General features: G+C 46.0%; 1 long non-coding RNA gene across 1 annotated transcript; it reads left to right on the forward strand.

Annotated features, from left to right (window-relative positions):
• The first annotated feature begins 20258 nt into the window (after positions 1 to 20258).
• Positions 20259 to 48456, forward strand: LOC143984282 (uncharacterized). Its single transcript, XR_013274768.1, has 2 exons — positions 20259 to 20461; positions 48195 to 48456. It is a non-coding gene; the product is annotated as an uncharacterized LOC143984282 (long non-coding RNA).
• The last annotated feature ends 23633 nt before the right edge of the window (positions 48457 to 72089 follow it).

The following is a 72089-nucleotide window of genomic DNA, read 5'->3' on the forward strand; positions in this document are numbered from 1 at the left end:
TTCCCAAAGACCACCCCTGGATATTATGCTGACCATGTGCACTCAACTTCTTTGGTTGACCATGGCGAGGCCTGGTCTGATTCGAACCTGTCCTTATAAACCACTGTATGGTCTTGGTCACCGTGCTGCAGCTCAGTTTCAGGGTCTTGGCAATCTTCTTATAGCCTAGGCCATCTTTATGCAGAACAACAACTCTTTTTTTCAGATCCTCAGAGTGTTCTTTGCCATGAGGTGCCATGTTGAACTACCAGTGACCAGTATGAGAGAGTGAGAGTGATAACACCAAATTTAAAGTGGTTGTAAACCCTTACAAACCACTTTGACCTACAGGTAAGCCTATATTAAGGCTTACCTGTAGGTCCAAGAAATATCTCCTAAACCTATATGGTTTAGGAGATATTTGCCCGAAAACGAGCACCGCTGTCTATGGCGCATGCGCCGTAGACAGCGGCGCACTGAGCGCGGCATTCTCAACGACGGAGCTGCCGCGCATGTCGGCTCCCGTGTGCATGCGCGGGAGTGACGTCATCGCGGCTTCGCCGAATGACAGCGGCGGAGCTGCGAGACCCCACCAAGAAGATGGATGCGGCGGACTACAGGGGAGAGTGGCGACTTCACTGGCTCCTGTGTCAGGTAAGTGACACATAATGGACTACTATGCGATGCATTATGCTTTGCCTTTGCAGGGAATGAAAGAGGAAGTAAACTCATCAGGGTTTACTTCCTCTTTAACACCCATTTACAACTGAGACCTTGTAACACTAACAAGTCACATGACACCAGGGAGGGCAATTTCACTTAGGGGTATACTCACTTTTGTTTGTCAGCGGTTTAGACATTAATGGCTGTTTGTTGAGTTATTTTGAGGGGACAGCAAATTTACAAGCTGTAGACTCACTACTTTTGAGGGGACAGCAAATTTCCACTGTTAAGCCGCGTACACACGTAGCCGTCTGTCTGACGTACTTAGTCTGGCGGACTTCCCGCCAGACTGTCCGTCGGACTTTCCGAACGGGCTACTTGCCCACACACGGCACTTTTGCAGCGGACTAATACGGCGTACTAAGTCCGCCGTATTATCCGCCCTACTTTTGAAATGAACGGACTCGCCCACACACGTGGAGGAAAGTCCGCTCATTTCGAGCGCGTCTCCAGGTAGGCGGGGCCCGCGAAGGATACGTCTCTGGCCCCGCCGTCTGGTATGGACTTAAAGGGGAACCCCAACGCTGTAAAAAATCGGCGTGGGGGGTCCCCCCAGGTCCACATCAGACCCTTGTACGAGCACGCTACCCGGTCGGCCAGGAAAGGGGGGGCGAACGAGCGCCCCCCCCCCCTCCTGAGCCGTACCAGGCCGCGTGCCCTCAACACGGGGGGTGCCTTGGGGAAGGGGGGGCCGCCGCCGCCTTCCATTCTTCTGTCCTTTTCTTCTTCTTCTTCTTCTTCAGATGTTGCCTCGCCGAGTCCTCTGCTCACAATGACGGGGACCGGGCACGCGGCGACTTATATAGGGACAAGGGGCGGGGTCTTCGGTTGATGTCACATGGGTTGCTGTCACATGGTGACCCCCGCCCCCTTACGATGTCACAGTCCCAGAGGATGCTGGGACTGTCGCCATGTGACATCAACCCATGTGAAATCAACCCATGTGACATCAACCGAAGACCCCGCCCCTTGTCCCTATATAAGTCGCCGCGTGCCCGGTCCCCGTCATTGTGAGTGGAGGACTCGGCGAGGCAACATCTGAAGAAGAAGAAGAAGAAGAAGAAGAAGAAGAAGAAGAGAAGGACAGAAGAACGGAAGGCGGCGGCGGCGGCAGAAGACCGGGCCACCGCCTGTAAAAGAGCTAGAAGAAGGCGCGGTGGCCCGGCAGAAGAACCGAAGAGGGGGACAAGACCCCCGAAGTCGGAAGAAGGGCGGCGGCGAGGAAGAAAGCCGGGCTCCTCCGCTAGTAAAAGAGCTACAAGAAGATAGCGGAGGAGTCCGGCGAGAAGACCCCCGAAGACGGAAGACCCCCGGAGCTGTGCAATAAACTATTTTAACCCTTGTGTGTTGTGTTTTTTTTGTACTTTATTTTACAGGTGAATGGGTAGGGGTACATTGTACCCCATACTCATTCACATAGGGTGGAGGGCCGGTATCAGGGGGCCCCCTTATTAAAGGGGGCTCCCGGATTCCGATAAGCCCCCCGCCCGCAGACCCCGACAACCAACGGCCAGGGTTGTCGGGAAGAGGCCCTTGTCCTCATCAACTTGGGGACAAGGTGCTTTGGGGTGGGGGGGCCGCACGGCCCCCCCTTCCCCAAGGCACCCCCCATGTTGAGGGCACGCAGCCTGGTATGGCTCAGGAGGGGGGGGCGCTCGCTCGCCCCCCCTTTCCTGGCCGGCCGGGTAGCGTGCTCGGACAAGGGTCTGATGTGGACCTGGGGGGACCCCCACGCCGATTTTTTCTGGTCACCGTGGGCGGGAAAAGTCCGCTCATTTCAAAAGTACGGCAGACTGGCATACACACGGCCGGATTGTCCGCCGAAATGCGAGTCCGGCGGTAAGATTGGAGCGTAAAACTACTTTCTAAGTCCGCTGTACTTTCGGGTCAAAAAAGTATGCCGGAGGCTACACACGGGGGGATTGTCCGGCGGACTTGAGTTTGCCGGACTTTTCCACCCGCTTGTTTGATCGTGTGTACGCGGCATTAGACAAGCTGTACACTCACTACTTTACATTGTAGCAACGTGTCATTTCTTCAGTGTTGTCACATGAAAAGATACAATAAAATATTTACAAAAATGTGAGGGGTGTACTCCTGGAGCTGGAATTTAGAAAAAAACGTAGCCCTGAACTTAGCCAATAAGTCACCGTCAGAATTGATAATACCATTGATCAAAGCAGACAATTTTGACATAGACCAGTGACAATAACTTTCTTTGGGGGAAAATAAAGTTTTATGGTGTTTTTCCTTGTTTTTACCAGTTCCTGGTAGTTATTCTTTTTTTGTTTTCGATTCATACATGGATGTTTTTCACTTCTCACATAGTGCACTAAGTATCTTTGAACTCTATTCAAACATCTTTTACTTCAGTTCCAGTAATCGTTTTATGTTGTTTGGTGGAAAGTGTTTTTGTTTCAGAATGGAAGGAGTGGTGACTGAATATGCCCTATAAAGCTTTGTAGAGGAGTGATTGTTGTGTGTGTTTTTTATTACAGACCAAAGGTGACACGTAGGAGGGCATTTCTCCCCTTCTTTAGTAAATCTGTAACTGGGTAACACAGTGGCAATTAACCTTTGCCTTTTGCCTGCTGATTTGAAAAGCTAATGCTAATTTCTGTGCATGGAAATGACTGCATTCTTTTATCCCTCCTAATTTTGTTCCATGTCTGAGGTAGCCTCATTCCACCTCCCTTTTCACCCGTAATCTGCTATTAGATCAGCGTTGACAGTTTTTTCAGTCATGGCACTCTTTTAAAGTAGGAACCTGAGGTAAATTTTCATTTAGAATTTTCAGGACACTTGGGCCTTCTTTTAGTGGTGAATGCTATTGGTTTTTTCTTGATTTTTTTTTTTACTAACAAACAAAAACATTTATTATCATGGCCCACCACCATAAAAAATCCAAAAGAAATTCTCCTCCTCCTGACATAGATGAGGCTACCACATAGGAGCTCATTTTGCTTTTTTTTTTTAACCGCTTGCTGACTGTATAACATAGCTATATGGTGGCAAGGCGGCTCTGCTGCGCCAGATCACGTACTAGGTAGTGATGCCAATGTGCAGGTGTCAGCCAAGGAATTACCGCCGGCACCCGCTGATCATGGGGAATTCACACAGGACAGAGCCCAGTCTATGTAAACAAGGCAGAGCCCTGTCCTGCCAGCAGGGAAGTAGTGGCGCTCAAGAGCTGAAATTCCTCGTAGTGAGTCACTGCATTCGTGTTTGTTTGTGTACCTGGTTAAACAAAAGAAATTTTTTTGATTCCTCCATCCAAACATGATGGGGCAATACCGCCCCTGAGCTTTTGTATTTGTATTATGTATTTGAAGCTTTCCCTGCTGTCAGAAAACACTCATCATCACCATCGGCTCTAGGGCTGATTCAAAGTAAATTTTTCAACAGGCTGGTTGTACACAAGTCGAGTGGTAGATTCACTTGAGTACAACCAGCCTGCTCATAGATGGATGAAAATGCGGTCAGTCCCTGCTGAACCAGCCACGTTTCTATCCGTGCGTGGCCGACTTTACTATTCTTAAAAAATGTTCCCTTCCCCCCTCCTGCCTATCCTTCCAAACCTGTATATAAAAAAAAATAGGTGTATACTTACCTATTTTTAAACTGCTCTGGTCTAGACATCGTGATTCTGCAGTTCCATCTCAGGGAGTGCTCAATAATGGCTGGGAATTTCCGAAAACCATGACATCATTCATAAGCTGCCATGGCCCAGCAGTTGTTAGTGCTTCATCTTCTCCCCTGCAGCAGCTGCTCACACAAGGAAGCTGGAGCTGTGACACAAGGAAGCTCGAGCTGTGGGATCACAAGACTGGAGGGGATTAAAAATAAGTAAGCACACACATCTTTTTAATAGAGGTTAGACAGGATAGGTAGGCGGAAGGGAAAGGGAACATTTTTAAGAACAGATAGTAATATGTTTTTCTTCCACTTTAGCCTACCATAGCGCAGAAGTGAAATCATCCCTGAAAAGTACTGTAAAATGTCAGTAAAGATGGTATGTTGACATGATGAAGTTTTTAAACAGTATCACTATAGGTGTGACCAGCTGCGATTACAGAAAGTCCGAGTACACCCAAGTTTATGTTAGCTCATGCAAACACAGCTACTTGGCACATGTATATTCCACACTGGCTGTGTGTGGGTAAACCTGCTTCATGTGCGGCAAACTTTCAGCATATTTCTAGGTGTTGCAATGTTTGTCATTACAGATAAGAGGACAGGCAAGCTATTGTCAGTTTAATTCACATTGGATAAGGGATATTATAATCTCATTCTGTTCTGTTTATAGGCACAATTTCCATATCTCTGGTCACAATGTTCATATCGCTAAAGTTCAGAAAAAATCAATATGATTTATCACATGGGTTATCGTGACCAATAAATAGATATCTTTATTTAGACTGCCCTATACCTCCTATATGCAATAAAAGCATACTACCTAGATGATGAAATGTGAACTCCAAGCAAATTGTTAAATACTAGGAGCAAAGCAGAACTTAACCACTTCGCGCCCAGGCCAATTATTACATTTCTCTCCTACATGTAAAATTCATATATTTTTTTGCTTGAAAATTACATAGAACCCCCAAACATTATATATGTATTTTTAGCAAAGACCCTATAGAATACAATGGCGGTTGTCGCACGGTATTTGCGAAGCAATTTTACGAACACGTTTCGTGCTTTAAAAAAAAAAACAGTAAAGTTAGCCCAATTTTTTTGCAAAAAGATGTGAAAGATGAAAATACGCTGAGTAAATAGATATCCAATATGTCACGCGTTCGTGGAATGGCGCCAAACTTTGGTATTTAAAAATCCCCATAGGCGACGCTTTACATTTTTCTACTGAGGCGGCGCCGTTATTTGAATGCAGAGGCCGGGCGTGACGTCATAACATTGTGCCTGGCCTCCGAACGATCATAGAGACTCCGGCGACCATCTGGTCCGCCGGAAATCTCTATGGTCATTATCCGGGGGCCGGCGGATCCTGTGTCCGACTCACCAATGGAAGCGGTGAGTCGGTAGAAGCCCCGGAGGGCAGCGGGAGGGGGGGGGTCTAATGACAGCGACAATTCTGCAAATGAGCAAATTTCAGTGTTTTTGGATTTGATTACATTATTGAATCATTTTTATTATTATTTATTATATTATAAACGTTATCATACCCGGGATGTCTACTAGACTCTGGTTTGAACAGATTTGAGAGAGTTATTCCTAAGAATTACAGGACTACAATATAAAACGCCAAATTTCCATGCAAAATAATTGTACCGCTTTTAGTACCTAAAACCAGAACTAATCATACCGCCAGGGAGGTTAAAAATAACTAACATGTTATACTTACCTGTCCTGTGCAGTGGTTTTGCAAAGAGCAGTCCATATCCTCCTTTTCTCAGGTGCCTCTTCTGTGCTCCTGGCCCCTCCCTCCTGTTGAGTGCCCCCACACTAAGCAGCTTGCTATGTGGGCACCCATGCCAAGCCGCAGCTCCATGTGTCAGACCCGGAGCCGCGATTCAGCCCTGCCCCCTCTCTCTCCTGATTGGCTAACTGACTTTGACAGTAGCAAGAGCTAATGGCGCCACTGCTGTGTCTCAGCCAATCAGGAGGGAGAGTCCCGGATGGCCGAGGCACTCGTGCACATCGCTGGATAGAGATGAGCTCAGGAAGTAAGTATTCGGGGGGCTGAGGGGAGGCTGCTACACACAGAAGGTTTTTTATCTTAATGGAATGCATTAAGATAAAAAACCTTCTGCCTTTACAAGCACTTAAATACATATACAGTATGAGGACTGTTTCACCTGCCAAAAGATTAATATTTCTTTCCATGCAGTTCTGAGACATACACAGTTCTGCCACAGAGCACATCCCTGTCTAGCAGGGAAGTAGATCTGTTTTTTGTCTACTTCAGGTGTTTTCTCACTCTCTAGAAGTGACTGGACAGTAAAAAATACATTAACCAACCAATGAGCTCTTCTCTCTGTCACTCTGCTCTCTCCTGCTGTCAGTTTGATCCCTATTAGCACACAATGAGAAGATTTGGGTACTGCTATTTACTATCTTTTGAAAACTCAGATTGCTTGGCTGTCATGCAGATTCTCTTATTTTACTACTCTCTGGGGGTTATTTATGAAAGGCAAATCCACTTTGCACTGCAAGTGCACTTGGAAGTGCAGTCGCTCTAAATCTAAGGGGTAGATCTGAAATGAGTGGAAGCTCTGTTGATTTTATCATCCAATCATGTGCAAGCTAAAATGCTGTTTTTTTATTTTATTTTCATGTCCCCCTCGGATCTACAGCGACTGCACTTCCAAGCGCACGTGCAGTGCAAAGTGGATTTTCCTTTAGTAAATAACCCCCTCTGAGCCAAGTATGCAGCATGTAGAATAATGCCTTGTACACACGATCGCAAATTCCGACGGAAAAGGTCCGATCGGATTATATTATTGGAAAATCCGATCGTGTGTGGGCTCCATCGGACTTTTTCCGCTGGAAATTCCGATGGAAAAAATTTAAGATCAGGATCTCAAATTTTCCGACAAAAAAATCCGATCTGACTTTTTCTGATCATTTGTAGAAAATTCAGATCGGACAAAGTGCCACGCATGCTCAGATCAAATTACGAGACCAAAGCTATTGGCTACTAGCCTCAACGTAGTCCCATTGTAACGAACGAATATCATCACGTTCCGAGCGATCAGATATTCCGACAACTTTGTCTGACCGTGTGTATGCAACACCAGTTTAGAACAAAATCCGTCTGAAAAAATCTGACTGATTTTTTGGTCGGAATGTCCGACCGTGTGTACAAGGTGTTAGAGTCAAATACGTAGTTTGGATCTGCATGCTTGTTTTGGGTCATTGCATTAAGTTAAAATATAGAAGTCAAAGGATCAGAATCACAGCCAGGAAACTAGCATTTCAGTTGGGGAAGTTGCATCAAATCAAATCAATTGTATGTAAACACACTTCACATGGGCAATAAGTTTAAAAGGCTAAAAATAAAACCTATGTTGTTCACACCTAAAGTAGAATTTGCTAGAAATAAGAAAAGAGCATTTAAAAAATATAAAAATGAAGGAACACCATTAACATTTAAAGTTAGTAAATATATAACACTCTGGGGTTGATTTAAAGGCTAAAAGGCTAAATAAAGGCAAATAGACTGTGCACTTTGCTCCAGAGCTTAATAAATTATTTAAAGCTTCCCTTTGCAAAGAATACACAATGACATGCAAAGAAAATGATACAAAACTGCATTTTTGCTTGCACATGATTGGATGATGGAGGTCAGCAGAGCTTCTGCTCGTTTACTGCTCTGCTCTGTTTTTCTGCTCTGGAGCAACTTACCTTTAGTAAATCTCGTCTTGCCTTTAGTAAATCTACGCCACTGTGTGTATCTATGGGGGTTATTTACGAAAAGCAAATCCACTTTGCACTGAAAGTGCACTTGGAATTGCAGGCGCTCTAAATCTAAGGGGTAGATCTGAAATCAGGGGAAGCTCTGCTGATTTTATCATCCAATCATGTGCAAGCTAAAATGCTGTTTTTTATTTTCCTTGCATGTCCCCCTCGGATCTACAGCGACTTTACTTCCAAGTGCACTTGCAGTGCAAATTGGATTTTCCTTTAAAGAGGAAGTAAACCCTTTCAAACCACTTTGACCTACAGGTAAGCCTAGATTAAGGCTTACCTGTAGGTCCAAGCAATATCTCCTAAACCTATATGGTTTAGGAGATATTTGCCCGAAAATGGGCACCGCTGTCTACGGCGCATGCGCCGTAGACAGCGGCGCGCAGGCGCACTAAACGCGGCAAATCCAAGAATGGAGCTGCCTAATTTGTCTACTCCCGTGCGCATGCGCGGGAGTGACGTCATCGCGGCTTCGCCGAATGACAGCGGCGGAGCTGCGAGACGCGACTCCCGTGCGCATGCGCGGGAGTGACGTCATCGCGGCTTCACCGCTGTGATTCGGCGGAGCTGCGAGACGCCACCAGCAAGATGGATGCGGCGGACTACAGGGGACAGCGGCGACTTCGCTGGCTCCTGTGTCAGGTAAGTGACACATAATGAGCTACTATGCGATGCATAGTAGTCCATTATGCTTTACCTTTGCAGGGAAAAAAAGAGGAAGTAAACCCATCAGGGTTTACTTCCTCTTTAACAACCCCCTGAGTCAGCAATGGCAGCTTTTATGTTTCTTTAGGCAAAGTTTTCCTTTAACGCATGCATTGGTGTGTCCATTTCTATTGAAAAGATGGCTTAACTAGGTTCATTTTTTTTAATTCCAGCAGTAAAAAGCATATTAAAACGGCATTTGTGAATGAGAAAACCCTTTCAAGTGTATGTAAAGTCATCACTTTTTTTATTTTGGACAAAACAAAGGGTTAAAACCTCAGACAGTTTATTTTTTTCTGTTTGTGTCCGGTTCAGAATCTCTCTTTATTTCCTGTCCCAGAAAGCCAACAGGAAGTGAAACCCAAAAATCTACAGATTGAGGGGCATTACCTTGTTAGGGCACTTTCACACTGAGCCACTCCGGGCGTCGGCGGTAAAGCGCCGCTATTTTTAGGGGGGCTTTACTATCGTTTTAGCAGTGCTTTTTGGCCGCTAGCGGGGAGCTTTTAACCCCCCCCTCCTCCCCAGTGGCCGAAAAAAGGGTTAAAAGCTCCGCTGCAGCTTTTGCTTTTCTCAATGCAGGGACCTGTACATAGCACCCACAATGCACTGGTCACAGTTGCAATGCTAAGCAGGTTTTAATGGAAAAATTTAATAGATGCACTTTTTTTTGTTACAAATAGTTTTATTGAGAGCATCAAAAAGAAGACAGACATACAAGCCTTCCAGTAATACCAGTACATTTTGGCAAAACAGGAGTATAGAAGGTACTTCACGTGATATATCACATGTTAATGATAATTACACCTTAACGTGACATGCAGTATAGTTCAGATAAGATAGTTAGACATTAAACGGCCAGGTACCATGAATGCACTTGTGTTTTGTTTTTTTATTTTTTATTTGGGTATGTTTATTCATTTTTTGCAAGAACATGGACTATGCCTTCAATTTTTTACTTTGCACTTATGGTACTTATGTGGCAATACAGGCTACATTATTCTCGATAAGAACTGAGATGAAAAAAATCAATACACTCCAAATAGAGTGTACGCGTGTCATTTACAGTATGTATTTAAAAAAAGATATGAAGATACATATGAACACAGCATAAAATAAACACATAGTAAAAATTTATACTATTAACCTTTACCCAGCCATTTCACAGACAAGTAATTCTAAAGAACTCTTTTAACTACTTGCCGACCAGCCACCGCAGTTGCACCGTTATTGTATGTTGGGTGCTTTAAGAACCTATAGGGGGGCACGCAACGCCGATGCGTGTGGCTGCCAGCCGCGATGTCCGCCGACCTCTGGCCACCCGCGATCGCTCCTCAGAGATCCAGAAAAGGGATCTGTCAATGGATCTGTCAATGGAAACAGACAGATCCTTGTTCTGACAGGGGAGTAGAGAGAGATCAGCTGTTCCTAGTGATAAGGAACAGCGATCTCTCTTCTCCTCTAGGCAGTACACTCCTCCCACAGTTAGAAACACCTCCCTAGGGAACAATTAACCCCTTGTGTTAACCCCCTCCTTGCCAGTGACATTTATACAGTAATCAGTGGCTATTTTTAGCTCCGATCGCTGTATAAATGTCACTGGTCCCAAAAAAGATCAAAAGTGTCCGATCTGTCTGTCGTAATGTCGCAGTCCCGCTAAAAATCGCAGATCGCCACCATTGCTAGTAAAAAAAAAAATATAATAAAAATGCCATAAATCTATCACCTATTTTGTAGACGCTATAACTTTAGCGCAAATCAATCAATATACAATTATTGCAATTTTTTTTTACCAAAAATATGTAGAATACATATTGGCCTAAACTGATGAAGACTTTTTTTTATTATTGGATATTTATTATAGCAAAAAGGTAAAAAATATTGTTTTATTTTTTCAAAATTGTTGCCCCTTTTTTTCTTTATAGCGCAAAAAAAAAAAACCGCAGAGGTGATCAAATGCAACCAAAAGAAAGCTCTATTTGTGGGAATCAATTTTGCTTGGGTGCGAAGTGGCACAACAGCGCAATTGCCAGTTAAAGCAACGCAGTGCCGTATCGCAAAAAATGGCCTGGTCGTTAAGGGGGCAAATCCTTCCGGTCCTTAAGCGGTTAATTAATAAGCATGAAATAAACCAATCAAATCCTCCCTACTCCCACCTGTATTTAAAAATAATGGTTAATGCACAAATGTTTCCCTTAGGGCTCACAAGCCTGGCTGCTTCTGTTCTTTGGCGCTGGACACCTGAGGCCGTTTCCTGATTATAGCTTCTAAACTCATTTTCCTTTTGTGCGTAGAGCTTTGTCTAGGTTGAGTGCCCGTGTTTGTGTAATTGTAGAGTTCTGTTGCTCAGTGACCACCTCCACCCCTCCCATCGCTTTTGCTAAGGTTCCCTCCGGATTCTGATCCTCGCTCTGTAGCCAGGTGAAACTTTCAAGTCATGTGACCGATACTGCGACAGGTATAGGAGGGAGGGGGAGAAGTGAGGACTGCGGTTAACCTTTTCCTCAACTGCCAGTCTCCAGTGCTTATTGGGCAGCCCATAAAAGACTCAGGCGGTAGTCTGGACTCTCATCTATCGCCATCACAATGTATGCTTTAGAAAATAAACACGTTGACGTTTCACCCGCCCTGCATTATTTCTTTGATTATTTTTGTATTTAGCTCTGCACAGCAGGGTTCCTATTGTATGTCAGGAACGCAAACACATGTGTTCCTTAGGGAATCATTTCTCAGCCACCCTTCCTGCCTTACATCATTTGTTATACAAGGTCTCCTCTACCCATAGTCGCCTGAGATGAAAAACGGAACTTGCTTGGCATGGCGGGGAGAAAAGTGAATTATGTGCAACGTTAGAAATTAATTTTATACATGAATGCACCCCAAGGAAAGTGTTGGGGGGTAGTATAACATTTTTAAATAAGGCTTCTGTCTTTTCTGTTCCTGTCACCACCACGCCTCTGAAAAGCATCATTTTACAGAGGTGTTACACAGGCACTGAGGAGATGACATTTCACCTCCTCAGCCCTGTAAATTACTCTCAGCCACGTCACAACTGCATGGCTGGCACGTGGGCAGTTGTGTGGGCACTTGCGGCTTGGTCCCATTCACATGAATGAGATCTGTTCGGCAGAACAGTGCATGCAGTTGCGCCACACTGCTCAGGGTTGAAGGGGTTAAAACAGGCGGTGAAGAGATGATATACTGCCTCATCACCACCACCTGTCAAATGCCCTCTTACCAGGGATCCAAAAGCAAAACACTCTTCCGAGGGCACTGCATGCGTCAACGAGCCCCGAAAGTGGCAGTTAGATGGTTAAAACAGACCATTTACCACGAACAGGGCAAGGGAAAAAAAACTGTTTCTGTTTCTTAAAAACAGTTTGCTGTTAGACTTTCGTTTGTTAGTCACTTATGTAAAGTCCATCTACATTTACTAGGTCATCTCTCCATCAATGCTGTTGTCTGAGGGTGTCTCTGGCGCTCCTCTATAGATAGAGTCTCCACTCTAAGACAGGAAGTGTGCAATTGGCTGGATCGGCAGGTCAAAATAAATAAAATAAAAACAGAAAACGAATGCGGCCACCACATCTAAAGACTGGTAAACTGCTATAAAATACATTTTTGTTTATGGGTTTAGATTCCCTCTGCTGCCTCTTTGAGCAGAGAGAGCAGTGGGAGCAGATATACTGCGGCACAATGGCTCTCCTGGGCGAAATCCCGTATGGGTACGTCCTACCCATTTTTGGCCACCAGAAAGCGTGCTCGCCCGCTGCGTGACAGGGGATCCGATGCGCGTGGCCGCGTGATCGCATGAACAAGCGACAGCACGGGGATTTGTGTGTGTAAACACACAAATCCCTGTGCTGTCAGAGGAGAGGAGCCATGTTGTTTCTTTCTATGAAGTAGGAAAAACAATATGGCTCCTCTCCTAGTCGTAAAGAAAAAACAGGAGACTAAAGAACTCCAAAGAAGGTCACCAAAAAACACTGTAGTAAATGCAAAAAACTAATTTTATTAATTACAAAAATTACCAACTACTTTAATTAATGAAGAACCGGGGAAAGGGGGTTTACAAAAGGGGGTTGTGTAAAAAACACATATGTGGATGGAAGTATTTGCATTACTCTTAAATTTGTATATTTATTAATAAATTTTTAGGTTGATCTAGGCAATCCTTGTTATTTTGTTCCTCTCCTAGTCGCTCACATCCCCACACAGAACATGCTGAGGGAACACACATTTAACCCCTTGATCGCCCCTAGTGATCCCTTCCCTGCCAGTGACATTTTCACAGTAACCAGTACATTTTTATAACACTAATCGCTGTATAAATGCTAATAGTCCCAAAAAAGTGTCAAAAGGTCTCTGATCTGTCTGTCACAATACCGCTAAAAATCGCAGACCAGAGTCCGTCGGCCCGGTCTTCTGTCGCCGCCGCCTCTTTTTCCGACTTCGGGGGTCTTGTCCCCCTCTTCGGTTCTTCTTGCCGGTCCTCCTCTTTCTTCTTACAGTTCTTTTACTAACGGTGGCCCGGTCTTCTGTCGCTGTCGCCGCTGGCAAGAAGAACCGAAGAGGGGGACAAGACCCCCAAAGTTGGAAGAAGAGGTGGCGGCGACAGAAGCCCGGGCCACCGCTAGTAAAAGAGCTGGAAGAAGATAGCGGAGGCCCGGCAAGAAGAACCAAAGAGGGGGACAAGACCCCCGAAGAGGGGGACAAGACCTCCGAAGTCGGAAGAAGACCCCCAGATGGCGACAAAGAAGAAAGCCAGGCTCCTCCACTTGCAAAAGAGCTAGCTCATTCACATAGGGTGGGGGGCCGGTATCAGTGGGCCCCCTTATTAAAGGGGGCTCCCGGATTCTGATAAGCCCCCCGCCCGCAGACCCCGACAACCAAAGTCCAGGGTTGTCGGGAAGAGGCCCTTGTCCTCATCAACATGGGGACAAGGTGCTTTGGGGTGGGGGGGCCGCAGGGCCCCCTATTCCCCAAAGCACCCCCCATGTTGAGGGCACATGGCCTGGTATGGCTCGGGGGGGGCGGGCGATCGCTCATTCCCACCCCCTTTCCTGACTGGACGGGCTGCGTGCTCGGATAAGGGTCTGATATGGACTTAGGGGGATCCCCACGCCATTTTTTTCGGCATAGGGCTTCCCCTTTAAGTCCATACCAGGTGACGGGGCCAGTGAGGTGTCAATCTCCCCAATGGAGGCAGTGACATTGATCTCCTTCACTAGTCCCGTCTACCTGGAGCCGCTTTCAAAATGAGCGGCCTTTCCTCCGTGTGTGGGCAAGTCCGTTCATTTCAAAAGTCCGGCGGACTCCCGCCATAGTTCGGCGGTTTGTCCGCCGGAAAAGTCTGCTTGTGTGTGGGCAGGTCCGCTCATTCAAAAAGTCCGGCGGACCTCCGCTGCAAAGTCCGGCGGTTTGTCCATCCGACTAAGTCGAATTTGAGTTGCGGATGATACTAAGCTAGGCAGGGCAATAACTTCACAACAGGATATGGTAACTTTACAGGAAGACCTTGATAAAAAAGAGGGGTGGGCAAACACATGGCAAATGAGATTCAATGTAGGGAAATGTAAAGTAATTCACTTTGGGTCTAAAACTATGAATGCATGCTACATACTAGGGAGAGAATCAATTATGGATAAAGATCTGGGCGTCCTAGTTGTTGAAAGACTCAGCAATAGCATGTAACGCCAAGCTGCAGCAAACAAGGCCAGTAGAATATTAGCATGCATTAAAAAGGTCATTTACTCAGGAGATAAAACTGTAATTCTACCACTTTACAAAACTCTGGTTCGGCTGCATCTTGAGTATGCCTTTCAGTTCCAGTCCTCAGGAAGGATGTGCTGGAATTGGAGAGAGTCCAGAGAAGGGCAACAAAACGAATAAGAATGCTAGAGACCTCTCCTATTTCTGTGAAAGCCTGTTTGGGGCAGCTGTTCTGTGACATCAACTCACACGCTGGCCAGTCATGTGGCGGTGCTATGTATACTTTTTATAGTTTGTTTGTTCCTACTGAATATGTAAGTGCAATTTTTTTTTAATAAATTAATGTTTTAAGCTGTACTGGACTATGAGACGTCTCATTTTGGGCATTATCTATGGGTTCCAGTGTGGGCTAAAGAGACAGATATCCTCTGTTGTTATCATACTGGAGCTGATTGCTGGGACCTTCAGTATTATTCAAAGCACTCTGGGATCTTTTCTCTGGTAAGAGGCTGTGAATAGGGGAGAGGCACTTGAAAACTGGAAGCACTTATATTCATTTGAATGTCACTTAAAGTCCCTTGAGTCACATAAACAAGGGAGTATGAAAATAGCAACATTTATATAGTAGGATGGGAGTAGGGCCCCCCCCCCCCCAAGAAGTGAGGGAAACCTCTATTACCCCTTCTTCTACTAATATATGCAATAAGAGGGGTAATTGTAATGAGAAAGTGCAGTAGCTAGCACTAGGACAACCAAAAATAACAAAGTGCTTAGGAAATTAAAGGCCAAACCAAATGATTGGTGGCGTCGGGGGGCATAAAAAGCCTCCACTGAACCCCCCTGCACGCGTACCATACCGGGGCTACCTTAGGGCAGAGCATGTACACCATGGGGATGAAACAGCACCCTCCCCAGATGGGTTGGTCTACCCCTCAGCAACAAACCACCTAATTTGTCCGTCAAGCCAGTACAACCTTTGTCGTACAACCTCTGAGTCTGGCAGTTCACCACCTCTCACACCAATCCCGCAATTTCATGACAGAAAAAAAAATCGTACGGATAAGGAGAGAATCGCCTCTTCCACCTTTTCATTGTTGAGGAGGCTGTGGATGTTGCCTAAGGGATTGTTCCGCAAGTTCCAGCAAAGCCAGATCTAGACTAGAGGACACTTGCCCTGGGTCATAAATGTAGTCTATTCAAGATGACCAAAAGCTGGTAAAGTGGTAGTGGTAGTTGCAGGTGGCAATCCAGTTCTCTGCTTCCTTTATCTCACTCACCTTGCAAATCCATTCCTCCCTGCTAGGGATTTGCTTTCGCTTCCAATAGATTGGAAGCAAGTTCTTAGCTGCATTCAATAAATGAGGTAATGCACTTTTCTTATATTGGCTAACTAGCATGGGAGGAATGTGCAGAAGAAAGTGAATCGGGGGGAGGGAGGGACGCCTAGACCCAGGATGTTCTTAATCTGGGACCTAATGTCTGCCCAAAGGGGTCAAATTACTGGGCACTCCCACCATAGATGCAAAAGTGTACCCCTGTGACCACAGCCTCTCCGGCATTGTTTAGAGGTAGAGGAATACATTTGTGCTAAGTCAGCGGGCACACAGTACCAGCGTGACAGAATCTTATAACTAGTTTCCTGTGTTTTGGAATCCATAGAGCTGGAGTGAGTAAGCTGGTAAAGGTGGGTTAACTGAGTTGAGGTAAATTCAAGCTCCATGTCCCTTGCCCAGGCCCGTACATATGTGGGCTTAGATTTGGAAGTGGCAGAGCCTATCAGGTGGTATAGTTTGGAGACCATATGCGGTATCGTAAGTACGACCTTTTGCCCCCCCCCCCCCCCCCCCGACAGTCCCCTCACTAATACCCTCTGTTCGATTTTCTTTAAAATAGTGGGTCAAAACATCCCTGATTCCTGAGACCACCGCAGTGTCATCCAACAGATTCTCTTTCAGCTGCCACGACCAAGGCCTATGGTTGCCCAGTGGCAGGGCAAACGTGGCCGTCACTGGGGCATGATCAGAGATAGTTATGCTTCCGATTGGACGAAGACTGCAATAGCTCCAGGGTCGGGTGATCTACACAGAGGAGATCTATACGACTAAACACATTGTGAACCCTAGAATAGTAGCTGAAATCCCTATCCAAGGAGTGAAGCACTCACCAGCTATCCACCAAAAAGTGAGTCTGGAGGGACCTGCGGAAGTGCTTGAGAAAATCATAGGAGTGAGAAAGATGCAGATGAGACGTGTCAAACGCAGGGCGCAGGGTCTGGACTAACATTAAAGTTGCCTCCCAGAATCAAGGAGCCCTCTCTAAACTGGTGGACTTTTGATATAATTTTTTTACTTTTTGCCACATATGTATTTACGGTTTGCTCTTATTATTTATGTTTATGATTTTTTGGGTTTTGTTTTACTTTGTGAATGCCTTTAAAGGGGAAACGCACACCTATTTTTGTTTTCTTTCATTTTTCATGTCCTGTATTCAGTGCTGCAGTCCCATACACTGACCGTTTTCTTTTTCTAATCTTTGTACACAGTCAGGAAGGTAATAACCTTAATTATTTTGGTTCAGCTTTGCAACTTTGACTGACTGTCATTTCTCTGCATTCAGAATAATAAGTTAGAATCTTCATGCTATTGAATCGGTTTTCAGTTACCTGGCAGGTAACAGGGAGAGCTGTAAAATTCAACCAAGAAACCAATCATCTTCCCAAGTGTGCAGTGTGTCACCACAAGACTATCTTAACAGGATGGAGGCCCTTTCACACGAGCGATCCAACACTTCACCAGCAACAGGCTCATTAACCAACCACTTACCGGTCACCAGCAGCAGAATAAGCCACGACATCAGCCTTACAAAATGTTTGGCAGGTAAATCGGTTCTTGTGTTCTCCAGCAATGTGTTTGGCTGTTTGCCTTGAATTCTGTTTTAATTGTTGTTGCCACTTTCATTAGAATGATTAGTATTTCAAATATGGGTTAAACATGATGATGATGCTTCACTAAAGGAATTGACAATCTTCAATAATGTGAAAAGCAAACTGTTCACTTTTTGCCACATATGTGTAGCGCCAGCTCCTGAAGAGCACACGCTACGTTTTTGAAATTTAAGGTTACACCTGAACTGCAGTTTGGTTTGGGTACAATTGTTCTAAATTTGGACCTCAGCATCAGTCTGACTGGACTATAGGATGTTCAGCCTGGCCACAGGGGGCACTGTCTCTTCTGACAGGCATGGAACCACGGTCTGGTTTGGTGCTTTAAGGTTACCTTCTCTCAGAGCCCGCTCAGAGGTTGTGTCACTCTTGCTGTGCTTTCTGGGAGAGGGTAACTTAAGATGCGGATGTCACGTGGTTTGGGGTTCTGGTCCAGAAGTATGTTCTGACTCATGGTCCTGGTCCTCCTGACCAGCCCCCAGGAAGGCTATGGCCTGGGGTGTGGATCCACCCGACTTATTGTCTCAGGGCTGGCTAGCCCGAAGCAAAGAAACTAAAGAAGGATTCCGAGGTGGTCCGGTGCCATCTCCAATAGTTGGAGAGACCCAGTAACTTCGTAGCTACCAGCGGAGTACTTTTCAGAAGAAGGCCACGTACGGGTTGGCTTCTTAGCAAGAGCCTGGTGGGGCTGAAGTACCTAAGTGAATCCAGTCTCATGGGTATCGCCAAGCTGGCTGAAAGATCCAGGTATCACACAAGTGTTCGACAAGTTTTAGTTTCCTGAATGTTCTACAACAAAGTCTGTGGCAGAGACTTGTTCCTGTATGCTCTACAACAACATCTGTGGCAGAGACTTGTTCCTGAGTAAAGCACCTTGTTGGTTGCTGGGCCTTACAAGAGAGGGACTATCCAACTTGAGAGAACATCCAGTTGTGAATGGCTATTCTCTGCATTTAGTCAAAGTAAGCGAGTCCTTTATTATTGACTTTGACACTAATGCCGCGTACACACGACCAGACTATCCGTCGGACTTCACCGGGTGATGTCCCCACCCCTTATGACGTCACAGTCCCGGAGGATGCTGGGACTGTGACATCATAAGGGGCAGGGTCACCATGTGACATCACCTGGTGACCCTGCCCCTTGTCCCTATATAAGTCGCCGCACAACGTGTCCCTGTCATTGCGGCTGGAGAGAGCATCGAGTCAACATCTCAAGGAAGAAGAAGAGAAGAAGAGAAGGCGATGGCGACAGCAACAGAAGATCGGGCCACCGATAGTAAAAGAGCTGGAAGAAGAAAGCGGAAGCCCGGCAAGAAGAACTGAAGAGGGGGACAGGACCTCCAAAGTCGGAAGAAGAGGCAGTGGCAACAGAAGACCGGGCCACTGCTAGTAAAAGAGCTATAGGAAGATAGCGGAGGCGCGGCAAGAAGAACCGGAGAGGGGGACAAGACCCCCGAAGTCGGAAGAAGACCCCCGGATGGCAACGAAGAAGAAAGCCGGGCTCCTCCGCTAGTAAAAGAGCTAGCAAAAGAGCAGAAGATAGCAGAGGAGTCTGGCGAGAAGACCCCCCAAGACGGAAGACCACCTGAGCTGTGCAATAAATTATTTTAAAAGTATGTGTTGTGTTTTTTTCTTTATGCTTTTTTTTCACCAGGTGAATGGGTAGGGGTACATGGTACCCCAATACTCATTCATACAGGGTGGGGGGCCGGTATCTGGGGGCCCCCTTATTAAAGGGGGCTCCTGGATTCCGATAAGCCCCCCGCCCACAGACCTCGACAACCAATGGCCAGGGTTCTCGGGAAGAGGCTCTTGTCCTCATCAACATGGGGACAAGGTGCTTCGGGGTGGGGGGCCGCAGGACCCCCTATTCCCCAAAGCACCCCCCATGTTGATGGCACGCGGCCTGGTATGGCTCAGGAGGGGGGGGCGCTCGCTCATCCCCCCTCTTTCCTGACGGGCCAGGCTGCGTGCTCAGATAAGGGTCTGATATGAACTTTGGGGGGACCCCCACGTTGTTTTTTCGGCGTAGGGCTTCCCCTAAGTCCATACCAGGTGACGGGGCCAGCGAGGTGTCAATCTCGACGATGGAGGCGGTGACATTGACTACCTTTCGCTAGTCCAGTCTAACTGGAGACACGTTCAAAATGAATGGACTTTCCTCCGTGTGTGGGCAAGTCTGTTCATTTCAAAAGTCCGGTCGTGTGTGGGCGGGTCCGCTCGTTCGGAAAGTCTAGCAGACTGCAAAGTCTGCCAGTTTGTCCGCCGGATAGTCCGAGTGTGTGTATGCGGCATAAGAGTACCTTAACTTCCTTCCTAACCCTCTGATCCTATTTTAACGTTGTCTACGTTTTTGCAAATAAAAATCCCTTTATGTGGATCTGTCGTCAGTCGCTAAAGTTACTGGGCCATCTGCCACGGGAAACCCCTAGACACAAATTCGAGGAGAAGAAGGTAACGGTAAGCCCAATCAAACCAGCAGCTCCTTCGGAGGTTAGTGCTACATATGTATTTAGGGTTTGCTCTTATTATTTATGTTTAAAATTTTGGGGTTTTGTTTTACTTTGTGAATGCCTTTAAAAGGGGAAACGCACACCTATTTTTGTTTTCTTAAATTTTTCATGTCCTGGATTCAGTGCTGCAGTCCCATACACTGACCGTTAGTTTTAATATTTTCTTTTTATAATCTTTGTACACAGTCAGGAAGGTACTAACCTTAATTATTATGGTTCAGCTTTGACTGACTGTCATTTCTCTGCATTCAGGATAATGAGCTAGAATCTTCATGCTATTGAATGGGTTTTCAGTTACCTGGCAGGTAACAGGGCACCACAAGACTATCTTAACAGGATGGAGGCCCTTTCACACGAGCGATCCAACACTTCACCAGCAACAGGCTCATTAACCAACCACTTACCGGTCACCAGCAGCAGAATAAGCCCTGACATCAGCCTTACAAAATGTTTGGCAGGTAAATAATTTCTTGTGTTCTCCAGCAATGTGTTTGGCTGTTTGCCTTGAATTCTGTTTTAATTGTTGTTGCTACTTTCATTAGAATGATTAGTATTTCAAATATGGGTTAAACATGATGATGATGCTTCACTAAAGGAATTGACAATCTTTAATAATGTGAAAAGAAAACTTTTCACTTTGATTAACCAATCACATGCAGATGCTTTGTACAGAATTTGATAATTGAAGTAAATATTAAAATAATTTATTGAGCAAAGAGTTTCTTTTATTAAATCAGCCAAAACGAGTGGTAAAACTAATAAAAGACTAGTTGTAATACTGGTAGTGGGCGCGAAACCCCAGGCTAGCAGCTACAGCTGAAATACAATTAGGGAACTGTCAAAGCAAAATGTGGGTAGTTGGATTCGTTGAATGTAAAACTTTATTTGAGAAACTACTCCCTCTAGTGATCACAAAGCACAACAGTAGTCCTCATAATCAGCAAAAATCATAATCCCATTCCCTATGCATTTGAAAGCCATGTTAATTAAACTCTGATTAAAAATACAAAAAACTTTATTTAGACAGGAGATTGATATAATAATCCTTCTGGAAACGTACTTTAAAATGGGTTTAAACGTTTTTTGCTGTGCACAATACAAAACTGGCCCTCTGGTTTGTGCACCCGCGGTGCTATTGCCCAGGAGGCTTTATGTTCCATTCATGCAGCTAGAAGAGGTTGCCCCAGCAGCGGATCATCAGGAGGCTGAGCTACCTAAATCAGGAAGAGGTAGCTGGCACCTGATAGTACATAAATTAGCACCCATACACCACCACAAAATGGAACTGTGGTTGTATAGATAATGGTAAAAAAACACCAACACAAGTCCAAAGCAATATAGACCTGATAGAAGTAACCAATTACAGCATTTCCCTATTATATCTAGAGTAATGCTATGGATTTTTCTTGCATGCTCATCCCCACCTCCACTGTCATTACCTTAGAAATTAGCCTGCAGCCAAATACTAATCCACACCACCTAGTTATTTATAACATCTTTACAGAAATAATGAACAGATAATGTAGGGGTAACACCCTAGATATATGCCAGCAGATAAGTGAAAATCACTGATTTAAGGAGATAGCTGTACATTGAGAAACCCTGGAGGGAGATGTCCATTGTGCTGAAACCTAGAAAACTCTATGCCTGACATGCACTTATCCCGAGGGACCATTCCACATGAGAGCTAGAGTGCTGTTTTTAACAGCTTCATTAAAAAGGCTACTACCTGTGACTACACACAATCAGATTTTGCTGTCTTTTGAACTATGTAGAATGTGCAAAATAAGCATCTCAGCTTCTTTTAGAGAGCCATAGGTAAAGCAAAGCGGAGGAGGAGGGGGAGAAGAGTTTTCCATAGCAAAGGGGCAGCAACTTCCTCCAACACCACTGTTGCTATGGAAACCCCACCTACAAGCTATGGGACATGCTTGCAACGCCCTGCGCATGTGTGAGATCGGCAGGTGCATGCTGGCTGGGTAGCCAGAAGAGGGACACTGTAGCTTCAGATGCCCACACTGGAGATGACTGGAACTGCACAAAGTAAGTAAACAATGCAGCACAAACACAAACTGGGGATAGTTTACACAATACCTTTATTTAAATGCAGTAGACCTGACTATTCTGGGGGTGTTTTTTTAGCTTAATTTTTTATTTTTTTTGGCCGGAACTATGCTTTAACATTTTTTTTAGATAAAGTCTAGTGTCTCTTTCGCAGAATTTGGATAGAAGTAACAGGAGCAGAATAATTGGGCTTTGGATTTTGGTGGTGCCTTCACACCGTAATTCTCTAGACGTAGTCTTGATGAAAGCAAGAATTGGCCTTGCTCTAAACCAGTGTTTCTCAACTCCAGTCCTCAAGGCGCCCCAACAGGTCATGTTTTCAGGATTTCCCACAGATGCAACTACTAAGGAAGTGAAACAGATCAAATCACCTGTGTAAAATAATGGAAATCCTGAAAACATGATCTGTTGGGGCGCCTTGAGGACTGGAGTTGAGAAACACTGCTCTAAACAATTGAAATGTGATGCCCCTGTTAAACAGTTGCAGAAAAATTGGTCTTTGGTTGTTGTTGGTGCCCCGTAACTTTCTAGAGGTATTCTTGATGAAAGCAAGAATTGCCCTTGCTGTAAAAAAATTTAATTAGACGTCCCTTTCAAACAGTTGTGAAAAAATTGGTCTTTGGGTGTTGTTGGTGCATTCACCCCATAATCTTCTAGTCTTGATAAAAGCAAGATTTGGACTTACCGTAAAAAATGTAAGTTTGATGCACCTATCAAATAGGTGCAGAAAAATTGGTCCTTGTGCGTTAATTGTGCCCATGAAACCTATACCAAAAAGTTAAAAAAATCAGCACCCATAAAGCTAGGCAGCCTAGACAGTCTTGCAAAGATTTAAGATCCCAATAGCACTTAATCAGCAACATTGGCATCAGAGGCTTGATAGCTGCTGTTAATCCTGGACTGATTCATTTTTACAAATGTCAGCCAGTCACAAAACCTCCGGCAGCACTGAACGCCTCGGAAAGCATGCTGGATGCAGGGCAGCCCAGCAGCTCAATTGCATACTGGGCAAGTTCTGGCCAGTGGTCTATTCTGATGACCCAGATACCCAGTGGATCATGTACTGGAAAGCTCTCCATGTCTGTTTTGGGCCTTCCACCATTTGATGCAGACGCTGCCAATAGGATGTTGAAGCTGACAGCCCTGGGCACGAGGACTAAAAAAATTATGAAACGCATCACTGAGGCGACCCCCTTCTCCACCCCTCCTCCTTTAACCAACAGAAGCCTCTAAAGTAGCTTTTCCATGAGACTGTAACCTACCAGAGTCTGGAAAGGCATTACATAAGCTCCTCTTTAAGGTGTCCTCAAGATATTTCATCCCCTGCTCCCTCTGTGAGGACAGGATGAGTTCCGAAACGTTCCCCTTGTAATGGTGGTCAAGGAGGACTGCCAACCAACAATGATCCTTAACCTTGAGGCTTCGAATTCTCAGGTCCTTTTGCAGGCTTTTAAAGAATAAGGGAGGCCATGCACCGCAAGTTTGCGGAGTCCTCTGTGTCACTGAGGATTACAGTATCTAAAACTGCCTCTTCCCAGCCACGTACTACTCCTAAGGTTTCTTGGGACTGAAAACCATCTCTTAAAAGAGAAGGTTTGAAATCTTCTTCCTCTTCCTCAATGCCTCCAGCAGGAACACAAGAAAGATTGGGTCACTGATGCATGCATTGTCACTGCTCACCATCCTTGTCACCTCCTCAAATGGTGACAGGGATGAGCCCACGGTTCGAGTTGAACCTAAGTTCAACTCAAACATAGGGTGTTCACCCGTTCGCCGAACAGCGAATTTTATGGAGAGATTGCGACAAATTCAAACGCCCCATAATGCGCCCCAAAATGCACTGTGAGATTGCAGTGCATTGCTGTATGATGATTGGCCAAAGCATGCATCTGATCTGCATACTTTGGCCAATCCCATCTCCCTCTGCAGGGTGCCTTTGGCACTACCACCACCATAGGCCCAATTTTCTGCCCCCGTTTAACAGGGGCATGTAATTACAATTTTTGATATAGTATTTCACAGCAGGGCCCGTTCCTGCGCTTACCAAGAGTAGCTGTGAGGGCTTACAGTGTTCCGGTACCACCAAGACCTAAGACCCAATTTTCTGCAGAGTATATAGGGCAGGCTGTATACTATATATATTTCTGTTCAGAGTATATAGTGCCTGAGGGGCCCCCATGCCATTTATTTTTTTAATTTGGGTGCGGGTTTCCCCTTAATATACATACCAGACACAAAGAGCCTGGTATTGGGCTGGGCTGGGGGGGGGGGGGACCCATGTAGTTTTTCTCAATGATTTTTGCCGGGACCCGACAATACATTACAGATGCAAGCAGTTTTAAATGACTTTTTTTCCTTTAGAAATGTCATTTTGCTGTGGTACTTTTCTAAACACAGAAAAACTTTTTTTTGCATTGGTACATGTCCCCTGGTGTAGGACCCAGGTCCCCAAATACTTTTTATGGCAATAACTTGCATATAAGCCTTTAAAATTAGCACTTTTGATTGCGGCTTGCAGTCCCACCAGAAGTTACAGTTCTGCCAGCCGGAGAACCTGTCATGGTCGGAGGTAAAGGGGAAGCTGTCGCCACTAAGGGGCCAACCAGCTTGTTACCAGGGACCACAGTGAGTAGCTGAAGCAAGTACTGGAGCAGTATTCTCACCAACTGGGGCTGGTGAAGAATCGGGAAACTTCACCAGGTGCCAAGCCAGGGACCCAGCAGGGAAGCAAGGGTGATGCTTGAGGAAGATACCAAAGTAAAAAGATTAAAAGAGCTCACGGGATTCAGTGGGATGCAGTGAATCAGCAGGTCTAGTGAGAGAGACTGGTAGCGCAGTGGGCTGAGAGTCTACAAAAAGTGACTGTATAAAAGTAAAGGAGTTCTTTACAATTTGTGTTAGGAACTGTTCTAAGACTGTTGCCATATGAGACAGCGCTCCTACACATGCAGATGTGGCATCTTGCTGGATGCCTTTCCCTGCATGGCTGTCTACCTGTAAAAAAAATCTCAGAGTCTGCTAAATGACATTGCAAATTCCTAAGGGTGTCCTGCCCCTAAACCCACTCTCCCACTGTAATGTTCAAGAGAAAATAAATCTCTTTGCATTCAAGAAGTGTCTGGTGCCCATGAATCTACAGTACATTACACTCACTATGCCTTGCAACCCACGCTATACAGAAGGATGTCAGCTGTTCCTGGCTCTGGAGGTTCTCATTAGACTAAAGGAGGCTCGGGACTTTGCTGCATACAGATCACTAGGTGTAGTAGGACTAAAATTCCCAGCAAGTCGTCAAGCTAAATGAAAGAGTATAATAGGCAAGCTGATATCTGCAGTTTTTCAGAGTGCTGCCATTTGCCTACATAAGTGTTATTATTTCCCTCTAACAACATACAGTACTACAACTATCACATACTGATTGCTAGAGAGTCAAACGCTCGTTCTGCGAATTTCAAACCTTATGGGCCATTTGCGCCATATTCGAGTGGCGCTCACAGTCCATAATGCACTGCGGGATCGCAGTGCATTGCTAGCTGATGATGATTGGGACTATGACCCGCATGCTTGGCCAATCACAGCGCCGGCAGCAAGGAGAGCCATAATTGGCCACAGGCAAGGTGCCTGTGGCCAATTATGGCTCAAGGGGTTTAGTACATGCCCCACACTATATAAGGCCGTCTGCACGGCGGCCTTGTGTAGTGTGTTGCGGCTCAGAGACAGATAGGCAGAGACCATGTCTAAATTTCTTTTGAAGCTAGTGCAATTACAGTCGGTGTATTGTGCCCCCTGCACAGTGTACACCTGAAGCTACCCCAATTGCTGGTGTTGTTCTGCTCCTACACTACAGGCAGCTGCAGCAGTTACAGTTGGTGTTTTCTGCCCCCTGCACATTGTACACCTGAAGCTACCCCAATTGCTGGTGTTGTTCTGGTCCTATACCACAGGCAGCTGCAGAAGTTACAGTTGGTGTATTGTGCCACCTGCACAGTGTACACCTGAAGGTACCCCAATTGCTCATGTTATTCTAGTCCTATACCACAGGCAGCTGTAGCAGTTACAGTCAGTGTATTGTGCCACCTGCACCGTGTACACCTGAAGCTACCCCAATTGTTTGAGTTGTTCTAGTCCTATACCACAGGCAGCTGCAGCAGTTACAGTCGGTGTACCGTGTCATCTGCTCAGCATGCACCTAAAGCTACCCCAATTGCTGGTGTTCTCGTCTCCCTGCAGGCCATTAGTATGTCTGGAAGGCCAACAAGGAAAGGCAGACAGTCACAAGCCAATAAAAGAGGGCAAGCAGGCTCTGTGTCTAGAGGCAACAGTACTGGTCGTGGAAGCGGTGCATCCTCATCAGCACGTGGCCATGGGACACGCTTGTCCTTATTTTCGGCAGCTGGATGTGTTGAGCCGCAACATGCCAAAGACTTGGTAGAGTGGATGACCAAGCCCTCCTCATCCTCCTCATCCTCTCTCACCCAGGCTCAGGGTACTGGCAAAGCAGCTGCCAACGCGGCCTCTTCCCTCATCTCAATGGCATCAGTCACTCCTCCCCTAGACCCACCATGTACTCCTGAGGAGTCCCCCAAACTATTTGAGCACAGTGTTGTGTACATGCTCCAGGAGGACGCCCAGTGTTTTGAAGGCTCTGATGATGATACCCAGCTAGAGGAAGGCAGTAGCCTGAGCCCAGAGAGAGGTGATGCCCAAGAAGGACAGCAATTTGGCAGTCATGTTCCACCAGCTGCAGCATACTGCCAGGTTTGCTCCAGTGATGAGGAGGGAGGGGATGGTGAGGTCACTGACTCCACGTGGGTGCCTGATAGGAGAGAGGAGGAGAAGGAGGAGGAGGCACATCTTCAACGAGGCCGGATGCACTCCAGGGGCTAGCTTAAGGGCAGCACACCGACTGAATCACACCGCAGAGCTCTGCCTGTGCAGGGCGCTGCCTCTGCGTGTTATTCCAAAAGTTCTTTGGTGTGAGCCTTTTTTGAGACGAGTGCATCAGATTGCACGGCTGCTTGGGCACCACATGCTTGACCAGACATATGTTGACCTGCCATGCAGTTCGTTGGCAAGCGTACCGTAAAGACCCACACCAAAGAACAAAGCGGACCTCTCCTTGCTCCTCATCAGCTGGGATCTCCAAACCCACTATACCTTTAGTCCTCTGAAACCTGCACTGAGAGGAATGAAGGTGTAGAATTACATGTGCCACAGCCAAGTACTTGCAGGCACTCTGCTAGCAGTACACATGTCTGATTGTAGCAGGCAAATTTCCCTGCACCAGCTGCTGGACCATTCAAAGAAGTTCACTCCCAGCCATCCACATGCCCAGCGGTTGAATGCTATCTTGGCTAAATTGCTAGCACTTCAACTGCTGCCTTTTTCAGTTGGTAGACTCTGCCCCCTTCCGTGAGTTTGTGCAATGTGTGGTTCCTCAGTGGCAGGTTCCCAAACACCATTTTTTCTCACGGAAGGCGATTCCGGCTCTCTACCGGCATGTGGAAGGCAGGGCAGTCAGCGGTAAGGTGCATATTACCTCTGACTCATGATCCAGCAGGCATGGACAGGGACGTTACCTATCTTTCACGGTGCATTGGGTGACTCTTCTGGCAGCTGGGAACGATGCAGGATAAGATGCAGTAGTGTTGGAGGTTGTTCCGCCACCACGCCTCCAAAATGCTACTACTGGTTGTGACACACCTCTCTCCTCCACCCCCTCCTCTTCTTCTTCCTCCATTGCCTCTTCCTGAGCTTTGTCCTCGGATCCAGCGGTGCTCCGTAGGCATTCAAGGGGCTACGCAAGTACGCAGGCAAAAATATGCCATGCCGGGCTTGCGCTGGTGTGCTTGGGGGACAGGAGCCACACTGGGGCAGATGTTCTGTCAGCTCTGCAGGGGCAGCCAGGAATGGTGGTTTGCGACAATGGTACCAACCTCCTCCCTGCCTTCTCACGGGGACAACTGACCCATGTGCCCTGTGTGGCTCACGTGCTTAACTTGGTGGTGCAGCGGTTCTTGGGCAGGTACCCAGGCTTACAGGATGTCCTGAGGCAGCCCAGAAAAGTCTGTGTTCATTTCCGCTGGTCATATAATGCTGGTGCTCAGCTGGCTAAGCTACAAAAGGAATTGAACCTGCCCAAGAACCGCCTTATCTGTGACATGCCCACCAGGTGGAACTCAACGTTGGCCATGCTGCAGCAGCTGCACACGCAGCAGAGGACCATCAATGAGTACCTGTATGACTATGGCACCAGGATAGGGTCAGGGGAGCTCAGTTTTTTGCCCCAGAAGGTGGCCTTCTGACCAATGCATTCAGACAATTTTTTAGTCCGCAGCCCCAAGGTATGATCAGTTCCAGCAACCATCGCCAGCGTCTGATTTACATGGTGCAGGAATATCTAGGGGCAAGGTCAGACTTGGACACCTTTTCCACCTAAAATCCTCTGGGTTACTGGGTCTTGAGGATGGATCACTGGCCAGAACTTTCACAGTATGCAATTGAGCTACTGGCCTGTCCTGCATCCAGCGTTCTTTCGGAACGCACATTCAGTGCTGCTGGAGGCTTTTTATCTGATTACAGGGTGCGCCTGTCCACCGACTCGGTTGATTGACTGACCTTCATAAAGATGGATCAGTCTTGGATCACCAACAGCTACCAAGCCCCTGAAGCTTATGTAACCGAATAATTTTGTTTGAAATGTCACATCCCTTCGAGACTGCCTATGCTGATGCTGAGTGACTATCCTGTTATGCTGACTGACTATCCTCTCCCTCCTCAGTGATCCTGCTGATAGCTTGGAAGAACATTTTTGGTTCTGGGCGCCGCCACCAGTGGCTAAGGCCCAATTTTTCAGCCCCTGTTTAACAGGGGCGTGTAATTACAATTTTTGATGCAATACTTTGCAGCAGGGCTCATTCCTGCACTCCAACTAGAGTATCTGTGAGAGGTTGCAGTGTCGTGGCACCAGCACCAGTGCCTAAGGCCCAATTTTTCAGCTTCTGTTTAACAGGTGCATGCAATTACAATTCTTGATATATTTCACAGCAGGTTCCAGCGCCCACCGAGAGTAACTGTGAGGACTTACAGTGTTGTGGTACCAGCACCACCACCACAACCACCAAAGGCCCAATTTTTCTACCACTGTTCAACAATGGCATGTAATTACAATTCTTGATATAATAGTTCACAGCAGGGTGTTCCAGCGCCCACCAAGAGTCACTTTGAGGGCTTACAGTGTTGTGGCAACACCAACACCTTAGGCCCAAAGTTCTGCAGAGCATATAGGGCAGGCCCCTACTTTCAAACATCCAACTTACAAACGTCTCCTGCTTGCAAATGGAAGGAGACAACAGGAAGTGAGATGAAAAAAGACGAACGGCAAAAAAAATTATACAGGGGTGATAACCCTTCCCTATATTTTCCAAAAAGCTTAAAAATTTTGGGATTGTTCGGACTGGAGCTACACTTTAAAAATGTACCAGTTCAAAATTACAAACAGATTCTACTTAACACAACAAACCTATACAGTCCCTGTCTTGTTTGCACCGCCTGTATACTGCTGTTCTGAGTATATATGGCCTGGGGGCCCCACGCCTTTCCTTTTTTTAATTTGGGTACGGGGTTCCCCTTAATATCCGTACAAGACCCAAAGGGGCTGGTAATGGGCAGGGGGGGCTACCTATGCCATTTTTCTCAATGGTTGTCATCCGTATTGCCAGAACCAGACATTACATTAAAACCGCAAGCAGTTTTAAATTACTTTTTTTCCGTTAGAAATTTAATTTTGTGCAGGGATTGTTCTAAACACGGGAAACACGTGCCACTTCACAGGCATACTATAGACACCCCCCAGGCACGATATTTAAAGGAATATCTCACTTTGTTTTTCACTTTAAGCGTCATTAAAATCAGTGCTCCCGAATAAACTGACGTTTTTAAAACTTTTTTTTGCATTGATACATGTCCCCTGGGGCAGGAGCCGGGTCCCCAAACCCTTTTTAGGACAATAACTTGCATATTAGCCTTTAAAATTTTAAGCACTTTTGATTTTGAACGTTCGAGTCCCATAGACTTTAACCACTTGACCACTGGGCACTTAAACACCCTTAATAACCAGACCAATTTTCAGCTTTCGGTGCTCTCACATTTTGAATGACAATTACTCAGTCATGCAACACTGGACCTATATGAAATTTTTGTCCTTTTTTTCACATAAATGGAGCTTTCTTTTGGTGGTATTTAATCACCGCTCAGTTTTTTATTTTTTGTGCTATAAAAGAAAAAATACAGAAAATTCTGTAAAAAAATGAATTTTTCTTTGTTTCTGTTATAAAATTTAGCAGATTAGTAATATTTTCTTCATAAATTTTGGCCAAAATTTATACTAATACATATCTTTGGTAAAAATAAGTACAAATTGGTGGATATTATTTGGTCTTTGTAAGTTATAGCTACACAAGCTATGGTGCCAATATCTGAAAATTTATCATACCTGAAGTACCGATGGCCTATTTCAATTCTTGAGACCCTAACATGCCAGAAAAGTACAAATAACCCCCAAATGACCCCTTTTTGGAAAGAAGACATACCAAGGTATTTAGTAAGAGGCATGATGAGTTTTTTGAAGTTGTAATTTTTTCCCACAATTCTTTGCAAAATCAAGATTTTTTTTTACTTTTTTTTTTATTTCACAAAATTGTCATATTATCAGTTTATTTCTCACACACAGCATATGCATACCACAAATTACACCCCAAAACACATTCTGCTATTACTCCCGAGTACGGCGATACCACATGTGTGAGACTTTTACACAGTGTGGCCACATACAGAGGCCCAACATGCAGGGAGCGCCATCAGGCGTTCTGGAGCATCCAGGACAATTCTGACATTTCTCTCCTACATGTAAAAATCATCATTTATTTGCTAGAAAATTACACAGAACCCCAAAACATTATATATGTTTTTTTAGCAAACACCCTGGAGAATACAATGGTGGTCGTTGCAACTTTTTATCTCGCACGGTATTTGCGCAGCAATTTTTCGAATGCTTTTTTTTGGAAAAAAAACAGTTTTGTGCTAAAAAAAAAAAAACACAGTAAAGTTAGCCCAATTTTTGCATAATGTGAAAGATGAAGTTACGCTGAGTAAATAGATACCTAACATGTCACTCTTCAAAATTGAACACGCTCGTGGAATGGCGCCAAACGTCACTACTTAAAAATCCCCATAGGCGACGATTTAATTTTTTTTTACTGGTTATATGTTTTGAGTTACAGAGGAGGTCTAGAGCTAGAATTATTGCTCTCGCTCTAACGTTCGCAGCGATACCTCACATGTGTGGTTTGAACACCGTTTTCATATGTGGGCGGGACTTATGTATGCGTTCGCTTCTGCATGCGAGCACATGGGGACAGGGGCGCTTTAAAAAAAAAAAATGTTATTGTTCATTTTACTTTATTTATTGTAGTTTGGCATTTTTTTCCCCAAAAATAATTTTTTTTATCACTTTTATTCCTATTACAAGAAATGTAAACATCCTTTGTAATAGGAATATGGCATGACAGGTCCTCTTTACAGTGAGATATGGGGTCAATAAGACCCCGCATCTCACCTCTAAGCTGGGAAGCCTGAAAAAAAAAAAAAAAAGATTCTGGCTTTGATCGTATTGGGGAGTCGGTAGAAGCACCGGAGGGTGGCAGGAGGGGGGGGATGTCTATGGCTGGGTATTGCAGGGTATCTCCGACTATGGCTGGGTATGGCTGGGTATCTCAGAGTATGGCTGGGTATCTCAGAGTATGGCTTTGCAGAGTATTGCGTTGCAGAGCATTGCAGGGTATTGGCAGGTGTTGCAGAGCATTGCAGAGTGTTGCAGGGTATTGGCGGGTGTTGCAGAGCGTTGCAGAGTGTTGCATGGTATTGGCGGGTGTTGCAGGGTATTGATGGGTGTTGCAGAGCATTGCAGAGTGTTTCAGGGTATTGGTGGGTGTTGCAGGGTATTGGCGGGTGTTGCAGTGTATTGCAGAGTATTGCAGTGTGTTGCAGGGTATTGCAGAGTGTTGCAGGGTATTGCAGAACGTTGCAGGGTATTGGCAGGTGTTGCAGGGTATTGCAGAGTGTTGCAGGGTATTGGCGGGTGTTGCAGGGTATTGGCGGGTGTTGCAGGGTATTGGCGGGTGTTGCAGGGTATTGCAGAGTATTGCAGAGTGTTGCAGGGTATTGGCGGGTGTTGCAGGGCATTGCAGAGTGTTGCAGGGTATTGGCGGGTGTTGCAGGGTATTGGCAGGTGTTGCAGAGTATTGCAGAGTGTTGCAGGGTATTGCAGAGTGTTGCAGGGTATTGCAGAGTGTTGCAGAGCATTGGAGAGTGTTGCAGGGCATTGCAGAACGTTGCAGGGTATTGGCGGGTGTTGCAGGGTATTGCAGAGTGTTGCAGGGTATTGGCGGGTGTTGCAGGGCATTGCAGAGTGTTGCAGGGCATTGGCGGGTGTTGCAGAGCATTGCAGAGTGTTGCAGGGTATTGCAGAGTGTTTCAGGGTATTGCAGAGTGTTTCAGGGTATTGCAGGGTATTTCAGGGTATTGAAGAGTGTTGCAGAGTATTGCAGAGTATTGCAGAGTGTTGCAGGGTGTTGCAGAGTGTTGCAGGGTATTGCAGAGTGTTGCAGGGTATTGCAGGGTATTGCAGAGTATTGCAGAGTAATGGCAGGGAATTTAGGGGTTAATTTTCGGTGAGCAGCGATGTGGGCACTGCAGATGCAGCCCACATCGGCAGGTATGTATTGGCGGGTGTTGCAGGGTATTGGCGAGTGTTGCAGGGTATTGGCGGGTGTTGCAGGGTATTGGCGGGTGTTGCAGAGTATTGCAGAGTATTGCAGGATATTGCAGAGTGTTGCAGGGTATTGGAGGGTGTTGCAGGGTATTGCAGAGTGTTGCAGGGTATTGCGGGTGTTGCAGAGCATTGCAGAGTGTTGCAGGGCATTGCAGAACGTTGCAGGGTATTGGCGGGTGTTGCAGGGTATTGCAGAGTGTTGCAGGGTATTGGCGGGTGTTGCAGAGCATTGCAGAGTGTTGCAGGGCATTGCAGAGTGTTGCAGGGTATTGGCGGGTGTTGCAGAGCATTGCAGAGTGTTGCAGGGTATTGCAGAGTGTTGCAGGGTATTGCAGGGTGTTGCAGAGTGTTGCAGAGTGTTGCAGAGTGTTGCAGAGTGTTGCAGGGTATTGCAGAGTGTTGCAGGGTATTGCAGAGTGTTGCAGGGTATTGCAGAGTATTGCAGAGTATTGGCAGGGAATTTAGGGGTTAATTTTCGGTGAGCAGCGATGTGGGAACTGCAGATGCAGCCCACATCGCTGCTGACACCGATCTCTTCCCCCTCCGCTGTTCCGATCGGTACAGAGAGGGGGAGGGAGGAACCGGCGTCATAACATGTTTACAAGTGATCACTCCGTCATTTGATGCGGTCACGGATGCTCTCGAATGCGCGCCCCAGGGGGCGCACGAGAGCGGAATTCTGGGAGGACGTCATATGGCGGCCTCCCAGAGTTAAACAACCGCCCTGTAGCCATCATTCGGCTATGGGCCGGTTGTTAAGTGGTTAATGGGGTTCTAAAGTTCGTACTAATTTTCGGTCCGTTTGCAGGTTCTGGTGCAAACCGAACCGGGGGATGTTCAGTTCATCCCTACTAGAGAAAACAATTAGGTCTTGAAATGTTGAAACCGAGGGGGAGAAGGCGGAGCCTAGCCGAGAGGTAATGCTGGCTTAGAGCTCCATTCTCAGCAGGACAACGGAGCCATATAACGGCGGAGGTAACTTGACCCTCCGCACATATATCATACCAAACGGTAGATAAATATCCCTACCTTACATTGGTGACATTCGGGGGGGTCAGAGGAGACTCATGAGGCAGAAAATTAACAAGAAAGCGCCGCCTCACACACACAGCAGTATGGCACTGAAACCCTCCCCCTCTGAGGGGAGACACAGTGAGGAGAACAAACAGACAGCCCCTTCTGCTGCTTTACATAAAGATGTTCTCTCATTAAAGGCACATAGTCTCTCTAACCAAATACCTGAGAAAAATATGTCAGTTCTGGAGAATTTAGAACTTTCCACACAAAAAGACTTATCCCCTCCTGTAACGCTAAAACAAATAGAAAATCTGCTTCAAAAATCACTAAAAACCACTACAGATATCATCACCACAAGCCTTACCAAAGAAATTAGAATACTTGGTCAGCGTACATCAGCGTACATCAGCACTGGAAATTAGAGCAGACGATCTGGAAAATTATACATCTAACATTGCCTCAGAAATTGATTTTCTTAAAGAGGAAAATGACATATTACAATCCAAATTGGAGGATTTCGAAAATCGTGCAAGACGCTCCAATATACGTATTAGAGGAATACCCGAATCTGTGACTGATTTAAACGGTGCTATTACTGCACTTTTTCAAGAATTACAACCAGCTATCCCACTAGAGCGTCTTGAAATGGACCGGGTTCATAGAGCCCTAGCACCAAAGAAAATAGATGGTCCTCCCCGTGACATTATCGCAAAATTGCATTTCTACCGCACTAAGGAACTACTGCTAAATACAGCTAGAAATAAAGATCCCCTAATTTTCCAGGGTCATAAATATCAATTATTCACAGACCTCTCACAGATTACAGTCAACAAAAGAAGAACCCTGAAACCACTACTGCAAATATTACAGCGAAATGACATAATCTACCAATGGGGCTTTCCTTTCTCAGTGTGTTTTACTTTCCAAAGTCGCAAATATATGTGCCGAACAGCTAAGGACCTGCAAACTATTTTACAGAAACTAGGGATGATAAACACATCAAGAGATGCTGCAGACACTCACCAAAAATCATCCTCATATGTTGATAATCCCTCGTCTGCTTCCAGAAGAGAAGAAGACTACAATCCACAGAAAAGAAGTCGCATACAATCTCCACCTCCAGATCTGGCTGACACTATGGACTGATAAACACTTGTACTGAGGCTACTATCTTGCCTTTTCAACAGAATGGCTACTGCCGAGTTTTCTCTCTGACTTCCAATCAATATTTTTATCATAATCTTATTTAAGAAATGTTCCTAATAATTTAGGCACCTTATTATAACTTTTTTTTCTCTCTCTTCTCTTCTTTGTCTCTGAGGTTGCCTTAATCTTACATTTTTATTTTTTGCTTGAAAAATGAAATTATATGATTGGCTCTTGGTGTCCTGCAGGGAAGTTCCTTGCACCCTCTCTTGCTACCCTCAGCAGCTCGGTGTACACCGGGCAGTTGACAGTGGCTCATGTACCCTTGGAGGGAGAGATTTTCTCCTCCCAACGGACACATTAAGAACATAGATATGTTAAGATATATTTCAATATTGTATATTAATTGTATTTTCTTTTTCAGTCATTATCTCCTTTCCCTCCACCCCTATACTCTGGAGACAAATAATTTCTTATATGACACACGTTCTAACATAAACACCAACACATATTTACTTTTCCCAACTCCATGGCCCCATTAAACATCATATCATTAAATACTCAGGGACTAAACGTTCCACACAAACGCACTAAAGCCTTCCACACATTTTCATCCAAGAAAGCACATATAGTTTGCCTCCAAGAGACTCATTTTGCGTCACAATCCACTCCCAAATTTTTCAGTAAAGACTACCCCCAAGTATACACAGCTTCGGCCTCCTCTAAAAAACGAGGCATGCTTATAGCTTTCCATCGCAATACACCATTTTCACTAATGAAGGAAATCAAGGATCCAGAAGGTCGTTACTTGATTCTTTTTCGTATTAATTTTCTCTTTATTACGTTTTTTAAGTGCAATTTAACAATGACTTTAACATTTCACAAAAACCTTGATCTCATGCATATATAATAGAAGCAAGACCATATACAACACTCAAGTTACCACAGGCTTGCCTACATAAATATCCCCCAACCCCCCACCCAACCCACCCCCCATTTCAAACACACGTTGCTAGCCCCAGCCACCTTAATCATAGGTGGCTGGTTGGGAGATTGGAAGATGGTGGACGTCGTTGGAATCATGGAAGGGGAGCAGGGGTGACGCACCCAAAGGGCAGTCCACCGAGGGGGGTGCCGAATAGGAAGTCCCCCCCTCGACCCCAGACCAGGCTGACGAACACTAAATCTATCCCTCTGCAATCCCACCCAGGGGATAACCCATGGCCTTCAACCAGGGGTTCCATAGCGCCCTAAATATCTTTAAGTTATTTTGCCTTACAAACATTGCTCGTTCACACCAAATTGTGGAGTTAATTGCATTTGCCCATGATTCTAGTACAGGAGGATTTTTATTTTGCCAATTTATTGCTATCAGCCGCCTAGCCTGATATAGGCAACTTAGTATAGATGTCCTTGTTAGGGAGGGAATTCTACCCTCCTCTAAAATCCCCAGCAAGCAGATCTTGGCTTCTGGTTTCAAAGTAGTCTTAAAGGTCCTGTTTATTCTATGTACTATTTCTATCCAGTACCTGTACAGTTTAGGGCACTTCCACACCATGTGGAAGAGGTCTCCGGGTGCCCCACATCTGGGGCAATCATCCCTGGGTTTCCTACCCATTTTCCACATCTTTTGGGGGGTATAGTATGCCCTATATATAAGAAACAAATGGGACATTCGCTGTGATGGAGATATAGATACCAGACTCCCCTGATCAAGTATCTCATCCCATTGCTTCTGAGTTATCGGCCCTACATCCCCCCCTCCATCCCCGCCTGCTCTTTTCAGGTCCCTCCCCTTTCAGAGTTTGGACCCTGAATTTTATATATAGGCTAGAAATCTGGCCTTTTTCTTGACGTTTATCAATAAGTCCATGGAACAAGGGAGTATCAGTCCTTTTGATAACTAGTGTCCCAAACTGTGCTTGAATTCCGTGCCTCAATTGCAGGTATTTATAAAACGTCTTATTAGAAATATTAAATTCCTGCCTAAGATCTTCAAAGGATTTTATAAGATTCCCTTCATATAATTGCACTAGTCGGCTAATCCCCTGCCTTTCCCATTCCAAGGATCTATCTATGCTATTTAATTCAACCAGGTTTCCGTTATGCCATAGAGGTGTGTAATCGGTCACTCCCACATATCCCATACCTTGCTTTGCTATCTGCCACACCCTACTCGCTAGTACATTGGTACGGCACCTATAGGCAAACGAGTTGGCTTCCAAGACCTCAACCAATGATTTATGCGGTGCATTATCAATCATTAGTTTATGGTTTGGGCACCATCCACTTTGGAGCCCAGCCCCGGCTAAATGCTGGAGTTGGGCTGCCAAAAAATATGATCTCGGGTGTGGTATCGCCATTCCCCCTCTCTCGACGGGGAGCTGAAGTGTCTGTAGCCTGATCCGAGCTTGCCCCTTCTTCCAAATTAGATCGCGAAACAACGATTCCAGTTTCTTGAACCACTTCTGATTGATCCAGATTGGAGAGTTGTGCAAGATATATAAAATTTGTGGCTGCCAGATCATTTTAACTAGATTACAGCGTCCCGCCGCGGAGAGAGGGAGGCAACACCAATTATTGACCTTCTGTTTCAGTTTCGTCAGCAGTGGCGTTAGATTCTCCTTAACATGCTGATCTACTTCTATGGTGATCCAGACCCCCAGGTACTTCAGCTTAGACACCACCTCTAGACACGTCATTATAGGCGGTAATAAATCCCCGGGTCTGGTCAACGGCAGGAGGGCTGATTTATTCCAATTGATTACTAGGCCCGATTGTTGCCCAAAGTCCCCCATCATCTGCACTACATTATTCAAGGTAGAGTTTATGTCCCCGATGAAGAACAGGACATCGTCTGCAAACAGGGCAATTTTGTCTTCCCCCGATCCACGTCGGAATCCCTGGATGTCCGGACACGATCTCGTCAGGACAGCCAGGGGTTCCATGGCCAGTACGAACAAGAGGGGGGACAGCGGACATCCTTGTCTCGTCCCCCTCTCCAACTGAAACACTTCAGAGAATACAGTTCCCATCTTAATTTTTGCCCTAGGTCTATTATATAATAGCTTTACCCACTGGATGAATAATGGGCCGAAGCCAAATCGCTCCAACACTCCCCATAGATAGCCCCATTCCAGACTATCGAAAGCCTTAGTGGCATCTAGGGCTAATATAGCTCCAAGTCCATCGTTGTCCCTGGGTATTTGTATATTGAGAAAGACTCTCCTAATATTGGTGCTAGTTGACCTGCCCGGGATAAACCCGGACTGGTCTGGGTGTATTAGTTTATGGATACAGTTATTGAGACGGGTCGCTAGGGCCTTAGCTAATATTTTTACATCGGAGCATAACAAAGATATTGGTCGATATGATGAAACTTCCTGATGGTCCTTCCCTTCCTTGAGTATTAAAGTAATATTTGCTTCCAGCATGGAAGTGGGGAGCTCACCCACTTCCAGTGCATGATTTAACGTTTCCAGGAGTTCCGGCAACAGCACTTCACCATAGCGTTTATAAATTTCTATTGGTAGCCCGTCTGGGCCTGGGGATTTATAGTTAGGCATTTCAGCCACTGCCTTTTTTAACTCTTCTAACGTAAGTGGTGATTCAAGACTCATTTTATCATGTTCTGACAGAGTTGGAATTGCTGTTTGGTATAGGAAATCAATAGGGTAGCCCTGAGTAGCTGATTTATATAAATTTTTATAATAATCGCAGAGCACCTTCATAATCGCAGAGGGGCTAGAGGCAAGATCCCCATTAGGCGTTTTAATCGCTTGTATTGCTGTAGAGGATCTATTAGTTTGAACTAAAAGGGAGAGGGCGCGACCCACTTTTTCTCCTTCGCCAAAATAATATTGGCGTTGGAATATGCGTCTATTCTCTGCCTTTTTCAAAAGTGCCATTTTATATACTTGTTGGCTATCCAACCATACATTCTGCCTGTCTATCGATGGATCCTCTATATATGCTCTCTCTGCCAGATTAACATCATTTTTTATTATACTCTCCTGATCTCGGGTTTCCCTCTTGATTATCGCAATTTGCTGTATTAATATACCTCTAGTATAGGTTTTTAAAGAGTCCCAGACTATTCCAGATGCCGCTGAGCCCCTATTGTTTTGGAGGAAGTCCCTAATCCTATCCACTAGATGACTAGATCTACCAATCAGTTCCAGCCAGCCAGGGTTTACCCTCCACTCCCCAGGACCCATTCTATCTCCCATACTCACAGTGATAGATAAGGGGGAATGGTCTGAGATTCCCCTTACACCATACTCTATATCCTGTACCAGCCCCGATGCCTCCTTGTTCCCAAGGACCATATCTATTCTTGACAGAGTGTGATGGGTGTTAGGGTGGCAGGAATACTGCCTCTCCTGGGGATGTCGGATTCGCCAAAAATCACTCAGACCTATTTCCAATAAAAAACCCTGCAGTCGACCTATTCTATTCCCATCTGGGCAAGGGAATCTATCCAAACTGCTGTCTAGTGTTTCATTAAAGTCCCCTAGTATTACCCACGGGACGCCTGGTTTATCCACGCTGAACACAAACAATTTATACATGACCTCCAACTTAAAAGGGGGGGTATGTAAATATTGGCTAGAATATAGTGCTGCCTACCAATCAAACAGTACAGGAAGACAAACCTGCCTTCCTCATCGATAGAAGACTCCTTACATAGAAAGTCCGTTCCCCTCCTTACCAAGACACTCACTCCCCGGGAGTAAGAAGAGTGGAAGGAATGGTAATATGCCTGAAATTTCCGATTATTTAACAGCGAGGCTGTGTTTGGAGTCAGATGCGTCTCCTGGAGGAAAAGCAGGCCAGGTCCCCTTCCCTCTGTTTCTAAAATGACCGCCGCTCTCTTATTTGGATCTCCCAGACCTCTCACATTCCATGAGATGATACTCACTCTACTCATTGATATCGGTATTCATTAGATCGAAAATAATAAAGGGCTGGAGAACGGGGGCAGCACCCCCACCCCCCCCCCCCCCCCACGTCCACCACTCCCCCAATACATACAACGCGTGTTTGGAAACCCACCCATCCCCACCCCTCAAAGCATCCCACCCCCCCCATCCCCCTACCCCCTCCCCTCTGCCCATCAGGGCGTCCCCTAGGGGTCACTATGGTGGCCCTCTTATTCATTCACCCAAAGACCCAGGGCGCCCCACTTCACCTCCCCACCCCCCAATTTACCTGGAGACCCACCCTTTCTAATTCCAAACATGGTATTTATATAACATAATCTTAGCCCATCATTCAATTGAACCCATCTCCTCACAGAGAAAAAAGAAAAGAAAAAAAAAAAGAAAAAAAAAAGGGGGGGGGGGAGGAGGGGAGGAGGGAACCTTCAGTGAGAAAGTCTCCAGCAAGATAGCCCATCCATAGCACTCCTTCACTAATTCAATATAGATGGGCTTTTAACTACAAAACATCAACAAAAATATACTATTTCACCCTATACAAATAGCATTAATTTCATTTGTGCATATAATGTGCATACAATGTGCTAAATAATTAATTTTTCCTTCGTGCAAATCTCGTATTGACTATACATATTGCAATATCCCAAATTACATAGCATACCATTTCTAAACTTGTGATTCTATTTGTGCATTCAATATTGTTGATTAATGATTAATTTATTCTTCATGTAGGTCTCCGATTAACTTAACATATTAACAAAAACAAAAAAACTTCTCTCCCCTTCTCCCCTCCTCTCCCCCCCCCCCCCCCCAAAAAGAGAGGAGGGGGGAGGGGGGGGAAAGAGGAATCCCTAGTTGTTTAAGCATAATAGCGCTGGGAAATACTAAAGATCCCCTTTATGTTCCTCCAGCCACCTCTTAACCTCATTTGGGGTGCTAAAAAAGAGGGTTAAACCTAAGGCGGTCATTCGTAGTCGGGCAGGGTATAACAATGCATACGCTATATTATGTTCTTGGAGAATACGCTTAATGGGGATGAATTCCGCCCTCTGCTTCTGCAGGTCTGGTGAGAAATCCGGGTAAAATGACACTCTAGTCCCCTTGTAAAAGATGTCCCTTAATTCTCTGACCCTTCGCATCAGGATAACTCGGTCATTGTAGTTCACAAATTTCAGTATCAATGGCCTAGTACGTCCCTCTGGTGGCCCAGCTCTAGTTGGCACTCTATGTGCCCTTTCTATAGCGAAGAGTGCTGTAAAAGAATCATCCCCCAGAAGTTCTCTAAACCAGTTTTCCAAGAAGACTATAGGGTTAGGGCCCTCACTCCCCTCTGGCAATCCGATCAAGCGTACATTGATCAAGCGTACGTTGTTCCTGTTATTTCTGTTCTCCATTTCGTCTAATTTTGATGTCTGAATAGTGATCTGCTTCTGTAACCCAGTTATTTTTTGCTGCAGTGGATGGAGCTCGTCCTCAACCGTGCTTAATCTTTCCTCAAGTACTGTGGTTCTTTCCACGGTATTGCTCAACAATTGACCCATGGAGTGTAATTCAGTTTTAATACTACTTAGCTGGTTATCAAGGCCACGGATAGAGTCTTTACATTCATTAACTGCTACCAATATGTCTCGCAGCATGGGTTCACCTTCCCCTATTGTTGGGCATATTGCTGGTTCTGTTGTATTACATATTACCGTGCCCTCTGCTAACACCGGGTTATTCACTTTACTTCCGATAGGTGAGGCAGTAGGGTTTGATGCTAGATGGCTTATACTTCTCCTATCCGAAGTCGCCCCTTGTGGCCTTGCCTGCCCGGCTGTCTGATGGTGTCCTCTCCTAATTGGTGAAGTTGCATGAGCATAGCGTTCGAGTTTTGCAGCTGCTGCCGCTGAGGCCTGACTTGCTTTTTCTTTGCCCCCTCGGGTTTTTTGATTCCCATCGCCATACAGTATGTCCTCCGTGGCCCTTTTACTAAGCATAGTCTTCACCGAGGGGCGACTTATCTGATAATATGACAGTAATGCGGCAATTATATAGCAATAGTAGGCAGAGCCGTCTAGCCCCCCCGCGTTCTGTATAATTTCAGCGCGGTGCGGTGCGGCTAGTGCAGCATCCTTGATCCAAATGCCTAACAGTCCTTGCTTACCCACACCAGGGTCAATATGATTACAGTTTTTGATACAGTGTAGTTATAGTGCAAAGCTGGGCAATTTATATTATGCAGTGCCTTTGGTCTCTTAATCCCTTAGTCCGCAGTTCAACAATCAAACCAAGTGATTAGAATTCTGCCGGTCAAAAAACAGAAAAGAGTAGAGAGGTGGAGGGGGGTGTCAACTACATATAGATCTGCTTGTTGCTAGCGGTCGTGTCTGATAGATCTTGTCACTTGCATATCACTTGCATTTCTTCCTCCTCACTCCCCCCTCCTCAACCCGTGTTACCACTTAGCCCAGGCCGTTGCCACAGGCTACTAAGAAGCTCCACTTCCCTGATTCGGCTTCCGAGATCTCCGTTCCACTTGCAGCATTCAAAAAGCCCTCCGCTGCGCTGTACCGCGTGTGTGGTCTCGCGATAACCCGGACCGGCGGCGTAGCTTTCTCTCGGCTCCCCTCGGCTACCTTCGGGTGCGCCGCTCGCTCTGCTCTGCTCCACGGGAACGTTGCAAGGGGATCTCGCGATAGTTCGACCACACGCGAGATCTCCCTCGGCCGACTTCAGACACACAGGCACTGCTTCTCTCGGGCTGCTTCCACAGATTTAGTAAGGGAAAAGGTAGGGCGGTCATGGTATAGGTTGCATATTCTTTCATTTAAGCACTGCATCCAGGCTTCTATCGGGGGAACGAGGGGAGGCGAGGACAGGGCGCCCAGCGTCTTTACTCTCACTCGCTTACTCTCTCATCCGGCCACGCACCCAGCAGCTACATACAGTACGGGGGGGTGGCAAAATTAGATTTTGCCTAGGCTGTCCCTGAAAGCTTTTGACACAGTATCTTGGTCATATATGAACTATACCCTTTCCAAATGGGGATTCAGCCCTCATTTTTTACGATGGATCTCTAGTTTGTATCAAGATCCCAAAGCTTATATCAGATATGCAGGGTACAAATCGGACGAGTTTAATATACTGAGGGGGACTCGTCAAGGATGTCCACTTTCGCCATTATTATTTGCTTTACTTATTGAACCTTTAGCACAAAGAATTAGGATGGAACCCACTATAACAGGTATTGAAATGGGTGGCTTTCATCATAAGCTCTGTTTATTCGCAGACGATATTCTCCTTTTTCTATCTTCTCCACATGTTTCGGCCCCAAATCGTATGGTTGTACTACAAGAATTCTCATTTATTTCGGGCCTTAAGGTCAATATTCAAAAATCTTCAGCATTAAACATTTCACTTGTCAAAAAAGATAAACAATCTTTACAAAATTCACTACCCTTTAAGTGGGTAGATCATAGCCTCCCATATCTGGGTGTGCAGTTTACTCCTAACCCCTCCGATTTATTTGCAGCTAATTACCCAGCTCTATTAAAAAATATTATATTTTTATATTTATTCAGAACTCTCCCGATTCATATTCCTGCATATTTTCTTAGGCTGATTCAACAAAAAGTAACGAAATTTACTTGGGGGAAAATAAAACCCAGACTTCACAAAAAAACACTTGTTCTCCCCAAAGCTTTGGGTGGTTTGGGATTCCCAGACTTTAACATATATTATAAGGCAGCTCAATTATCTCAATTAACAAAATATCACTCTTCTACAGAGATTCCTTTATGGATCCTCATTGAAGCTGTAGACTGTGATCCTCTTCCTATAAACAATATATTATGGTTACAACCTGCGGATCGTGAGTCTATAAATAACCCCATTTCTAAGCACTCTCTATCTATATGGGATAGGTATAGAAATTCACATGGTCTGCAATCTCCACAAAATCCGCTATTATCTTTCCACAAGAATCCGACTTTTTACCCAGCCTGGAAATATCCCAAAAACCTTTAAAGCTTGGTCTAAGGCTGGTATCACTTGTCTATATAATTTAACTTCAACTACATCAATAAAATCTTTTACAGATCTATGTGAATTATATAAGCTTCCACAATCAGAAATATTCAGATATCTCCAAATCAAAGATTTTTATACTCCTCTTCTCAATTTAAATGTAAACTTACATAATATTTCTCAATTTGAAAGATTTTGTCTCAAGGAACCACATGCTAAAGGTCGTATTACATCATTGTATACACAATTGATATCTAATTCTAATACTGTTAAACCTAAATATGTGGCCAAGTTGGAAAAAGATTTGGATTGTACGATTGATTCTAGGTCTTGGTCCAACATATGGTCTTTCACAAAATCTTCCTCTATAAATATATTGGCGTCTGAATCATCATATAAAGTTCTCACATGCTGGTATTTGGTTCCTGCGAGAATCGCCAAATTCTCAACAGACAACACTGGCCTCTGCTTTCGTGGCTGTCCAGAAAAAGGTACCTATATACATACCTGGTGGCATTGCTCAATTGTACAATCATTTTGGAAAAAGATCTTTCTGATAATTACAAAATTTTTTGATCGTCCAATTTTTCCAGACCCAATTATAGCTCTCCTTAATTTAAAACCAACCTTTCTGAATCAGAAACAATTCAAATTAGTTCTTACACTCCTGATAGCCGCAAAGCAGACTATAGCCAATGCGTGGAAAACAGATGTGGTGAATATTGCAGAAACCAAACGTAGAATGAATCAATCTTTCATCCATGCTAAAATGGACGCTATAGATAAAAACCAGATGACAACGTTTGATATCATATGGAAACCCTGGATTAAATATTATACATCAGATAATATTGACAACCGAGTTTTATTGTTATGGTGATTAAGATTTTTTATAGAATTACAACATTAGATGATATATAAAACCTCCTCCGGAGAATTATTCCCTCCCCTTCCCCTCCTATATACCTTTTATGTTCTTCCCTTACTATATAATACTTACTATAAACATACTTTAGAAGTTATGGTCAAAACGTTAAAATCATATATTTTCTTTTAGAAATATTTATATTTTCTTGGGATCAAAATGTTTAAAACTCAGCTATAAGAATGTTTTCAAATTCTAAAATATATAAGGCCATTTATTGTCATTCCCACGAGAAAATGTTGAAATTCTTCTTTGCTTTGTATCATCCGTACTTCAATATGTCTACTTTTTATTTCTGGTATCACATAATTTGTCTTATATTCTGTACATGTAATTTATTTTAACATAAAATAAAATTTTTGAACGAGAAATGTTGAAACCAAGCATTTACATGTAGAGATTTGTCATAAAGGAAGAAGAATTTGCTCCAGGTAAAGAAGTGTAATTATCTATGTGCTGCATACCCACCTATGCTGAAGATAGTGACTGACCATGACAATATTATAGTCCCTGGATTAGTAAATGGTTCCAGGGCATCTATACAATCTTTCCACAGTTGCTTGTTTTTCTCTAATGTAACAGTGCTTTATCCATATGATGTGTAACATATGGTAATTCCATTATAATGTCCTGATAAACCTTTGACAGAAGGAATGAGATCACCCACCCGTGTGTTCTACGTTTTACCTTGCAGCTATTATTTCTTTCACTGTATGTGATGTGGCAGGTTATTTGTTAATATTTCCCCAGGGCCAGATCTCCAACTTATGTATAGAGGTTTCTGCTTGCACTGAATGAATCGGTTGTATAAGCTTCCATGTGACGACTTAAAAATATTCTCAAAATCTCAGTATTTGGTAAATATCGTTTAACTGTCTGATGATGTTATCTGTCCCAATGGGATACTGAAGGTGATCAGCAACAGCCAAAACTCTCATTTAGAAAGAAACCTAGCCTAGAATATATGACAGGTTATTAAAATGTCCAATACATATTACAACCTAGAAGTTTAACAGGCTAAATCTATAGATTGAGACCCAAATCAAGGCCCAGTACTTCCCCCTCTGGTCCCCTACCCTAATTACAATACTACCAGGTCCCTCCGCCAAACCTTGTTGAATGAAAACTGTGTGGCCTGGTTCACACCTATGCATTTTGTAGTGCGTTTTCAGTTTTACAGAAACACACTAAAGTGCATTTACATACCTCCCAACTTTTTGAGATGGGAATGAGGGACACCTATTAGCAAAAGTATGTTGGCATAAAACACAACCCTGTCACACCCCCTTAAAGGTGAATTGTACAAAAAAAGATTAGCTAAACCCACAAGTGCTTTTTTTTTATATCACTACTATTCCTTTATATTGGCTTTTGACATTTACAAATGCAGCAATTTAGACATTGGATCAAAGGTTTAGCACTGGAAAACACTTTTGTAAAAGATAAATAGTGAATTTTATATACAAATATATAGATCAGACCAAAATGAGGGACAAATGATGAGGGACTTTGTTCCAAATCATGGACAGTCCCTCTTAATCAAGAACAGTTGGGAGGTATGCCTTTAACATCATTTCCTATGGATGTAGTTCACATCTGTGTATTTTATGGAAAGGACCAGGGACTTTGGTTCCATAGACGTCAATGGATCAAAAACGTGTATTGAAAAACACAAAATGCTCCTGCAATATGCAAACTGCAACCTGCATAGGTGTGAATTAGTACCAAAGAATAGAAACAAGGGGGTTGATTTACTAAAGACAAATAGACTGTGTACTCTGCAAGTGCAGTTGCTCCAGAGCTTTATAATTGAGGTAAAGCTTCACTTTGCAAAGAGTACCCAATTCAGTGCAAGGAAAATTAAAAAAAAAAACAGCATTTTTGCTTGCACATGATTGGATGATGGAAGTCAGCAGAGGTTTTGCTAATTTACTAAGCTCTGGAGCAACTGCAAAGTGCACAGTCTTTTTCCCTTTAGTAAATCAACTCCAAGACCGTTTAGTGGTAAACGATTTCAATGTATTGGTATAGGTTAGAGTAAATGATGGTATGAGCATAAGGCTAGGTTCACACCGATGCAATGTGGGAACCACCGTGATTCCTGTGTGAGTTCCTGCATTGCATCTGACTTGCAGGCAGTTCACACTGCACTCTGCGAACCACTGCAGGTGTTAATGTAAAGTTAACCTTCTGTGTGTAGCAGCCTCCTCAGCACCCCCCTTATTACCTACCTGACCTCCTTCTCTCTCCAGCGAAGCCCACGGTCCCCTCAGGCATCCAGAACACTCCTCCTGATTGGCTGAGACAGAGTAGCAGAGCCATTGGCTCCCTTGACTGTCAATCTGCCAATCAGGGAAGAGAGAAGCGGGCCAGGTCAGGCTCTGTGTCTGAATGGATACACGGAGCTGGGACTCAGCTTGGGTGACCCCTGTAGCAAACTGCTGGCTGAGGGGCACTCAAAGGAGGGAGGGGCCAGGAGCAGCAAAGAGGGACCCAAGAAGAGGAGGATCAATGTTGCTCTGTGCAAAACCAACTGCACAGAGGAGGTAAGTATCACATGTTTCTTATTTTAATAACAAAAATGAGTCTTTACAATTACTTTAATGACACCCCAAGTCGGTTCGCAGAAATTGGCCAGGAACACCCATGCACCGAGATCATATTTGATGTGCACAGCAATGCGGCGTGAATCACATGCGATATCTGGCATTGCACGTGTGAACCCAGCCATAGTGAGTATACAGGGGGTAGATTCAGACAAAGGGGTCAGCTCACTAAGTACCCTTTCATACCGGTGCGACTTGTGCAATTTGACAGGTCCAAATCGCATGACAAGTTGCACCCTATTGTCGGCAATGGAATTGTTCAAATCAGTGCGATGCCAACTGGACGCACTGATTTGAAAAAGTCGTTTCTGTACTACTTTTGGCAATTTCAGTTTTGACTTTCATAGACATCTGTGCATTAAGTCTCACAGATGTCAGCCAAGTTACACTGACATGTGGGTTTGAAATCATGAAGTCACATGATTTAAAAGTCGGCAACAGGGGCTAAACAGAGATAAATACTCTATTATTTTTCTACTTAAAAAACTCATGTGGTATTTATCTTAAAAGTAGTAAATTTACTAAACAAATGCATTATTTACCAAATGTATTAAATATTTATGTTTAGCGATATAGCACTTATTTAATAAATAATATTGCGTTATTTTTGGCATTATTTTTTCGCAATGTTTAATTTTTATTTATTTTTTGCAGGCTAACACTACAATAGAAGGCACACAGGAATATTAGGAAACTGTGAAACGTTCTAGGATGCTTTCATTAACAAAACGATCTCCCTCTGATGAAATGTTACTATTTATTTTCATTCCTGAACTCAGAAAAAAACATTTTCACATTGATACATTGTATGCTTTTCATTTCCTGGCCAGTGCAGAGTTCCTGTCATTGTCATTTTGTACATTTCTAAAATACCACCAGCAAACACCATGTAATAAATAATGAATGTGTGTGTTTTTTTTAGTGAATTGACTTTAATGATTTATCTCATGCTTTGCGGTATTTATCATAAATGTGCAGTACTTACCTTAATATTTATTATCTCATGCTATATGTCCAAAAAATGTGTCACGTGACCTTCATATCGCATGCAGTAACCTTTAGTGCAGTGGTCTCCAAACTGTGGCCCGGGGGCCAGATGTGGCCTTTTGTTTGCTTTTATTCAGCCCTTGGGGCACTATTTCATCCACTGATACCAACAATAGGGCATAATCCCCCCCCCCCCCACTGACACCAATGAAGGGGCAACATTTCTCCCAGTGACACCAACAATAGGGCACAATTTCTCCCAAATACACCAACAATGGGGCACAATGTCTCCCAATGACACCAATAGTGCACAATTTCTCCCAATAACACCAACAGTGGGGCACAATTTCTCCCAATGATTGGGCACAATTCTTCCCACTGACACCAAAGGACAATGATGGGGCACGATTACTCCCACTGAAACAAACGATAGGGCGTTATTTTTTCCCACTGATGTTGGGAACTTTTCTACTCCCATTGACCACAGTCTGGCTCCCATAAAGTCTGAAGAACAGTAAACTGGTCCTTTGCTTAGAAAGTTTGGAGACCCCTGCTTTAGTGAATTGACCCCAAAGTCTGATAGACAATGTGATCACTATGCCAAAATAACTTAGAATAGAGTCTCTGTATCACTAGACTAGAATCAACTTAAAAATCAGCAGTGCATATAATTATTAACTGCAATGTAAATAACAGTACTAATACTAGTTTAGAGTGATGAGAATGGCTAGGATATTGTGCAATGTATATATTAGCATAGACAATATGTAAAGGTCTCTGTGAAGCAGCTGTAAAGGGCTGTCCTCAGTCCTGACTGTTCAGCTGGATAGCGTTGGGGCCCAATTGTACCGGTGGTGCATATGAGTACTGTACATTCCAAGTCACACCTGCAGGCAGAAATAAAGCAACTAGATGGCTGCATGGTCAGTTCCTAAGGGGCTCTGTCTCTCTTTCTAGCAGCAGATAGTAAATACTCAGAACAGAAGCTCACAAGTCCCAGCGATTTTGCAGCTCACCATCCAGTCACATAGCGATTAGTCCACTCTCTGCTCTGCACCTAGGTAATTCTGGCTGTTGGCACCCATAAACTCAGCATTCTGGACTCTGCTCAGGCTGCCGATATGCAGCAGTAATGGTGCACACTTCACAGCGTTGTGCACTCTCCGGTATACCCCACGGCAAGAGGAAGTTAAAGTAGAACTATAGGCAAAACTTTTTTTCATTTTGGATAGAGCAAGGGAGGATTATTTTCCCTTTTTTTTATTCACCATCTGTGTACCAATGCAGAGATTTCCCTTTACTTCCCGTCCCATAGCCAAACAGGAAGTGAGGAAATAAAAATAACAGAGAAAATGCAGCGCTGTGCGATAATACAGATTGCTATTACAATAACATCAATACTATATATACAAGAAGAAAAAATGAATATAAAATATGGTGCAACAAAAATTAGTAGATCAGGTTAAGAAAACGTCTTAACTCAGAGCCCAGAAGGGGTTCAACAGCTTATGTAGACCAAACTTAGTTCTGCGGTCACGCATCTTGAGGTGAGCGCAGCCACATGGGGCAGGGGAGCACCCGTGTAAAGTCACCCTCTGAGACTCCATTCACACAGGGGCAACACGACTTTCAGCGTGACTTTAGGAGGCAACTTGGACACGACTTGAATATGAATAACAGCCCGACTTGGAGTGACTTCAACACGACTTGGGGTAACTTACAACATGACTCCACGCCAAATTTTAAATAAAAAACCGGCATGGGTTCCCCCTCTAGGAGCAAACCAGGCCCTTAGGTCTGGTATGGATTTTAAGGGGAACCCCCTACGCCAAAAAAAATGGCGTGGGGTCCCCCCAAAATCCATACCAGACCCTTATCCGAGCACGCAGCCTGGCCGGTCAGGAAGGGGGTGGGGACGACCGAGCGCCCCACCCTCCTGAACCGTACCAGGTTGCATGCCCTTAACATGGGGGGTGGGTGCTTTGGGGAAGGGGGGTGCCCTCTGGCCCCCCCACCCCAAAGCACCTTCTCCCCATGTTGATGAGGACAAGGGCTTCTTCCCCACAAACCTGGCCGTTGGTTGTCGGGGTCTGCGGGCAGGGGGCTTATTGGAATCCGGGAGCCCCCTTTAATAAGGGGGCCCCCAGATCTCGGCCCCCCACCTTATGTGAATGAGTAAGGGGTACATCGTACCCCTACCCATTCCGCTGGGGAAAAAAGTGTCAATACACATGTTTTTAAAGTAATTTATTATTCAGCTCCGGGGGTCTTCTTCCGACGTCAGAGGTCTTCTTCCGACTTCTCCGCTCTGTTCGGCCTCTTCTCCTGCTCTCCAGCGACGTCTCCTGCTCTCCGGCATCTTCTCCCGGGCTCCTCCGCTGTCTTCTTGCAGCTCTTTTACTAGCGGAGGAGCCCAGTCTCCTCCATCCTTCTTCCCACTTCTCTCTTCTTTCTTCTTCCGATGTTGACACGGCGCTCTCTTCCGCTGTAATGGCTTGTGCAACGTGCACGGCAACTTATATAGGTATGGGGCGTGGTCACCGGGTGATGTCACACGGTGACCCCACCCCTTTATGACATCAAGTCCCGGGGCATGCACAAGCCATTACAGCGGAAGAGGGCACCGTGTCAACATCAGAAGAAGAAGAAAGAAGAGAAAAGAAGGACGGAGGAGACCGGGCTCCTCCGCTAGTAAAAGAGCTGCAAGAAGACAGCGGAGGAGCCCGGGAAACGATGCCGGAGAGCGGGAGAAGAGGCCGGACACTGGGAGAGGCCGAACAGAGCAGAGAAGTCAGAAGAAGACCCCCGACTTCGGAAGAAGACCCCTGGAGCTGATTAATAAATGACTGTGTTGTGTTTTTTTTTTTTTTACACTTTTTTCCCCAGGTGAATGGGTAAAAGTACGATGTACCCCATACTCATTTACATAGGGCGGGGGGCCAGGATCTGGGGGCCCCTTATTAAAGGGGGCTCCCGGATTCCGATAAGCCCCTCGCCCGCAGACCCCGACAACTAACGCCCAGGGTTGTCGGGAAGAGGCCCTTGTCCTCATCAACATGGGGACAAGGTGCTTTGGGGTGGGGGGGGGGGGCGCAGGGTGCCCCTCTTCCCCAATGCACCCCTCCATGTTGAGGGCATGTGGCCTGGTACGGTTCAGGAGGGGGGGAGCTCGCTCGTCCCCACCCCCTTTCCTGACCGACCAAGCTGCGTGCTCAGATAAGGGTCTGGTATGGATTCTGGGGGGGACCCCCACGCTGTTTTTTTTGGCGTAGGGGGGGTTCCCCTTAAAATCCATACCAGACCTAAGGGCCTGGTATGATCCCGGAGGGGGAACCCATGCCGTTTTTTTATTTAAAATTTGACGTGGAGTTCCCTCTCGAGAACTGATTATTCTGTGAGAGGTGACATTGTCGCCTCAATATACAGTGGTGTGAAAAAGTGTTTGCCCCCTTCCTCATTTCCTGTTCCTTTGCATGTTTGTCACACTTAAGTGTTTCGGAACATCAAACCAATTTAAACAATAGTCAAGGACAACACAAGTAAACACAAAATGCAATTTGTAAATGAAGGTGTTTATTATTAAAGGTGAAAAAAAATCCAAACCATCATGGCCCTGTGTGAAAAAGTGATTGCCCCCCTTGTTAAAACATACTATAACTGTGGTTGTCCACACCTGAGTTCAATTTCTCTAGCCACACCCAGGCCTGATTATTGCCACACCTGTTCACAATCAAGGCATCACTTAAATAGGAGCTGCTTGACACAGTAAGGTCCACCAGAAGATCCTTAAAAGCTACACATCATGCCGAGACCCAAAGAAATTCAGGAACAATTGAGAAAGAAAGTAATTGAGATCTATCAGTCTGGAAAGGGTTATAAAGCCATTTCCAAAGCTTTGGGAATCCAGCGAACCACAGTGAGAGCCATTATTCACAAATGGCGAAGACATGGAACAGTGGTGAACCTTCCCAGGAGTGGCCGGCCGCCCAAAATTACGCCAAGAGCGCAGCGACGACTCATCCAAGAGGTCACAAAAGACCCCACAACAACGTCCAAGGAACTGCAGGCCTCATTTGCCTCAGTTAAGGTCAGGGTTCATGCCTCCACCATCAGGAAAAGACTGGGCAAAAATGGCCTGCATGGCAGAGTTCCAAGGAGAAAACCACTGCTGAGCAAAAAGAACATCAAAGCTCGTCTCAATTTCTCCACAACACATCTTGATGATCCCCAAGACTTTTGGGACAACATTCTGTGGACCGATGAGACAAAAGTGGAACTCTTTGGAAGGTGTGTGTCCAAGTATATCTGGCGTAGAAGGAACACTGCATTTCATAAAAAGAACATTATACGAACAGTAAAATATGGTGGTGGTACTGTGATGGTCTGGGGCTGTTTTGCTGCTTTAGGACCTGGAAGACTTGCCGTGATAAAAGGAACTATGAATTCTGCTGTCTACCAAGAGATCCTGAAGGAGAATGTCCGACCATCTGTTCGTGTACTCAAGCTGAAATGAACTTGGGTTCTGCAGCAGGACAATGATCCTAAACACACCAGCAAGTCCACCACCGAATGGCTGAAGAAAAACAAAATGAAGACTTTGGAGTGGCCTAGCCAAAGTCCTGACCTGAATCCTATTGAGATGTTGTGGTATGACCTTAAAAAGGCCGTTCATGCTCGAAAACCCTCTAATGTAACTGAATTAGGACAATTCTGCAAAGATGAGTGGGCCAAAATTCCTCCAGGACGCTGTAAAAGCCTCATTGCACGTTATCGCAAACGCTTGGTTTTTAGTTGTTGCTGCTAAGGGTGGCCCAACCAGTTATTAGGTTTAGGGGGCAATCACTTTTTCACACAGGGCCATGATGGTTTGGATTTTTTTTCACCTTTAATAATAAACACCTTCATTTACAAATTGCATTTTGTGTTTACTTGTGTTGTCCTTGACTATTGTTTAAATTGGTTTGATGTTCCGAAACACTTAAGTGTGACAAACATGCAAAGGAACAGGAAATGAGGAAGGGGGCAAACACTTTTTCACACCACTGTAGATGGAGAACCGATTTGGAGGCAACTTCCATTGAAATCAATGGGTACCAGTGGCCTAGAAGTTGGATTGAAGTAGTACAGGAACCTTTTCAGAAGTCGGAGCGACTTCAGTAGTGTGCATTAAGAAGGCTCTCATTCACTTACATTGTTTTTTACATGTAGCGCGACTTGAGGCGACTAGGGGCGACTTGAAGTCGGATCCAAAGTTGCCCCTGTGTGAATGGAGTCTTACTGAACTGGATTTTTCTTCACAAGAGTCACTTTTTGGAACATTATTGCATATATCCCCTTTAACATCTGAGGATTTGAAAATTACTGAGGATATTGTTGTGTTTTTTGGACACATTTTATTCAATGGCAGATTTTTTTTTTCACTGTGAACTTCCCTGATTTTCACTGTAAACTTGTTTGATCTACTCATTTTTGTTGCACCATATTTTATATTTATTTTTTCTTCTTGTGTATATATATATATATATATTTATGGCCCAGAGCCCTCTGACCGATACGGATAAGGATGACAAACAAGGTTAACACAAACTCGCTTACTTGAACCGGACCTGAAAGTGTGCCCTGGCCTAACGTAGGGTATACCAAAATAAGGGGGCATACCCTTGATAGAGAAATGAGTAATAAATGAAATGAAAATGAAATGGAGTGAAATGAGTACTCGCTCGAGGAGTATAATGCTTGAGAAATGCCCTGACAGGGGATGGGTGGGTGGGTATCGCGCACCGGAACCGACGAGGGAGCCAGGCGAACGGGCTGGTTATATACTCCACCGGGCTCCACCCATAATTCCAGGCCACCATACTGGCCTTTCCATTTATGGCCCAGAGCCCTCTGACCGATACGGATAAGGATGACAAACAAGGTTAACACAAACTCGCTTACTTGAACCGGACCTGAAAGTGTGCCCTGGCCTAACGTAGGGTATACCAAAATAAGGGGGCAAAAACATACAGGTAGGGAATGCCTTTATTGATTCAAGTTTGTTACTGGGTGAGCTTGACAAAGGCCTGGGCCATCTCTACTTGCGGATTGGGTATGTAACGGGCGAAACAGGTGGACTTCCACCTACCCAACTTTTTGATAACGTGGACCGGGACCCCTTGGCGGGAGGCAGTTGAAGCCGCTCCGATCCGAAATGAATGTCCGGAGTAGTGAGCCGGATTGAGGTGAAGGATGCCCAGGAGTATCCTGACATGCTCCATGAACTGGGCTGCGTTCAGTGGCTTACCGTGGAATGGCAGAAGCGGGCCAGTTCCTGGTTGATCGGCCAGAAGGGTCAACAAGCGGGTGAGCATGGCGACCGGGCACCAGCGGTTGTTAGTTTTATAAAAATGTATGTCCGTCCCTGGGCCGAGCTGCTGCGTCTTGGATACTGCTATATGTAGGATGAAATGGTCTCCGTGCCTGACCAGGTGGTGCTTGCATAGCGTGCGAGCTGAGGGGCTACTGGAGGTAAACTCGCCTGGCCGCAAGAAGCCGTAGAAGGCCAGGTGTATGGCTGCTTGTATAATGATACTAGTGTGGAGTCCGAAAGGTGCAGTGGCCAGAATATCGGACATGTTTCTGAAAACGTCTCCTGTGATAGGCAGGCGTTTGAGGGAAGCCGCAGGCTGGCGTTTCTGGATGCCACGCATGACGGCCCGAATGGCGTGAAAAGTGAACAAGGAGGGTTCAGCAGGGTCCTGGAGGGACGTAAAATGTTGTACCCCGGCCAGGTATAGTCGGATCGTGTTGAAGGATAACGCCAAGTCCGAGTGGCAATGGGCAATGAAGGCCAGAACTTGCTTGACCCGGGAGGTCTCTGTGGAGTGAGATGTTAAGAAACGGTTAAAGGCCCTCCAGGCTGTTTGGTAGGCCTTGCGGGTATTGTCTGCGAGGGAGTGATTGATGAGTTGAGTCGCGGCTACTAGGTGAGGGGTTAATCCAGGGTCAGTTGAGACCAGTCCGGGATAACTGCTGACGTTGGTCTGGCTCCGGGCACCTGATCAAAAAAGGAAACTAAGTTAAAGCGGGAGAGGGCGTCCGCTGCCCGATTACATTTACCGGGGATAAAGGCACAATGAACATTAAATTGAAACAATAACGAGAGCTGGACCAGTCGCCGCAGGAAGGACATAATCTCCAGAGACTTGGACCTGCCTTTGTTAATGATTTCCGCAGTGGCGAGATTGTCCGTTGAAAAGGTCACTGTTTGACCGGACCAACTGCGGCCCCACGTATGGGCAGCGGCTACGATGGGGTACAACTCGAATAGGGAGGACGTCTCGGTGAAGCCCGGAATAGCCAGTATCTGAGGAGGCCAAGGGGCTGCGAGCCAGAGGTGGCCAAAAATTGCCGCAAAACCCGTGGAGGCCGCTGCGTCGGTCACGACCTGCGGTGACGAGGAGGACACGGAGGGAATGAACAGGGACACACCATTCCAGGACGTCAGGAACTCCTCCCACATGGCAAGATCAGCTATAGCTGCGGGGTCCAGGCTGAGGATATGCTCCGGGTCTTGTGAATGAGACAGTAGGACTAACAGGCGTGATATGAAAGCGCGACCTTGAGGGATGATGCGCATGGCAAAATTAAGCATACCGAGAAGGGACTGTAACTGCCTCTTGGTACAAGTTCTGGTGCGGGTGAAGTCCCTCATGACCGACCTGATGCGGCTTAGTTTATCCGGGGGGAGGCTGGCCTGCATAGTGCTGGTATTTAAGCTGACCCCGAGGAAGGTGATTGCCTGCGCAGGGCCCTCCACCTTGTGCTCAGCAATCGGGACGTCAAGGTTATTGAAGACCACCCTTAGTTTATCCAAATCCCCTGGAAGGGAGCCAGGTGACTCGACCAGCAGGAAGTCATCCAAATAGTGTATGACTCCCTGGCACTGGGCTACGTGCAGCAAGATCCATTCGAGAGCCTGCGCAAACGAGTCGAAGAGCCAGGGGCTACTCTTGGACCCGAAGGTTAGCTTAGTGGCAAAATAGTAGAGCTCCCTCCATTTGATGCCATGCCAGCACCAGAGAGATGGATGGATAGGAAGGAGCTTGAAGGCGTCCGAGATGTCGGCCTTGGAGAGCCATGTTCCTGTGCCTGACTTGAGAATGGCCTGGATGGCCATGTCTACGGACGCGTATTTAAGGGAGAACTCCTCAGAGGGGATAAGAGAATTAAGACTGGGGACAGAGGAAGAATAAGGCGCTGACAAATCGTAGACCAACCTAAGTTTATTGGAGAACTTGCCCTTGACAAGCCCAATAGGGCTGACTCGCCAGGTGTTAAATGGGGGCTTCGTGAAAGGGCCTATGATGAAATCCCGGTCTAGCTCTGCCCGTAATAGCTGGTCGATGGCTTGTACGTCGGTGGCTGCTGACCGCAGGTTCTGGCACTCGTGTGTAAGGTGAGGGAGGGAAATAAGTCCTGTATGAAAGCCCTGAGTAAAGCCCTGAACTAGGTAGGTGGCAAGTGAGGGGGTGGGATGATTGGCGAGGTAGACGCTGAGCCACAACACGTTGACCCGGCTTAGTCAAGATTTTCTAGCCTGCTTGACCTCGCACATGAGCCTGGGATGAGCTCTATTACATCGTGAGCATACATGGAGCAGCCTGCACTGGCTGAAATTGCACGACCCGCTGTTGTAGTTGTTACAGATGGCTGCGCCTCCCAAGGTCTTGACCGGGCGCCCCAGTTTATCCGTCTGCGGCAGGCGTACCGGCGCCGGTAGGGCCTGGGCAGTGCCTGAGGTCGATGGACCGTCTACGGGCGGGGTTGCCACTGAGCTGGCACACCAAGTCGCGGTGTGAGTAGCCGACTGGCAAATGGCACAAAGAGGAGACCGCAGCCCTGCGAAGTGTCGACAGAACAACTCGGTGTCCAAGACACTCCAATCCGTAGGTATCTGAAATTGGGAGAGCCTGGCGGCCGCCTTAGCGGAGAAGGAGCGGTGATAGTCATAAAATGCAAAACCGCCGTATTTGTACCCCAGGTCAACTACTACGTGGAGGTAACGATCCAGTTCCTCCCTCCTGCCGGGGGAGGCCGAGCAGATGACATCCCTCAGCATGCCGAAGGCCAAGGTGAACTCGGTGACTGAAAGCTTCCTGTCCAGCCTGGGGTCTTTGGCTTTGAGGACCACCGACACGTCCCCCCAAGTGTAAGCTTTATTTTCTGCCAGCTCATGAATGGATATCAGGAGTGAAGCCAGATTGACGTCCTTTCCCTCTAGGATGTCCTTCCTGATGTTGGCTGATATTAAATGAGAAGGGTACACTACTGGTGTACACCCGGGGGTACCTGCGCTGGTGTTCTCCACTGCTTGTAAAGCTGGTGTAGGAGGAGAAACAACTGGGCGGGTCTCGAGGAGGGCCACCCGACTCTGAACCTCTGACATTGAGGTCGTCAGGGATGACACCAGCGTGTGAAGCTGCGTGATGGAAGCAGCGATAGAGCCCAGGGAGGCCTGCTGGACACTATCCTCAACCGCGGCTGGGGGAGGAAAAAGGAGCCCGAAAAGCTCGGCCTTTCTGGCTGTAGCTGGGAAGGGTACACCCCTACGCCTCAACTCGGCTGTCAGCCTGGGAATGGTCCATGATCTGAAGGACCTTTGGCTGCCGCTCTCTGAGACGAGAGACGGGGACAACGGAGCCGTGTAGTCCTCGCTGCCAGCCTGGGACATGGTGGCAAAATCCAGGCTTGGTGAGCCTATTAATCCTTGGGTCCGGGTTTTTCTCCTATACGGAACCTAAGAGGGTGACATGGATTACAAGACTCGTAGGAGACTCCTGAGCAAACATTTTTTTTTTTTTTTTTTTTTTAGAGAAGGATACTACCGCTTGTGAGCGTTCCCTTCCCAGAAGATTCTCTTACCTAAGGAGGCACCGTCCGACCCGGTGCAGGTTGGACCTACTGAAAACTCGACTGATCTGAGGAGATGAAGGTGAGTTTGTATGAGACTCCTATACCTGCAGAGAGATGTCTAGCTAAATAGTGGAGGTAAGACTTGAAATGTGATGAAAGACATAACTGAAACGAGCTACATAAATAAAACGAGCAGACAACTGAATTTAGAATAACGTGCATATGGCGACAGAGCCGTGACTTGGTTGCGCCGCAGATGCAAAATTTCCTTTTCCTTCCCTTTCCCCATTTTTATTTTTTTTTTCTTTTTGTTTCTAACGCAAATTGCACATAGAACGTGGGGCTCAAGCGAAGGTGGACCCTGCCACGTGGAGCTCAGGCAGGGGGGTGAACCCCGCCACGTGGAGCTCAGGCAGGGGGGGGGGGGGGGTCTGCCACGTGGAGCTCAGGCGGAGGTGGAGCCCGCCACGTGGAGCTCAGGCAGAGGGGGGGGGGGGGGCCTGCCGCGTGGAGCTCAGGCGGAGGTGGAGCCCGCCACGTGGAGCTCAGGCAGAGGGGGGGGGGCCTGCCGCGTGGAGCTCAGGCGGAGGTGGAGCCCGCCACGTGGAGCTCAGGCAGGGGGGGGGGGGGTCTGCCACGTGGAGCTCAGGCGGGAGGTGACCCCGTCACGTGGAGCTCAGGCAGGGGGGGGGGGAACCCCGCCACGTGGAGCTCAGGCGGGGGGTGAACCCCGCCGCGTGGAGCTCAGGCAGGGGGGGGGGGGGAGGGGACCCCGCCGCGTGGAGCTCAGGCAGGGGGGGGGGGACCCTGCCACGTGGAGCTCAGGCAAAAAGGGGGGGGGGTACTGAAATGAGGTGTAGCAGCTGGGCGCACCAGAACGAATCGATGCATAAGGAATGCGATGGGATTCGAATTGGAGCGTAATAAGTGACAGAAATGATATGCCATGACAAAGACTAGAATCAAGGACCACGCTTGAACCTGCGAGTGACTCAGTCTCTGGAGCATGTACAGAAATGAGGCCGAACCTTGGGGCACTTCGAAGCGAATCGGTGCGTTAGAGATGCGACGGGATTCGAATCGGAGTGTGGTAAGTGACAGAAATGATAACATGGTTAGAAGTGGCAGAAATGAAATGATTCGACATAACCGACTGGCATGATTGAAATGACTGCAATGATTGACATGGAAAGAAATGACCTGACGGACATAGTACAACGGTATGAAATGATTTTTTTTTTTTTTTTTTTGAACAACCTGAGATTGACATTGCCCGGACTGCTCAATTTAGCGTGACAAGCAGACAGCTGTGCTTTCGAAACGGTTCGATCGATTCGAACACGACGAAATGAGTCGTTCGGTTTAGCAATGACGTGCTACGAAACGAAGTGCCTGTCGGCACGAACGACAAGTACCGAAAAGGTGACAACGACTTCTTCGAAGAAGGGGTAGTGACATGAGGTATCGAATATAAGTTAAGACGTTCGTGTAATCTAGAGTGAGTGGTTCGTGAGTTCCGGAATCTTGTTTACGTGACTTAATAACACATGAACGAAAAGGGTGCCGAAGCCCTACCTGCGACAGCCGGCCCAGACGTGTTGTACGACAACGGAAAACTCGATTTAGAGTATAGCGACTCAGACGGCAACCAGACGGACGCTGACGAACGACAAGGCTTTGTCGACACGAGGCGGACGAAAACGTGGAACTCACGAACCCGGCTCACTGTAAAGTCTTGTGGATAGTCGGCCCTTGATTTCTGACGTATCAGATATCGCGCACCGGAACCGACGAGGGAGCCAGGCGAACGGGCTGGTTATATACTCCACCGGGCTCCACCCATAATTCCAGGCCACCATACTGGCCTTTCCATATATATATATATATATATATATATATATATATATATATATTTATGGCCCAGAGCCCTCTGACCGATACGGATAAGGATGACAAACAAGGTTAACATAAACTCGCTTACTTGAACCGGACCTGAAAGTGTGCCCTGGCCTAACGTAGGGTATACCAAAATAAGGGGGCATACCCTAGATAGAGAAATGAGTAATAAATGAAATGAAAATGAAATGGAGTGAAATGAGTACTCACCCGAGGAGTATAATGCTTGAGAAATGCCCTGACAGGGGATGGGTGGGTGGGTATCGCGCACCGGAACCGACGAGGGAGCTAGGCGAACGGGCTGGTTATATACTCCACCGGGCTCCACCCATAATTCCAGGCCACCATACTGGCCTTTCCATTTATGGCCCAGAGCCCTCTGACCGATACGGATAAGGATGACAAACAAGGTTAACATAAACTCGCTTACTTGAACTGGACCTGAAAGTGTGCCCTGGCCTAACGTAGGGTATACCAAAATAAGGGGGCAAAAACATACAGGTAGGGAATGCCTTTATTGATTCAAGTTTGTTACTGGGTGAGCTTGACAAAGGCCTGGGCCATCTCTACTTGCGGATTGGGTATGTAACGGGCAAAACAGGTGGACTTCCATCTACCCAACTTTTTGATAACGTGGACCGGGACCCCTTGGCGGGAGGCAGTTGAAGCCGCTCCGATACGAAATGAATGTCCGGAGTAGTGAGCCGGATTGAGGTGAAGGATGCCCAGGAGTATCCTGACATGCTCCATGAACTGGGCTGCGTTCAGTGGCTTACCGTGGAATGGCAGAAGCGGGCCAGTTCCTGGTTGATCGGCCAGAAGGGTCAACAAGCGGGTGAGAATGGCGACCGGGCACCAGCGGTTGTTGGTTTTATAAAAATGTATGTCCGTACCTGGGCCAAGCTGCTGCGTCTTGGATACTGCTATATGTAGGATGAAATGGTCTCCGTGCCTGACCAGGTGGTGCTTGCATAGCATGCGAGCTGAGGGGCTACTGGAGGTAAACTCGCCTGGCCGTAAGAAGCCGTAGAAGGCCAGGTGTATGGCTGCTTGTATAATGATACTAGTGTGGAGCCCGAAAGGTGCAGTGGCCAGAATATCAGACATGTTTCTGAAAACGTCTCCTGTGATAGGCAGGCGTTTGGCGGAGGTCGTAGGCTGGCGTTTCTGGATGCCGCGCATGACAGCCCGAATGGCGTGAAAAGTGAACAAGGAGGGTTCGGCAGGGTCCTGGAGGGACGTAAAATGTTGTACCCCGGCCAGGTATAGCCGGATCGTGTTAAAGGACAATGCCAAGTCCGAGTGGCAATGGGCAATGAAGGCCAGGACTTGCTTGACCCGGGAGGTCTCTGTGGAGTGAGATGTTAAGAAACGGTTAAAGGCCCTCCAGGCTGTTTGGTAGGCCTTGCGGGTATTGTCTGAGAGGGAGTGATTGATGAGTTGAGTTGCGGCTACTAGGTGAGGGGTTAATCCAGGGTCAGTTGAGACCAGTCCGGGATAGCTGCTGACGTTGGTCCGGCTCCGGGCACCTGATCAAAAAAGGAAACTAAGTTAAAGCGGGAGAGGGCGTCCGCTGCCCGATTACATTTACCGGGGATAAAGGCACAATGAACATTAAATTGAAATAATAACGAGAGCTGGACCAGTCGCCGCAGGAAGGACATAATCTCCAGAGACTTAGACCTGCCTTTGTTAATGATTTCCGCAGTGGCGAGATTGTCCGTAGAAAAGGTCACTGTTTGACCCGACCAACTGCGGCCCCATGTGTGGGCAGCGGCAACGATGGGGTACAACTCGAATAGGGAGGACGTCTCGGTGAAGCCCGGAATTGCCAGTATCTGAGGAGGCCAGGGGGCTGCGAGCCAGAGGTGGCCAAAAATTGCGGCGAAACCCGTGGAGGCCGCTGCGTCGGTCACGACCTGCGGTGACGAGGAGGACACGGAGGGGATGAACAGGGACACGCCATTCCAGGACGTCAGGAATTCCTCCCACATGGCAAGATCTGCTATAGCTGCGGGGTCCAGGCTGAGGACGTGCTCCGGGTCTTGTGAATGGGACAGTAGGACTAACAGGCACGATACGAATGCGCGACCTTGAGGGATGATGCGCATAGCAAAATTAAGCATACCGAGAAGGGACTGTAGCTGCCTTTTGGTGCAAGTTCTGGTGCGGGTGAAGTCCCTCATGACCGTCCTGATGCGGCTTAGTTTATCCGGGGGGAGGCTGGCCTGCATAGTGCTGGTGTTTAAGCTGACCCCGAGAAAGGTGATTGCCTGCGCAGGGCCCTCCACCTTGTGCTCAGCAATAGGGACGTTAAGGTTACTGAAGACCACCCTTAGTTTATCCAGATCCCCTGGAAGGGAGCCAGGTGACTCGATCAGCAGGAAGTCATCCAAATAGTGTATGACTCCCTGGCACTGGGCTACGTGCAGCAAGATCCATGCGAGAGCCTGCGCAAACGAGTCGAAGAGCCAGGGGCTACTCTTGGACCCGAAGGTTAGCTTAGTGGCAAAATAGTAGAGCTCCCTCCATTTGATGCCATGCCAGCACCAGAGAGATGGATGGATAGGAAGGAGCTTGAAGGCGTCCGAGATGTCGGCCTTGGAGAGCCATGTTCCTGTGCCTGACTTGAGGATGGCCTGGATGGCCGTATCTACGGATGCGTATTTAAGGGAGAACTCCTCAGAGGGGATAAGGGAATTAAGACTGGGGACAGAGGAAGAATAAGGCGCTGACAAATCGTAGACCAACCTAAGTTTATTGGAGAACTTGCCCTTGACAAGCCCAATAGGGCTGACTCGCCAGGTGTTAAATGGGGGCTTTGTGAAAGGGCCTATGATGAAGTCCCGGTCTAGCTCTGCCTGTAATAGCTGGTCGATGGCTTGTACATCCGTGGCTGCTGACCGCAGGTTCTGGCACTCGTGTGTAAGGTGAGGGAGAGAGACAAGTCCTGTATGAAAGCCCTGAGTAAAGCCCTGAACTAGGTAGGTGGCAAGTGAGGGGGTGGGATGATTGGCGAGGTAGACACTGAGCCACAACACGTTGACCCGGCTTAGTCAAGATCTTTTAGCCTGCTTGACCTCGCACATGAGCCTGGGATGAGCTCTATGACACCGTGTGCATACATGGAGCAGCCTGCACTGGCTGAAATTGCACGACCCGCTGTTGTAGTTGTTACAGATGGCTGCGCCTCCCAAGGTCTTGACCGGGCGCCCCAGTTTATCCGTCTGCGGCAGGCGTACCGGCGCCGGTAGGCCCTGGGCAGTACCTGAGGTCGATGGACCGTCTACGGGCGGGGCTGCCACTGAGCTGGCACACCAAGTTGCGGTGTGAGTAGCCGACTGGCAAATGGCACAGAGGGGAGACCGCAGCCCCGCGAAGTGTCGGCAGAACAACTCGGTGTCCATGACACTCCAATCAGTAGGTATCTGAAATTGGGAGAGCCTGGCGGCCGCCTTAGCGGAGAAGGAGCGGTGATAGTCATAAAATGAAAAACCGCCGTATTTATACCCCAGGTCAACTACCACGTGGAGGTAACGATCCAGTTCCTCCCTCCTGCCGGGGGAGGCTGAGCAGATGACATCCCTCAGCATGCCGAAGGCCAAGGTGAACTCGGTGACAGAAAGTTTCCTGTCCAGCCTGGGGTCTTTGGCTTTGAGGACCACCGACACGTCCCCCCAAGTGTAAGCTTTGTTTTCTGCCAGCTCATGAATGGATATAAGGAGTGAAGCCAGATTGACGTCCTTGCCCTCTAGGATGTCCTTCCTGATGTTGGCTGATATTAAATGAGAAGGGTACACTACTGGTGTACACCCGGGGGTACCTGCGCTGGTGTTATCCACTGCTTGTGAAGCTGGTATTGGAGGAGAAACGACTGGGCGGGTCTCGAGGAGGGCCACCCGACTCTGAACCTCTGACATTGAGGTCGTCAGGGATGACACCAGAGTGTGAAGCTGCGTGATGGAAGCAGCGATAGAGCCCAGAGAGGCCTGCTGGGCACTATCCTCAACCGCGGCTGGGGGAGGAAAGAGGAGCCCAAAAAGTTCGGCCTTCCTGGCTGTGGCTGGAAAGGGTACACCCCTGCGCCTTAACTCGGCTGTTAGCCTGGGAATGGTCCACGCTCTGAAGGACCTTTGGCTGCCACTCTCTGAGACAAGAGAAGGGGACAACGGAGCCGTGTAGTCCTCGCTGCCAGCCTGGGACATGGTGGCAAAATCCAGGCTTGGTAAGCCTATTAATCACTGGGTCCGGGTTTTCTCCTGTACGGAACCTATGAGGGTGACATGGATTACAAGACTCGTAGGAGACTCCTGAGAAAACATTTTGAAGAGAAGGATACTACCGCTCGTAAGCGTTCCCCTCCCAGATGACCCTCTCTAATGCCGGCCATACACGGTTCGAATTTCGAAAGAATTTTCTTTCGAAAATCGTATCTAAGAATTTTCGTATGAATTTCGCACCATTAGTGGGCTGCAGCAACAGCCGATTTTCGTGCAGAAATAAAATTTGAGGAATCGGACATGTTGGAAATTTTTAGAAAAACGAACGATTTTCTAATCAATGATGGGAGAATCGTGCGAGAAACGTAAGAAAATGTACGGAGATAAAAGAAAATGTACGGAGATAAAAGAAAATGTACGGAGAGAAAAGAAGATTCCCAGCCAAGAAAATTCTTTTCTGTAGCAACATGAGGTGAAATTGAAGGCTTGGTCGGCCGAATTTCGAAAATCAATGGTGGCATCATCGGATCACAAAAAAAACGAATTTTCTGATTTTGAAAAGAAAATTCGTTCGAAATTCGACCGTGTATGGCCTGCATTACCTACGGAGGCACCGTTCGACCAGGTGCAGGTTGGACCTACTGAGAACTCGACTGACCTGAGGAGATGAAGGTGAAGTTTTGTTTGAGAATCCAACACCTAAAGAGAGATGTCTAGCTAACTAGTGGAGGTGAGACTGGAAATGTGATAATTGACATAAATGAAATGAATTGACAACCGAAATTTGCTTTTTTTTGGAATAACGTACGTACGACAACAGAGACGTGACTTGGTTGCGTCGCCGATGCAAAAATATATATTTTTTTTTTTTCCTTTTTAATTCTTTGAGGCAATTCAATAGTGAAATGAGGCTGATGGTCAAGGCCCCCCGATAGAAATCCGATATTGAAGAGTCAACTGGACTAACCGGGAAGCCGTATGTGACCGTGAAATGAGTGGATCCGCCATGACAGAGATCTGAATCGCCATGATAACGGCTTCTTTCGAAGAAGGGGTAGTGACATGTAGTAACGAATACGAGTGCCACGTATTCACGTATTAAGACGTTCGTGCAATCTAAAGTGAGTGGTTCGTGAGTTCAGGAATCTAGTTTACGTGACTTTGTAACACATGAAATGAAATGGGTGCCGAAGCCCTACCTGCGACAGCCGGCCCAGACGTGTTTGTACGACAAACGGAAAATTTCGATTTGAGTATAGCGACTCAGACGGCAATCAGACGGACGCTGACGAACGACAAGGCTTTGTCGACACTAAGGCGGACGGAACAGCGTGGAACTCACGAACCCGGCTCACTGAAAGGTCTCGAGGATAGTCGGCCCTTGATTTCTGACGTATCAGATATCGCGCACCGGAACCGACGAGGGAGCTAGGCGAACGGGCTGGTTATATACTCCACCGGGCTCCACCCATAATTCCAGGCCACCATACTGGCCTTTCCATATATATATAGTATTGATGTTATTATAATAGCAATCTTTTAGCATTAATGCTATTATTGCACATCGCTGCATTTTTTCTGTTATCTTTATACTGTTTTTTCACACATATGGGATTGTGATTGATGCACAGGCACTTGATTTACTTTCACACGGGTTGTTTTTAACCACACCCAATGCCAATTGTAGCTTAGGGCTTATTTAGGGTAGCTCACAGGATTTTTTTATTTATAGGAAATGAGGAAATCCCTGAAAATTAATAGAAATTACTTGGAGACTCTCAGATCCCCAGAACTAGTGTCCTCATAGGAAGGTTTTCCCACTATTAGTTTTCTGGAGACAACCCAAAATTTGGGATTTTCTTTTACTTTTACTTTCAATGATAATGGTAAACAGGACAAATAGAAAGGGTGAATCTCCTTAACGACGGCACAAGCAGCAATAAAACCTGACAAGCATTCTAATCCCTCTCCACTATATCCAAAACTAAAAAAAAGTTTTGCCTTTAGTTGTCGTGCACAGCCCAGGAAAATGCAACTCTTTCCCCTCCGTCCAGTAATTTTCCCTCTGAGGAATGCATTTTAAAAGCTTTTGATCACCACAGCATAGTCTCTCCTCCGCACTACAGTTCCACAGTGCATTGCTGCCTGACTCAGTCTATTAAGCTCCCTGGCTGTTAAACAGTTCAGAACCGCAGGGTAGCAGCTTCAGTGAGCAGGTGCAGCCAGTGTTTCTCTCATTCTCCATTCATATCCAAGCACTAAGGATGAGCTCCGGCGTGTTTGCATACAGCACGTGCAGAGTATGTCAGGATGTCGGCACTGCGCTGCGCTAATCACAGGCAGTGAAACATTGCCCCGATGTTCGGCTGCAGAGATCGGGAAATGTCTCACTACCTGTGATTAGCGCAGCGCAGTGCCGACATCCTGGCGGGCTCTGCACGTGCTGTATGCAAACAGCTCATCCCTACCAAGTACCTGACTATATATACACACACACATCTTCAAGGTTGTTTTTCGGTGGTTCAGTGCTCTTCACCCTATTTTTCCTTCAGGTGTGAGCAGATCCTAGTAATCTGGTATCACTATCTGCAGCAATCTACTGTTTGTCTAGGGCAGTGATGGCGAACCTTGGCGCCCCAGATGTTTTGGAACTACATTTCCCATGATGCTCAATCACACTGCAGAGTGCATGAGCATCATGGGAAATGTAGTTCCAAAGCATCTGGGGTGCCAAGGTTCGCCATCACTGGTCTAGGGAGTAGGCTTGTGCAATTAGTTTCGTAACAAATCAAAATTTGGCCAAATTTTGCATCTTTCGAACATTCGGATGCATCCGAATGTCCAAATAAAAAAAATAACGAATTTCAACGAATACAAAAGAAATTACAGCGGATATAGCAAATTAATTTGACATGATTCGGTAATTCGTTAAAGATCTAATGAAACAAAAGATCAACTCAAAGTAAATCTTACAGTCCAATCAGCTGATTAATTTTGTGCTGGAGGTTGGACTACTGGCAAAGTGCATTTCTGAGAACTGAGTGAGAAGGGTGTTGTATTGTATTCGATTAGAGGAGAAGAGATATTGTCATTGTATGTGTTAATAGATTCAATAAACAAACAACTTTCCAATCTACAAATCATCAAATTTCAACGAATACGAACAAAATTATAGTGTATATAACGAATGAATTCAACATGATTCGAGATTCAGTATAACGAATATTGACACTCTACAGAAATAACGAATTATCCGAAAACGTATTAACGTAACATAATGAATATTATGTATAAATTATATTATGTAAATACAATATTATGTATTTTATGAAACTAAACTAAATTTTCCGTTGTGCACAAGTCTACTAGAGAGCAGAGCATTGATGTCCTGCACAAGAATGCGGCTGAATTACATGGACGTCATTCAACCTGAAAGACAAGCATTTCTAGATTCATGAACAAGTGGGTCTGCCGAGGACAGTGCCAGGGAAGAGGTAAGTATAGCAAACACAGTTGCTTTTAATTTTTAACAGAAGCTGGAATTTTGAGGTTTGTGCCCAAGCTGGAATTGGGCTAAGAATGTCACTTATAACCAATTACTAAAATCTCAATTCTGGATGACTCTTGACTCTAACCGCTTGCCAACCAGCGCGCGACAATGTACATAAGCAGAATGGCACTGGTAGGCAAAAGGGTGTACAGGTACATCCCCTTTAAGAAGCGGTGTGCTGTGGTCTCCGTGACTGTGGGTCCCACGGACTCGATGTCCGCCAGGTGCCCGCAATCGTGTCACGGAGAGGAAGAACTCGGAAATACTTTTGTAAACAAAGCCTTTCCCCGTTCTGCCTAGTGACAGAACAGTGATCACAGTTCTCTCTCATCAAGAGCTGTGATCACTGTCCTGTGTGTTGAAGTCCAGCCCCCTAACAGTTAGAATCACTCCCTAGGACACACTTAACCCCTTAACTGCCCACTAGTGGTTAACCCCTTCACTGCCAGTGTCATTTATACAGTAATCAATACATTTCTATAGCACTGATCGAGGTATAAATGACAATGGTCCCAAAATAGTGTCAAAAATGTCCAATGTGTCCGCCTTAAATTCTCAAATACATTAGGTAACTTAAATAATTCAAATACAGAGCATGTAACTCCACTCAGGGCCGTCTTTAATATTTATTGGACCCTGGGCAAACATTTTCTTGCCCACCCCCCCATGCAATTTTGCTCCCCGTCTGCTCTGAGTCTACAATAAATAGCATCTAGACTCAAAATCAGTTTACTGAATCAGATAAGGCAGTGATTGCGATTAGTTACCAGAAGTTACAGTGTATCAATACCACTCACTTACTGGCTGCTAGAGGTTACAACAAACATTACGGCTCACTTATTATTTGCTAGAGGTTACAGCACATGACTTCTGCCTGTTGTTGATTGGTTGCTAGAGATTACTGTACATCAATAATGCTCGCTCACTGATTGGTTGCTAGAGGTTACTGGATATCCTTAGCACTCCCCAATTGGTTGCTAGAGGTTACTGCACATTATTACTGCTTACTAATTGGTTGCTAGAGGTTACTGCATATCCTTACCGCTCAATAATTGGCCGCAAGAGGTTAGTGCACGTCATTACTGCTCACTGATTGGTTGCTAACAGTTACAGTACATAATTTCCTCACTACCTGCACACCATGGACTGGGGAGGTGAGGGGACTCATCAATAGACAGAAAACTCCAATGTAATGTGGATTCACATTGACCACGAACGTAATGGGGATTTACACTGACCACTAATGTAATAGGAGCATTCACAGGAACCACTAATGTAAGGAGGGATTTACACTGACCACCAATGTTAAGGGTACCTTCACACTTGCCTCCTCAGTGGGCAGCATTCAGCAGAAGTGATAGTGGATATGACCTTAAGGGGGCATGATATACATATGAATGGCGCCTCTATTTACATATCAATGCAGCCAGTCCACGGCTAGTTACATATTAATGGTGCCATTATTTACCCATCAATGCAGGTTAATTACTTGTAACCACAAGGCCTGTAGGTGAATCCTCTGTACACAGCAATACGGCAGAGCTAAGCAGCATTAGTAACAGAACTTCATACTGAGATATCGGGACACAGCATGGGAATCAACATCACGGGACAAGGTAATTTGAACTGGGAAGTATGAGCCAGCTGCTTTAGGCCCCACAACAATGATGGGGCCCAGATCAGTTTCCTCTTTTGCCCTGTCTTAAAGACAGCCCTGGCCATCTGAGCCCTCCTGTCCTGGTAACAACTCCACTCCCTAGTGAGGAGTCCCATCCTCCCTTCTTCCCCTCTTAAAGTGAAACTGCACCAATTGTTTTTTAAAACCCTTCAAGGTAAAGGCATAATGTGCTAGTATGCATCGCATAGTAGCACATTATTAAATAATTACTTAAGAACAAAACTGTGCTGTTACCGCTGACAGGTGCTTCTATCTTATTCACCCGGTCTTCCTTCCAGGTTCGCGTCCTCCGGCCATCTGTTTGGCCACGCCGCGATGACGCGTCTCCCACGCATGCCCGTGGGAATCATGGACCATGACACGGAGCTCAGAAGGCAATTTTTGATGTAAAAAAATCCATAAATGTATTGCACCGCTCTTCTGAAATAGAAGTAAGTGACGGAGAGTTTGGTTTAAGAAGATGATTTATAGTGGAGAAAAAGCTGCTTGGAGTTTCCTGGACTATTTCTTATGGCATTGGAGTAAAACTGTGACCTTGCCTTGATGTGTAGTCTTATGCCCCATACACACGAGCGGATTTTCCGTTGGGAAAAACTTGAATGGTTTTTCCAACGGAATTCCGCTCAAGCTTGGCTTGCATACACACGGTCACACAAAAGTTCTCTGAACTTTCGACTGTCAAGAACGCGGTGAAGTACAACACTACGACGAGCCGATAAAATTAATTTCAACGCTTCCGAGCATGTGTTGAATTGTTTCCGAGCATGCGTAAGAATTTTCCATGTCGGAATTTGTACAGAAAATCAGAATTTCCGATCGGAACTTTTTCCAACCGAAAAATTGAGAACCTGTTCTCAATCTTTTGAAGGCCGAAATTCCGCCAGCAAAAGTCCGATGGAGCATACACCTGGTCGCATTTTCCGACCAAAGGCTCTCATCAGACTTTTGCCGGCAGATTTTCTGATCGTGTGTACGGGGCATTAGGGTACATTGTTGCAAAGCAACTATCTGAAGGAGAACTATTCGTCCCACAATCCACTCCGTTTAGCACACAAATATGAGGTCACTGATTACACTGATTACCGAAGGGACAAGCAATGTATAGAAACACCGAAAGGTATGGTGCCTTCTGCTGGTAGTCCATATCACTATAATTAAATCGCTAAAAAAGTATTTATTGAAAAATCATAGGTAAAAACAGCAACATAGAATTAGTTCCACTGTCACATGACAATTAAAAAAAGTATCTGTAAACTAGGGGGCGCGCAGCGGATCATAATCTTGATCACGTCATATGACGTCCGATGAGGATTATGAAACCACTTTGCCACTGTCAATTGTCTATAGGGCGGGCGGCAAGTGGTTAATAATGAACATCCCAAGTGTTACAGACAGTTCAAATGGTAGACGCTTTCACACACTAACAGGTGCGCTTATTCATTAGTAGTGAATAAGCGCACCTGTTAGTATGTGAAACGCGTCTACCATTTGAACTGTCTGTAACACTTGGAATGTTCTTTATTAAATAATAATTTTGATGGATCTTGGAGTGCATCCATTTCTTCAGTGTTGGTACTTGTACTCGGTTGTGAAGCCGTAAGCTGTCACGGCCGGATGCCCAGTTACCATGACGCCGCCAAGGAGAGGAGGGGTAGAGAAGCTAGCCTCCGGGCGGCCACATCGCTGGACCGTGGGGCAGGTAAGTGTCGGTTTACTAAATGTCAACAGCTATGCTTTTTGTAGCTGCTGACTTTTAATAAACTAACAAATGGGTGAAACTTCGATTTTAGGTATAAACATAGAGGAATCCCCAAAAAATTTAAAAAAATATGGTCCTGCTGGATAGAGTCCAGTAATTTACTATATAACGGTTTATCTAGTATTACAGAGGACTGAGGGAAGGGGAGGAAGGAAGGAAAAAAAAGGAGGTGAATGATATTAGGGCTAAATAGGCTAGAAGAGGAGAAATTAGTCTGTAGGAGAGGGGTTAGTGGATGTCACCAAGGGGAAGCTGTTATAGTCTGTTCTATGGAATAGGTAGTTTCTAGTAACCAAGGCTGATAAAGTCAATATGTAATATGTGTTTATGCCACCGTGCATGGTATTTTTGTTTATTTAAAGTATATGATTATATGCTAGTTATTTCATTCCGAGAGGTGCTATGTTTGTTTGTGCTTTTTTTTTTTTTTTTTTTCTTTTGTCTCTATTGATATTGCTATTGCTTAGTTTAATTTGAATCTAATTTATATAACTAAATGTATATTATAGGGTGCCTTATTTGGGGTTGCGCTCACAATGATTTAGATGTGCTTTTGTATTAA

This window comes from Lithobates pipiens, unplaced genomic scaffold (genome assembly GCF_037356315.1).
Source record: "Lithobates pipiens isolate NorthernLeopardFrog02 unplaced genomic scaffold, aLitPip1_a1.2 Scaffold_16, whole genome shotgun sequence".
NCBI lineage: Eukaryota > Metazoa > Chordata > Amphibia > Anura > Ranidae > Lithobates > Lithobates pipiens.